This window comes from Nicotiana sylvestris, chromosome 5 (assembly GCF_000393655.2).
Source record: "Nicotiana sylvestris chromosome 5, ASM39365v2, whole genome shotgun sequence".
In the NCBI taxonomy this organism is placed as follows: Eukaryota; Viridiplantae; Streptophyta; class Magnoliopsida; order Solanales; family Solanaceae; genus Nicotiana; species Nicotiana sylvestris.
In genome coordinates this window covers 121,973,516-122,045,604 of record NC_091061.1, presented here as the reverse complement: position 1 = coordinate 122,045,604, position 72,089 = coordinate 121,973,516, and the positions used below count along the sequence as shown (strand labels likewise).

At 40.7% G+C, this 72,089-nt stretch overlaps 2 protein-coding genes across 2 annotated transcripts; both read right to left on the bottom strand.

Moving 5' to 3' along the window:
- Positions 1 to 43,392: 43,392 nt before the first annotated feature.
- Positions 43,393 to 51,798, bottom strand: LOC138869248 (uncharacterized). Its single transcript, XM_070146851.1, has 2 exons — positions 51,488 to 51,798; positions 43,393 to 43,504 (listed from the first exon to the last, which is right to left on the bottom strand). The coding sequence occupies exons 1-2, from the start codon at positions 51,796 to 51,798 to the stop codon at positions 43,393 to 43,395; spliced, it is 423 nt and encodes a 140-aa protein (XP_070002952.1).
- Positions 51,799 to 53,250: 1,452 nt separating this feature from the next.
- Positions 53,251 to 53,665, bottom strand: LOC138869247 (uncharacterized). Its single transcript, XM_070146850.1, has 2 exons — positions 53,424 to 53,665; positions 53,251 to 53,380 (listed from the first exon to the last, which is right to left on the bottom strand). Exons 1-2 carry the CDS (start codon positions 53,663 to 53,665, stop codon positions 53,251 to 53,253), a joined length of 372 nt encoding a protein of 123 aa, XP_070002951.1.
- Between the last annotated feature and the right edge of the window lie 18,424 nt (positions 53,666 to 72,089).

Here is a 72,089-nt window from a genome sequence, read left to right as displayed (position 1 = left end):
CCATTCGACCATCCACTTTACCTGGTCTTCTTTTAGATTCTCAAATAGCTCCACCCATCTTCCAGCGTCCTCTGGCTGAGCGAACATGTTAGGCATATAATTCATATGCCTTGGCTGGTGGAAGGCAATGTGATCATCCCAGTCTCTGCGCAAGATCTCCTGTCAGTATTCTTCTTTCTGGAGGTGCTCCATGAGCCAGAGCTGAAGTAATAAATTGCATCCATCAAAATGTCTGGCCTTTCGCTGATAGTTGTCCAGAGCCCGGTATATCTCAGCAACAATCATGGGCACTATACTGAAAGGCTTTCCGCCAATTCCTTCCATTAGAGTCTTGGTTACCATGGCTAGTCTGGTGTGGATCCTAGCCTTCTCCATAGGGAACACTATCATTCCCAGGAAACAAAACATGAATACGAAGACCCTTCTGTGAATATACCCCAGTGAGGTGAGGGCAAATTCATCTGAGTAGGTGTGGTATGACTTGCTATGGTCGTACCTCTCATACAGATAGTCGAATGGGATGTAGGAGTCTTTCAAATAGGTCAAGTCTGGGTTCTTCTTCAGCCCCATCATCTTAAGGAAACCCCTACCCCTGCGGTTCTCTGGCATAAGCAAACCCGGAGTCTCCCAAGGAATACTAGCTAAGCCTCCTATTTCTTCGAGCAAAGGAGTCATTTCAAGATCCCCAAAGCGGAACACAGACTTGTCACTATCCCAGAACAGAGTTGCAGCTTCTATGATTTTGTTGTCAGGCTGAATTTCTAGAAGAGAAGGCAGATTCCCTAAGTATTTGCGTATGAGTTTCAGATCACTAGAGTGGAGATTTTCCCACCAATTTAGCGGCCTTGGATGAATGTTGGTTACCATGACAAATCTGGGGACTTCGTGCCTCATTTTCTGCAAAATAGAGTGTTAGACCCTTACCCCGCCAGAATCGACTATTTAAACCAATAATTAGCATAAAAAGCATTTAGTTCTCCAAATAAATGCACAGAACATGTGGGTGTTCGTTTGGTTTTCAGGGAAACTCAATGGACTTTGGACAAGACTATCTTAATAAGTCATTATGTAGACAACATAACTGACTCGGCTAGGTTTGACCATGATGCATGCATAGTTAGACAGAGTAAGGTTTCTATTGGGGTATTAGACAGGTACCCTTAAGCAGACAACTCAAGAGGGAAAGGCACGGAACCGTCGACCACACCGCTGATCGACTGGTTTTACCGCAAATACGCCTTTGCCGAATTTAAAGGGTGATAATATTGGAAGAGCGCAACCACTCATTATAAGTGTTGCTATGGTATTTGTTTGGCACGAGTGGAATATGATGTTGAAGATGCAGTTTACAAGAATGAAACAAATTGACATGTATTTTCATGTTCATAAGATAAATGATTACAATAATTGCAGTAACTACAACAGCATTGAAATAAAGCAGTAAAGGAAAGCAGCTAAAGGAAGGAAAAGACATGAAGAGCCAAGTCAGTTTCATAGTGAAACAATAAAAGACAGTAAATAAAGCAATTAATGAGATAGTAAAGTCACAAGCAACATGCAATGGTAAAAGCCTAAAGAAAATCCCCAGCATAGTCGACATGCTGTCGACGCCCCCTTTTCCGCTAACCGTGGGGTCAGAAATCGGGTATACGACATTGGGAAGACAACTCTATTCCCTTTCGAGAATTTGGTTTAGAAGTTGAAGAGGCGCCACCTAATGATTATAGTACATTAGGACACTTTAAGAAGGGTTTGAGATGAAGAGACCAGAGATTAGGGTAAGGGCTAGAAATTATCCCGAAGGGAAGGTGTTAGGCAACCCTCAAGATCCACTAGTGTGGTTCCCGGCCATGTTACAATTGTGATTTTACAAGTAAACAATCAAGGATCAAATAAGGATTCGCATATAACATTGTAATCAGGTTGAAAACTTTCGAAGGTAAGTAGAGAGGGCAGAAATTTATGAAAAAAAAAAGATTTGAACAGTTTTACAAGAACAGATGAAAGCAAATAAAGGGAGGGGGTCCTAAGTTTATTAATATGGATCACTTCAATGCAATACCTAGCAATCACTCCTCAGAAGAGGGGTCGCACGTGATATTGGCGCATCGATCATCATATCCATATCTACCCTTCCCACCCCGTTAAGGTGTTAAAGCGCAAAATGGTATCGTTACTTATTGCATGCTATTACCCGTCCCAATCCTATCAGTCCCAAAGGAATATGGGACTACTAATCCTTAAGGGGAGGGAGTTGGGGATTTTGCGGAGTTTTCAAAGGGATAAAAATCTAGGCGATAAGCAATAACAGATAGCAGTTAAAAGGGAAACAAATAGCAGCTAAGGCTCAAGTCGGCCTCCTCATTCAAAGCAGCAGATTATTTAGCATGACTTACAAATACTGGTTTGGTCTGTATTAAACTTAACGTAGGAAGGGTGGCTAATTTATCACATATTTTTAGATAAGAAGTCCGAATTAGGCCTGCCTGCTGGTTGTAATTATCAAAACTGATGCAATTATAAAATTTTACCCTAAGGCTTGCCTAGGCGTTAAACAGAACCTATAGGCATGATATATATTAAATTCAGAAATAAAGAAGTAAACTGATTGCAGAAAAAAATTGTCAATTACAGGGACATACGATCTGCAGGCGTTAAACATTATTGCTACTGACTTTAGGCTTATAAGCGAGTTGACAATTCAGGTTTAGTTAACAGCTCCTATAGACATGCTTTCTAGATGTTACTGATTTGAGCATTGTTATTGCTTATACAGGAATCCTATAGGCAGGTTGTCTACATGCAATTGATTAAGTATTTAAATCCTATAATAGGTTTGCCTAATGACAGATGCAGAATGCAAAAAGTCCTATAGGAATGGTGTCTGTATGAAGATGCAGAATTTAGAAGCGGCTTACAGACATGGCATCCGTTATGAAATTGCAGAAAACCCTATAGACATAGTATCTATATGAGAATGCAGAAAATCTTATAAACATGGTATCTATATGAGAATGCAGAAAATCCTATAGACATAGTATCTATATGAGAATGCAGAAAATCCTATAAACATGGTATCTATATGAGAATGAAGAGTTTCAATGATTTATAAAATTCAGAACTTAAGAAAAATAGTAATCCCTATGAACATGGTATCTACCCCTTGCATGCATAGTCCCCTACACTTTTTCACTAGCCGACCCCAAATGTTTATTACAAGATTATTACAGACCAGAATGAATAAGAGAAAAAAAATATATTAGAAACTAAAGATTCCAACCAAGGAGAGCCTAATTCAGACCCCAGGTCTGAAATATGAAATAAACCAACTTCCAAAGATCAGATTCCCAAAGCCTTCTCTCATCTAGGGTATTTCAGAGATCCAAGGAGTTTCAGGAACTCCAGGCAGTGCTTACACCCCAAATATATTACAGATTCAGATTATAGTGCAGTGTGGAAGAGCCAGCCCTCAAATGTCCAAGTTCAGAGGGAACTCGAGGTCCCAAAGCAAGGCTCAAAAGAGGGAGGCAGAACTTATGGTTCTAGGAATAGATGTAGGTGCAATAGAGGGGAACTAGGGAATGCCAAGGCAGGCTGGTGGTCATGCCCAGTAATTAGGAGTGCTGGCACACCCCCTGACCAGCTTGTTAGCTAAAAATTAGAGAGTTAGGACCTATTAAATGTCAGGTTTAGCCCTGGACAGCAACTTGGATGTTGTCAGGCTATACCTTAACTCAACACACCTAAGGGAATGGGGTATGGGAAATTGGAAGAGCCTAGGATCCAAAGGATCTAGTTTTAATCCATGGACAATAACTTTGTGTATTTCCATGTCTTAAACCACAGCTCAAGCACATAAAGGGGTATGGGGAATGGGATTCATTGCAGTAACAGATAGCAAGACATAAGCATACTATCATAGAAATTGAACTCTATAAAGCAGTAAAGTAGGCATGGACATAAAAGCTTGTAAGTAAACACATTGGGCTTGATGCTAGAATCAAAACTAGGACATACCAGTTTCAGGAAAAACAAATGAAAGCAGAAGTCTTGAGAAAGCCAAAGTGCAGAAAGTTTTAGAAGGGGCTGTGAGAATTAAGTGAAGCTCTGAAGTGTATTCCGTTAAGGTGAAAAGAAAAATAGTCGAGTATTTATAGCTTGGAAAACAAGTAGAGAGTAAGGGAAGAATCATAGTAATTATGGAACTATGTATCAATTATAATCAATCAACATAAGAACTTCCTCAAATGGTAATGGACAGCAATCAGTTAAGGAAAGAGAATCAAGTAAACATCTTATGTAAAGTAGGAAATTAGGGGTAAATACATAGGGGTTTAACTAAGAAAAGAAAATTTTAAAATATACGGTTAGCCCAAATAAGGCAAGAATACAGTAAATCAACTTAGTACCTAGTAAATCAAGGAATCAGGGATTCGACATTACCAATGAACCAAGTCAGAAAGAGAGGAAAGATTTTAACTTAAGGATAATCAGTAGCAATCAATTAGACCTATTAAAAGGGATTCTGAATCAATCACGAGTTGGAAAGCCCTTTTACAGAAAGGTTCGTCACATATAAAGAGCATACAGACTCGTTAAGAATGAAAGTAAAAATTGTCATGCCATCGTAAAATCAGTGGAAAATCCAGTAACAGAGTTTAGAAGAGTTTATCAAAAGATCAGAATCATATGAAACTTTGAAATTGATGTAAAAGGGTTGGGGGTTTTGAAATAAGGACCCCAGTTTGGGCAAACCATAAAGCAAAGATGAGAGGGCCAGCAGTTGAATCGAAACATGTTCAGAGGTTTCTGAAAAGAACTGAAACTTCTAACATACTTCTCGCAGCAATAGAACTCATGAATAGCATGTAAATATAATAGAAGAGTTCAAAGCAACAGAGTAAAGAAACTAATTCGAAGCATGATGAGAAAAAACTGATAAGAACAGTAGAAGGAAGCATGCTTAAGAAGATCCTCTTAGAAGGGGCTTAAACAAAGTTCAGTAGAAGGAAAAAATAGTAAGATCACTTAAGAACACGATAGGAGAATACAGTAGGTGAAACATACCAGAACATGGTAGAAGAAAATAGTAGAACATAGTAGAAAAGCATACAAGGACATAGCGTAGAAAACACAATAGCAGATCATACAAAAACGGAATATAGAAAGCACGGTATAGGAACATACGTGGTAGAAGGAAAACATAAGAACATAGTAGAGGCAAATACATACAAAAGAAAAGGAGAAGACAGTCAGATAAACACTTACGCATTTTCAAAAAACCCTAGATGGTAAAAGAGGCTTCGGAAAGTAATTTTTGAAAGAAAAATTAGGGAAATCGTTTGAACACTCAAGTAGAGCATAGATACACAATAGATCTAAAAGAAAAATTGGGGAAAACCTCGACGGGTTAGAGTTTCAGAAGAACCCTAGAAAAATCTTTGAAAAGGTCGCCGATCTGAGTCGGAGAGGTCAGAATCAGGCTCAAAACACCGTGGTATGCCAGAGAAAGGACGGAGATGGCCGGAATCATCAAATCGGTGAAGGTCTGAGTGAAGACCTTCGAGGTCTGGCCTCAAACCTTCGAGCATCATGCATGCAAGCCGGAGGAGCTGAGTATAGGCTGTCCATGGCCTGAGAAGCCATGGACTCCGGTGAAAACGCGGTGGAACAAGGTAGGAGGAGGCTAGGGTTCCGAAGGAACATGAGAGAGTTTCGGGGATTCAGAGGCGGCGTCCTTGTGCAAATGGGGTTAGGGTTAGAGGGGTTAGGGGATTAAAAAAGGAAAGGGTGAATCAGGACTGTTGATCAAAATGATCAACGACCAGGATTTAAAGAAAATCCGGACGGGTTTGAAAACGGTTAAGGGGTCGGGTAAAAATAAGAATTGGGTCGTCCGAATTTGGGTTTGAAACTGGGTCACTTTTAGGCTAGAATTGAAATGTAATAGGGCTACAATTGAAATGAACTGAGGCTGCATTTTAAATAGTTAGTTTTACCCTTTTTATTTATAAAAAAATAGTAAATTAATTTTAAAAATAAATTAAAAGTACTTAGCTAATTAATAATATATAAAAATTAATCTAAAAGTTCTGTAAATGATTTTATGATTGCAAAACGCTATTAATCGTGATATAGGCCATAATTGCAATTTTATGTAATTTAGCTTAAAAATATCACATAAATTTGTAAAAATATGCAAAAATCATGTTAATTATTTTTTGGTGTAACTATGAGGAAAGAAATAAATTATTCACCAAAATGATAATTTCGAAAATAATTATTGGATTTTGTACTGTTAAAATAGACAATAAATTGGTTTTGAAAATCTTTAAAAATTTGGAAAAATACCAAAATATTTGGGCATGCTTATATATGCATACACATGCTATTTTGAAAGTATTTTGAGTATAAAAAATATATAGGAAAAAATTGGGTATCAACAATGCCATACGAGGTTCCCGGCCTAGCGGGTTGGTTTTGAAAACTGACAGCTTGCTTGACTTACGATAAGCGTAAGTGGCTAGATCTGTCAAAGGCTAAATGGGAGGCAAAACACCACGGTACATGCTGTGTGGTTTATCTCCTTCGAAAGTTACTTTCTCTTATGAGTATTAACTCCATTACTGCAGGCATTGGAGAATTTTCTAAGGTGAGACCGTGCCCCCTTGGAGAGGATGAAGGATCATCGGATTCGGGGTCGGGGACTGATAACAAATGGAAGGATTCTTCGAATGGCAAAGATGCTCATAACGAGGGAAGCCCCTCTCCGAGGCTTAAGGAGATGCGTACCAAAGGGAGATCATCATCACCTTCGTCGTCAAAATGAGGACTTGCCATAGCGGCCGACGCCCCCTTTTTCCTTTTCTTACCCTTGCCGGTTTTCGAGGTCCTTTCTTCACCAGGAAGAGTCGGCCTTATCAACACACCTTCCCCGAGTCTTGCACAAGCATGAAATATTAAACTCACCACCACGAAGAATACCTATAAGAAATTTGGCGACGATAGAAAGAAGTGCTTACCATGATTCTTAGCCTGCCACCACGTCTTGTCCAAATCATGCCAAGCATGCCCATTGTGAGGAAAGGTAGAATCTAGCTGTCTGATCCACCCCAAGAGGTTCTGAACTACGGCGGGGTACCAAACGGTGGCTGCATGGTCAAAAGAAGATCATTTCAGAAGGGGAAAGGAGGGGCAATAAAACATACTCAAAATATGGGCATTTACGCTTCATATTCCATTCCTCCGGGAATGGAATCCTATCAGTTGAGATGATGTTCGATGTCCTCACTCTAAAAAACTGGCACATCCACTCCCGGTCCTTTTCCTTATCGATGCTCGAAAAGAACAGCCTCGCAGATAGAGGACTAAGCTTGATCAAACCTTGGTAGAGACGAGGGCTGTATAACCTGACCAAGTGATCAAGGGAGAATGTCATTCCCTCGACTTTATTGGAAAAATATCGGAGCATGTAAACGATCCTCCAAAAATAAGGATAAATTTGGCCGAGTGTCACTCGCTACTCACGACAAAAATCAAGAATCACCGAATCTATGTTCAGGGAAGAAGGATCTACGGGACCTAGAGTGAATGAATATGTATATACGCTGAGGAAGCCAGCTTTGTAGTCTACTATGCTTTCCTCAGGCTTAGGGATCTCTACTTGAACTTCTGCCCCCCATCGGCAGTCTTTCTTTACTTTTTGCGTATAGGTCACCACATTGATGTACCAAGACACGGGATCACATCGGCCTGGGGTAGAAGGGGGATTTTCGATGGTAAAATCAGAAATTGTATTGATGTGGTCGGGGGTACATTGCTCAACAGTCGGAGATATTTTGGGTTTGCCCTTGGACGGGCATGATGAGGAAGCGGCGCCCTCTTTCTGAGGTACCGTTCTAGAGGTTCTAGCCATAATTATAAAAAAGGTTTCTAAGGAAGAGGATGAAGAAGTAAGCACATGAAGAAGATGGATGTAGGAAACTGTGAACTTAGACCTAAAAACTTAATGATGTAAAAGTGTGAATGGCAATATAAATTGGAGTATTTATAGAAGCCATTTGGGCGATGTTTGAGGAGCAGAAAGAACGAACCAATGACAGTTCGTGGGCTTCTCGATAATCGTGTTGATAGCGACCTCTGCGCAGCCTTTAAGTCATTCCATTTAATGCTCTGATGGGCTGACGTCATGAGGGTAGTATCAAAGAGGTAAGAACTCAAGACCATTTCTTATCATTTTCACTCTAAGAAACGTGAGGACTATCTGTATACGGCTAAAATCGGAGAGTCCGATTTAGGGTCATTATGGCACTTCGTAAGGCCACCCCCTGAAGACTCGAGGCTCAACTCGAGGTTCGACCCCGAGGGTTCTCAATGACCGACCTCGAGGCAGTGCAAATCGATGGCTATGATGGATAAACGGGAAGTTCCCAAGGCACGTGATTAAAGTTGACTAAGTCTATTGGGCTACTTCAAGCCCGTACCATGGTATTAAATGGCTGTACCAGCCTCATATCCTTGTAATAAATGTGTCTGTACTATGTTGGGATTCCCCCTCATATATATAAAGGGGACCCTTATTATTTTGTAGGGGGGACAACATAATATTCAATATACAAGAGCATTCTCTTCTCTCTAACTTAAACAGATTCTCCCTTGATTCTATTACTTACATTTATTGCTTACGTTTATTGTGTTTCATTAATTATTCTTCATTCATTGCTCATTATTGGTCATAAAGAGCTCATATCAAAGCTCCTAGAATTGTTAGTCCTTCATCAGTCGTTCACAGCTTAACGCTTAGCTCGACCTCGAGGCCCCGTATAGGCCAGCTCGAGGCCCCCATTCTCAGCCACTCGGTTTGCTTGACACACTGCCTTCAAGCTCATATCTTATTTTCTAGTCTCATACTTAGCATCTACTGCCTAACAACTAGCATAAAAATAAATCACGTATTTTTAGAACCACAAAATCAAATCTAATTGTAATTACCATTTTCATGGTCAACACTATTATATTGGATCAACAGGGATGCCATGAAAGAAATCAAATGTCTACTGATGAGTACTGCCAAGTAAGGCAACTAAGAGACAAAAAATTAAACAAGAAAAGGAAAACAAGGATGTTGTGCAGTGGATGAGACTGCTCTTCCCTTAACTAGAGGTTTCAGGTTCGAGCCTTGGGTATGGAAAAATCCTTGGTAGGGAGAGCTTCCCCCTTAATGGCCCCTACATAGCACGAATCTGGATATAGTCGGGCTCTAATGCAGGTACCGAACATCGGGTGGGAAACCAAAAAAGTTTTACTTGTGACTTCTCTTCCATTTGGGTCGTCTCACTTTCATCCTAGAGTTTCTTTCTTCTCCAATATAGAAGAACTAAAACTTCTCTTAATCTTTTGTGGCAACAAATACTAAAATTAGCAATGTCCTTAGCTGTAGTTGGCAATAATTAATCTTGTGAAACATGAAGAAGAAGAGATCATTAGCCTCGTTGCCAACTTCTCTCCTAGTCTTTGGGGCGATCCTTTCCATTCTCTCTCCATTGACAATCAGGTATAAACTCTTCATCTTCTATTCTTACATGCAAGCTGGAAAATGTTGGATTTGAACATTTACTTCCTTGTAACAACATCATATTTGGGCATGAAGTCTGCTATGGAGCAGAATTTTGAGTGGTTAATCACTACTAGAAATTCGGAAAAAAGCGACAATAAAAAGCGACCAAAGTTGGTCGCTTATTGGCCAAAAAGCGACCAAAATAGGCCGGTCGATATTAAGCTGGTCTCTAAGGTAAAAGGATCAAATATTCCTGTAAAGAAAGTAGAGACCAACGTTGGTCGCTATATTATTTTAATAATAAAAATTTGGCGACCAACGTTGGTCTCCACATGTAAATTACGTTTTTTATTTATTATTAATCATAAAAAGCGACTAACTTTGGTTTGAAAGAAAATATTATATTTTAAAATCTGAAAAATAGAGACCAAAGTTGGTCACTTTATTATTAATTTTTATAAATATTTTTTAAAATGAGCAACCAAAATTGGTCGCCAACTGCAAGAATTAATTTTTTTTTAATTATAAGCGGCCAACTTTGGTCGCCATATTTCCAGAAATTATTTTTTTAAAATGGAATAGCGACCAAAGTTGGTTGCTTTAGAGAAATCTCGGTTAAATAGTGACCAAGGTTGGTCGTTATTGCCCAAAAAAAATATTTTTTTAAGTGAAAAACGACCAACTAGAGACCAAAGTTGGTCGCTTTTCTTGGTATATTTTTGGCAGAAACTGCCTGTTTTGGCAGCTACACCACCTGCCAGCTTACCAAAAAATCCTAAACATGCATTTTATGCCAACAACAACAACAATTAAAAGCAATAAAGTATAAACTTCAATAGAACTAACACTACGAGTTTCAAAATCCTCGACCCACCTTTCTGAATCAGTCTCTTTCTTCTTCTTTACAATACGAGTTTCATTGAATAGCTCATCTTGCTTCATTGGCATCATAAAGTTGTCTGGTGGCTTTGGTGATTATCCTCGTGGTACTATTACTCGGGATGAACTTGGATACAGAGAATAACTTGGATACAGTACCTGATATGGTGTGTCTTTGATCAATTGTTGTTCTCATTAGCGATAATGATGATGAGAAGGCAATGGCATTTGTTTCAAATAGTGATGGTGTAGGTAGGAATTTAACATATCCTAAGTAGATAAAAGAGGCTATAGAGGAATTCTCTACTTCATTTTCCAAGAGGAAAAGAAGTTTAATTGAGAGTGACAAGGTTGATGGTGATGGAATGTTTTCCGTTGGTCGTGGCAGTTCCCATAAAACGGGGATCATAAGACTCTATGATGACAAAGACGAAAGGAAATTTTATTCTCAACTTTCTTCCAAGTCTGATCTGTACAAGCTTAATGGGATTGGTGATATTTCTTCGGATTCAGACAATGATTTGACTAACAAAATTATGGAAATGCTAATAAAAATAATTAAAGGTAAAACGTTTTTCTTGGTAGAGAAGGATGCTGAACTCTGCATGAACGTGAAGCATCCTACTCTTCCAAGAAAAATGTTTTACCTTTAATTCTTTTTATTAGCATTTCCATATTTTTGTCACTCAAATCATTATCTGAATCCGAATAAATATTACCAATTCCATTAAATTTTTACGGATCAGACTTGGAAGAAAGTTGAGAATAAAACTTCCTTTCGTCTTTGTCATCATAGAGTCTTATGATTCCCGTTTTATGGGAATTGCCACGACTAACGGAAAAAATTCCATCACCATCAACCTTGTCACTCTCAATTAAACTTCTTTTCCTCTTGGAAAATGAAGTAGAGAATTCCTCTATAATCTCTTATTTTATCTACTTAGGAAGTGTTAAATTCCTACCTACACCATCACTATTTGAAACACATGTCATTGCCTTCTCATCATCATTGTTACTAATGAGAAGAATAATTAAAGGCACACTCTGCCGGGTACCGTGTCTTAGTTATTCTTGGTGGAAGTTCCATTGCATGTCTAATAAAGTCATCAATCCCTTCTGCAAAATCCTCCCGCAATCTAAAATTCCAATACATAAACAAAAATTTCAATTCATATCCTAAAGGTTCAACTCATATCCACAAAAGTTCAAGTCATATCCTAAAAGTTTCAAGTCATATCCTAAAATTTCAATTTATAAACTAAAATTCCAATAAATAAACCACAATTTCAATTCATATCCTAAAAGTTCAATTCATATCCTAAAGGTTCAACTCATATCCACAAAAGTTCATGTCATATCCTAAAATTTTAATTTATAAACTAAAATTCCAATATATAAACCAATATTTCAATTCATATCCTAAAGGTTCAACTCATATCCACAAAAGTTCAAGACATATCCTAAAATTTCAATTTATAAACTAAAATTCCAATACATAAACCAAAATTTCAATTCATATCCTAAAGGTTCAATTCATATCCTAAAGGTTCAACTCATATCCACAAAAGTTCAAGTCATATCCTAAAATTTCAATTTATAAACTAAAATTCCAATACATAAACCAAAATTTCAATTCATATCCTAAAGGTTCAACTCATATCCACAAAAGTTCAAGTCATATCCTAAAATTTCAATTTATAAACTAAAATTCCAATACATAAACCAAAATTTCAATTCATATCCTAAAGGTTCAACTCATATCCACAAAAGTTCAAGTCATATCCTAAAATTTCAATTTATAAACTAAAATTCCAATACATAAACCAAAATTTCAATTCATATCCTAAAGGTTCAACTCATATCCACAAAAGTTCAAGTCATATCCTAAAATTTCAATTTATAAACTAAAATTCCAATACATAAACCAAAATTTCAATTCATATCCTAAAGGTTCAACTCATATCCACAAAAGTTCAAGTCATATCCTAAAATTTCAATTTATAAACTAAAATTCCAATACATAAACCAAAATTTCAATTCATATCCTAAAGGTTCAACTCATATCCACAAAAGTTCAAGTCATATCCTAAAATTTCAATTTATAAACTAAAATTCCAATACATAAACCAAAATTTCAATTCATATCCTAAAGGTTCAATTCATATCCTAAAGGTTCAACTCATATGTACAAAAGTTCAAGTCATATCCTAAAATTTCAATTTATAAACTAAAATTCCAATATATAAACCAAAAATTTCAATTCATATCCTAAAGGTTCAACTCTTAGGGTTTCTTCTCTTCAAACAATTTCTTCCCAAAATTAGTAGGTAAAATCACTTATTTTGGACTAAATGTATTAATAAGAACCCTAAAAATTGCAAATAATATATAACTTTGAACCCTAACATGGTTGACCTAACATTGAACCCTAACATGGAGATATTAAACACTAACATGGAAAAAGTAACTTTGAACCCTAACATGGTTGAACAAATAATATATAACTTTGAACCCTAACATGGAGAAATTAAACAAAATCAGTGTATTTCGAAAAAAATAAATAAAGGAGAGAGAAACCTACCTTGGGAATGGAGGTCGCCGGCGGTGGGTAGCGTCGCTGCTGCTGGGAGTCGGAGGGGAGGTGGCGCCGCTGCTGCTGGGAGTCGGAGGGGGGGGGGAAGGTTTGAGTGTGAGAGAGAAAAGAGAGATTTTGGGATATTTTTTGTAAAGAATGGGAGGGAAAACCAGGTTTTGGAGACTTGTTTTACAAATAGCGACCAACTTTGGTCGCTATTTTGGTAGCAAAATAAGTATTGACTATTTTGACCAAAATAGCTACCAATCTTGGTCGCTAATTCTAAAAAAAATTACAATTTAAAATAAGCTATATATATATATATATATATATATATATATATATATATATATATATATATATATATATATATATATATATATATCATATAGAGAGAGAGAGATATATATATATATAGCTTAAATTGAATTAAAATCCTAAATTTCTACTATATACATATCGAATATATATAAGCTAATGCACTGATACTTAGTACATAGTATAGTGTAAGTATATATATATATATATATATATAATATATATATATATATAAGCTATATTCGATATATATAAGCTAATGCACTGATACTTAGTACGTAGTATAGTGTAAGTATATATATTATATATATAAGCTATATTCGATATATATAAGCTAATGCACTGATACTTAGTGCATAGTATAGTGTAGGTATATATATATATATATATATATATATATATATATATATATATATATATTAGCTATATTCGATATATATAAGCTAAAGCACTGATACTTAGTTCATAGTATAGTGTAAGTATATATATATATAAGCTATATTCGATATATATAAGATAATGCACTGATACTTAGTATGTAGTATAGTGTAAGTATATATATATATATATATAAGTTATATTCGATATAGTATAAGCTAATGCACTGATACTTAGTACATAGTATAGTGTAAGTATATATATTATATATATCTATAAGCTATATTCGATATAGTATAAGCTAATGCACTGATACTTAGTACATAGTATAGAGTAAGTATATATATTATATATATCTATAAGCAATATTCGATAAAGTATAAGCTAATGCACTGATACTTAGTACATAGTATATTGTAAGTATATATATTATATATATCTATAAGCTATATTCGATATAGTATAAGCTAATGCACTGATACATAGTGTGTAGTATAGTGTAAGAATATATATATATATATATATATATATATATATAAAAGCTATATTCGATACAGTATTATCTAATACACTAATATTTAGTGCATAGTATAGTGTAAGTATATATATATTATATATATAAGCTCTATTCGATATAGTATAAGCTAATGCACTGATACTTAGTACATAGTATAGTGTAAGTATATATATATATATATATATATATATATATATATATATAGAGAGAGAGAGAGAGAGAGAGAGAGAGAGACAGACGCACGCTTCGTAGTACTACTTAACTGCTTATATAGCATGTTAGAGTATATTTTAGTCTATTCAATCCCTTGTATTACAAAAGTATTAACGGCTTACATTTATATTATTTACATAGTAAATACAAAAGTGATATTTAATTTTGACCATTGTTGACTTGAAAAGAGACCAACTTTGGTCGCTAATTATACATAAATTTACACTAGCGACCAAAGTTGGTCGCTAAATTTAAATCAGATTTATTTATATTTTATATAATATTTAAAATAATAATATAATTGGTAAACGTTAGAACTGGATCCCAGATTAGCGACCATAGTTGGTCTCCATTTCTTTTAGCGACCAACTTTGATCGCTAACTTTGAATTATATTTATTTATATTTTATAATTTTTTTTATATAAATATATAATTATTAAAATTTTATAACTAGGTCCCATTTTAGCGACCAAAGTTGGTCGCTAACTTCTTACCCTTTATTTTGCGACCAACGTTGGTCGCTAATTTTAAATTATATATATTTATATTTTATAATTTTTTAAAATAATAATATAATTATTTAAATTTTATAGGTGGGTCCCATTTTAGCGACCATCGTTTGACGCTAATCTCAGTTTACCTTTGACCAAGCAAGTCTGACCAGTCCGGTCAACATTTTGACGAAATTAGCGACCAACCTTGGTCGCTAATGTATTTCAAATATTTATTTTATTATTTTTGCTAATGTAGTGACCAAGTTTGGTCGCTTTTTATGACAGATCAACTTTGATCGTTTTTTTTTTTATCGCTTTTTTCGGGAATTCTAGTAGTGATTGTCACAGAATCCTAAAGTTCTTGAAACTAGTGTGATTATATACCAGGTTATTAATGATACAATCATGTACGAGGGGTGAGTTGTATCTCACAAAAATTAATTTTATGAGATTTGGACAAACAAAGTGTTGTGATGACAATTGAAAAGCTAACCCCTAATCTATCCAACTTCCAGGTTGGAAAAAGCAAGGGGACATATTACAACATGAATTGAGTGGTGCATGAGATACTATGGTATATCAACAAAAGAGGCAATATCTAAGTTTCAAGAGATGGCTGAGGCAGCATGGAATAATATTAATGAAGGAATTCTTAAGCCCATTCCTGTCTATACGAAGTTTTTATCTCGTATTCTCATCTTAATCGTATTGTAGGTTACATATATATAAATAATCAAGATATATATACTCATCGTGAGAAATTCCTACAACTTCACATTATTGCCCTACATGAGGACTCCGTCAAAATTTGAGCTGCCAATTGTTACTCATCTTAAGAAATCTTCATTCTTCATTAATTTGTTGAGAAAGTAGATATAAGTGTTATATTTTTATCCTATTGTAAACATTCTCTTTCATCTTCAACAGCAGTTTCATCCCCATGAAGCCAATCACTGACGCATCGCCCCAACAATAGATCATTACCCATCCAAAACCACCTGACCCTCCGGATATTGTCATCGCCCCTCCGACCACCTCCTTCAATGAAAACTTATTGGCCACTGAAGGTATTATTGATATGGACATCGTTCCCTACACAATGGCAACTATCAAGAGCATGAGCAGACACAACAACTACATGGCACATCAACAAATGCTCAAACCACCTTCAACGATGTTAAGAAAATTTCTCTTACAGATGACGTCCTACAACGCATTTACTCATCCTGGAGATTCTCTTTAATCATCAAGCTCATTGGTAAGCGTCTCCTCTATCACCACCTAAAAATAAAAATACAAGAACAATGGAAAGCATCTGAGAACTCTCCTCTGATTGACTTAAGATCAGAATACTTCATTGTCAAACTCTCCGAGGAGAATATGGTTAAAGTGCTGCAAAATGGACCGTGGTTCCTGTATGGCCACTTCCTCCCCATAAAGCGATGGGAACCTATTTTTGTGGCCAGTAAAGGCAAACATACTTTACTATCTGGGTGAGATTAGCACAACTGCCTACGAAATTCTACGACGTTGCTATATTGGTACCCTTCTAAAAGTTAATGCTCGTACAAGCTATACCCTTCGTGGGAGATACGCACGTATATGCATACATGTATCATTAGAGGAACCAGTACAATCTTATATCTATTTGCCACACTCAACGTGTATGCCATGTACAACACCCAACTACTCTGAAACAAGAAGTACCAGCGGATAAACTCCTTATTAATAACCAAGAAGAAGAGGCAGATCACACGCAGGAGGCAGCATCCCCACAACAACAACAACAATGGCACACGGTCCAATTTAACAAGAGCAGAGCTTTTGGTACTTACAAGTCAAAAGAGATGCCAACAAATGAAGCAAACCTGAAGACTAACCATTCTCTTGCGACAAGTATCAACGTTCGTATTTTTTATGAAGATACAGGTAAATACTTAAACACTCAAAAACTTGTTTATAAATCCAAAAATGATAGCTATAGTGATCGACCCTCTAATTCCCCCACTAATGAATCCACCAGTCGCCAAGCACTTGATCTTTCTTCCACCAATAGCTTTTCACGGCTTCCTGAGGAAAACGAGGAGTCCGAAAATCACAATGACATTCCAAATTCTCTAGCTTCTCCACGCAACTGTTGTTCCCCCAATGAAACCCCTTCGACGCAACCAATGCACCCTTATCCTTCCATTCAGACAAGTGGCGCACACGTGTCACAACTCCCAAATACTGAAAATAAATCACAGCCTTGCAAATCCATAAACATGTTCATAAATGAGAATTACACTGCTGATTTAACCACTTCATGTCCCGTTAACCACTGCTCACGCCTCTAACTCACTTTTTAATAGTGCCACTCAAGAACACTTGGCAAAAATCACTGGCCAAGTGGCCATGCAAAGAGCTACAGCTATCACTCAAAAACCCTATTACACAACACCTCCAACCAATCCCATGCAAACCCTATCCGACTCATAAAATTAGCAATCATCTCCTACTCCTACGAGCAATCACTCCTCTCCTCTAATACTAGACCCATCAACTCCTCATGCCAAGCTTATTAATTCCCCTGCATAGGAGGCGAACTCCTCTAGTTCTCCCTCCCCAACAAACCCTATGGCCTCTCAATATCGAAGTACAAATGGAAAACCATATTCCACACCTTCACCAACACATGCATCCACAAATGCCACCATCACCACCAATACTACCATATCCCACGATATTTGCGACCCAGGCATTACCACGCTGCTCAGTATGAATCAAATCTACACTCTCCCTTTCTTTCTACCACGGGAGACATTTGCCAACAACGCATTAGTTTTTCCGTAGCAACCACAGCTGGTAATGATGCCACTGGCTCCACCTCCACCATCACCTCTATAAGTACCCCATCCACCATAGGGTCCACCCCCTCCAATGGAGATGCAACACCCTCAACCTGGAATGGGGCAACCACCTATAGTACAGGACTTTCCACCTCCTCCAAAACTAGAACAAAACAACGAGATAGAGGAGGAGCAAGGGGAACCCCTCCCTAGGGGATCATTCACAGAGATTTCAAGCATAAAGGGCGCTCAACTACTGCTCTTCTAGGAAACTACTACTCTTTCAGGAGATAGAGGACAAGGAGTACATCTTCAACTGTCCAGTAGCGCTATACAAATGCTCGTGAACATCAGGCCACCCATAAACAGAGCCGTAGGGAAGTACGCGATTGTATTGAGTCCCTCCCTCACGGGGAGCCAAATCCCTCCGGGTGTGTGTGTGTGTGGGGGGGGGGGGGAGGGCAGTAACTCCTCTTCTTCCTTACCCTAAGCCCCAATGAATAAGCTTACTAGCTTTGTTATCTGGAATGTCAGAGGTGGAAATAATGCTACCTTTAGAAGAAACTTCAAAGAAATTCTCGTCACCCACAAACCATGCATGTTGGCCTTTCTTGAAACTAGAATGAATGACCACTCTACTCTGAGGGACACTTTCAACTTCAATAGCATGATGGAAGTCCTTGCTCAAGGACAAGCAGGTGGGATAGTTTTCCTGTGGATATGTAATATGGTCACTGTCACTAGGATTCGCCAATCTAACCAGGAGCTCTATGTCATGATCCAGGTAGCTCCTAATCGCATGCCTTGACTTTTCAGAATTATTTATGATAGTACTTCTCGTGCTAACCGTATTCAGTTTTGGGAAAATTTAGAAACTATTGTGGATACTTATCATAGTTTATTATTTATTGGCGGTGACTTTAATGAAATTCTTAGCCAGAAGGATAACTGGGGTGGTAGACCAATAAATAATTCTAGATTTAGTAGGTTTTGATTTTGTATAAACTATTGTAGGCTTATTGACACGGGCTTTAAAGGCAGTAGATACACATGGTCAAACCATAGACATTGTATGTTTATCATGAACGAATTGATCGTTGCTTTGCTAATAAGGATTGGGTTCAATACTACCCTGAAGCTCTCGTAACTCACCTAACTAAAACTTACTCTGACCACAACCCCTTTTAGTGACCATCAATAATACCTGCACCACTAATACTAGAAAACCCTTCATATGTGAACTCTTTTGGTGCTCTCACCCAGAATTTATTAATATAGTTAGTAATAGTTGGCATAATAGGAATTTTAACGAAGCCTCTAGTGTATTTAAGCAAAATGTTACTACATGGAGCTCTTCTACTTTTAGAGATATCTTTATGAAAAAGAGGTACCTTCTAGCTAGGCTAAATGGTATTCGGAGGTCCCTTAGATACCCGACTAGCCAATTCCTCAAACATCCAGAATCTCAACTTACCAACGAATATAATAACATCCTTCATATTTAGGAAGAATATTGGAAAATTTGATCCTGGATTAATTGGCTATGTGATGGAGACGCTAACACTAGGTTTTTCCATCTCTCTGTAATAAATAGTCGGAGAAGAGATATGATCTCCTTCTTCAATATGACAATTGGATCACTGATCCAAATACGCTTTTCTCCCATGTCTTACAATATTTTCAAAAAATCTACACTGCGGACCATTCGCACACTAATTGGAAAGATATCCAAAATAGTCCAACTTGTTATCAACAAATGGACCTCTCACCATTATATCGTCCACTGCATGATCAAGAAATTATAAATGCACTTCTCTATTTTAAACCCTTCAAGGCACCCCAGATGGTTATCACCCTTTTATTTTTCAAAAAGACCGGCACATAGTACGGAAATCGGTGCCGAAATTTTGTCATTATATATTTCTAAACCAACCAATCCTAGAAACGCTTAACAATACCCTACTATGCCTTATTCCAAAATTTCATAATGCAAACAACCTAAAAAATTGGCCCCAGATTATTGCAAACACATTGTATAAAGTTATTACGAAAGTTATTGTCAACCGACTCTAACCTTTCCTAGCAAATCTTATTAGCCCTTATCAAACTAGTTTTTTTAAAGGAAGATGTGCTTGTTATAATGCTATCATTATTCAAGAACTTATTCACCACCTAAACACCACATGAGGCTCTACAGGAAAAGTTATTGCCAAAATCGATTTAGAAAAAGCGTTTGACTATCTTGAATCGTCCTTTATCTACAGAGCCTTACAATTCTTTAAATTCTACCCCAAAATTAGAAAACTCATCATGAGCTGCGTTTGCTCGAGTAAAATATCCATTTTAGTCAACGGTCCCCTGACTAAGTTCTTTTACCCAACAAGAGGCATTAGGCAAGGCGATCTACTCTCACCTTATCTATTCATCTTGTGCATGGAATTACTGTCTACGTGCATTCGCCACCAAGTGGATGTTGCTAATTGAGACCCAATTCATATTAGTGGCAACAGTCCGTATTTCTCACACCTTTTCTTCACGGACGACCTAACACTCATAGCCACTGCCAACAACAAATTAGCCCTCACGATCCACCAATGCCTCTATTACTTTTTTTCTTTATCGGGTCAAAAAATCAACTCCGCCAAATCAAAAATTATTTTTTCTAAGAATTGCCCAACCGTAGTAAGGGATAACATTGCCTCCAAGCTTGGCATCACCGCTGGACAAAATTTTGGAAAATATCTTGGATTTCCTATTTTTAATCACAAACCTAAGAATTCTAACTTTCAATATATCCTTGACAATATGTGAAATAAGTTGTCTAGTTGGAAAACAATTTTTTTTTAATAGTAGGTAGAACTACCCTTGCCTTGGCAATACTACTCTATTCCAAACCATACATGTAATACTTTTAACTACCGAAAAAACGCTCAAGGCAATTGACAAAATCCATCAAGACTTTATTTGGGGCGCCACTACGTTCCATAAAAAAATTCATTATGTCAATTGTGATACCATTACTCTCCCTAAAGAGCACGGGGTCTAGGAATTCAACAAGCCACTAATAAAAATATTTCTCTCCTCAGTAGCCTATCTTGGAGACTTTTTACAAAGCCGCAAACCAATAGGAAAATAACTTCCTCCTGCTCATTCACTTGGAGAAATATTCTTCGTTGCTGGGAAGTTTGCTTAAAGGGGTTGGGATGGATAGTAGGCAATGGGAAAATAGCCAACCTATACCATTCCGCTTGGATCCCCCTACTCTGCCATTAAAATCCTTATTTCGAGGCTTAATCCATAGAGAAGACCACAAATTAAAAGTGGTTGACATCCTCTTGAATAACCAATGGTCATGCGATAAGCTAACCATTCCCTTACCGTATGATATTCAAAATCATATCCTGAGTGTGACGACCCAAAGGGGTCATCACCTATTTTCTTATCCATTTCGTACTTCCGAGGCCTTGAAAACCACATTTTTAGTTGCCTCAATTTGCGTGCGCAGTCCGAGAGTGTAGCCGGAAAGCTTAAATATAAAATTCTGTGAAAAATACTAAAATTTGATATTAAAATGAGTAAATTTGACTCCGGTCAATATTTTGGGTAAACGGACCCGGACCCATAATTTACGGTCCCGAGGGTCCGTAGGAAAATGTGGGACTTGGGCATATGCCCGGAATCGAATTTCGAGGTCCCAAGCACGAGAAATGAATTTTTGAGTAAAATTATTTTTCTGAAATTTATAAAGAAAATTGAAATGAAAATTGGTTAGAACGTGTTGGTATCGGGCCCGTATTTTGGTTCTGGTGTCCAGTACAGGTCTTATATGTGGTTTAAGATATTTCTGTGAAGTTTGGTTGAAATTGGACGTCGTTTGACGTGTTTCGGACTTAAAACTCTAAATTTGAAAGTTTATGAAGTTTGAAGAAAAACTAGTGATTTTGAGGTTTGATTCGTTGTTTTTGATGCTAATTGAATTTATATTCTATTCTTTTGCAGATGGCGAGAACACGCGCTTCCTCATCTACTGCTCGGCAGCCCGAGCCCCCAGCAGCAGCTCCCACCAGGGACAGAGGCCGAGGCCATGCCAGAGGTCGAGGTAGGGGCAGAGCTCAGCCCCGCGCAGCAGCACCAGTGGCGGAGCCTCAGGTTGATTTTGAGGAGGAGGTTCCAGCCCCAACAGTTCCGGTGGGCCCAGCTCAGGTCCCAGAGGGGTTCATTGCCACCCTAGTTCTTCAGGACGCTCTGGTCCGATTGGTAGGCCTCATGGAGAGTGTCACCCGAGCGGGTTTGCTTCCTGTAGCACCGGCCACTTCTCAGGTTGGAGGAGGAGCTCAGACTCCTGCTATGCACACTCCAGAGCAGGTAGCTCCCCAGGTTCAGATTCCAGCAGTTCAACCAACTATGGCGGTTCAGCCGGGTGTAGTAGCTCAGACTGGCGATGGAGCGGCTATGTTCGCCGATGTTTTGTGGAGGCTGGATAGGTTCACCAAGCTCTTCACTTCTATATTCAACGGTGCATCTACTGAGGATCCCCAGGATTATCTGGATAGTTGTCATGAGGTTCTTCAGAACATGGGGATCGTTGAGACCAATGGAGTTGATTTTGCTACCTTTCGGCTGTCTGGATCTGCCAAGACTTGGTGGAGGGATTATTGCTTAGCTAGACTAGCCGATTCGCCTTCTTTGACATGGGAGCAGTTTTTAGTTTTGTTTCTGGAGAAGTTTCTCCCCCTGACTCAGCGAGAGGCCTTTCATAGGTAGTTTGAGCGCCTTCAGCAAGGTTCCATGACGGTCACTCAGTATGAGACCAGGTTCATTGATCTAGCCCGCCATGCTCTTGTCATACTTTTCACCGAGAGAGAGAGGGTGAGGAGGTTTATTGATGGTTTTATTTAGCCGATTCATCTTCAGATGGCCAAAGAGACCGGGAGTAAGATCACATTTCAGGAGGCGGCCAATGTGGCCCATAGAGTTGGGATGGTTTTGTCACAGGGAGGTGGTCATGGGTCGGATAAGAGGCCCCGTCATTTAGGCAGATTAGTGGTACCTCATCTGGAGGTAGAGATTCATATGGTAGAGGCCATCCTCCTAGGCCCTTTCAGTCAGCTCTCCAGGTCTCTCATGGTACTTCAGGTGGTCGTGGTTCTCAGATGCACTATTTTGATTAGCAGCCTTACAGTGCACCACCAGCTCCCATCAGTGCACCGCCGCTTCAGAGTTTCCGAGGTGGTCATTCAGGTCGACAGGGCCAGCATCTTCAGCAGCCGAGGGCTTGTTACACTTGTGGTGATCCCGGTCACATTGCCAGGTTTTGCCCTCGAGCACCAGGTAGCTCTCAACATCAGGGTTCTCGTGCTATGGTACAGGCACCAGGCATTCCACAGCCCGCCCAACTAGTTAGAGGTGGGGGTAGAGGTGCTAGAGGTGGAGGTAGAGGTTCTAGAGGTAGAGGTCAGCCAGAAGCAGGCCGTCCTAGAGAGGTAGTTCAGGGTGGTGGGGTACATCCCTGATGTTACGCCCTTCCAGCTAGGCCCGAGGCTGAGGCTTCATATGCAATCATTACAGGTACCATTCTGGTTTGTGATAGAGATGCTTCAGTGCTATTTGATCTAGGGTCTACGTATTCGTATGTGTCATCTTATTTTGCACCGTACCTGGTCATGTCTAGTGATTCATTGAGTATTCCTATTTATGTGTCTACGCTGGTGGGTGATTCTATTCTGGTCGATCGAGTTCATTGTTCCTGTATTGTGGTGATTGGGGGTCTTGAGACCCGTGTTGATTTGTTACTATTAGACATGGTTGACTTCGATGTTATATTGGGGATGGACTGGTTATCCCCGTACCACGCCATCTTGGACTGTCACGCCAAGACTGTGACCTTGGCCTTACCAGATTTGCCCCGTTTAGAGCGGAGGGAGACTCCTGGTCATTCTACCCGCAGTGTTATCTCGTACGTGAAGGCTCGATGTATGGTCGAGAAGGGGTGTTTAGCCTATTTTGCTTATGTTCGCGATTCCAGTGCTGAGGTTCCCTCTATTGATTCGATGCCCATGGTTCGTGAGTTTCCTAATGGTTCCCTTCAGACCTGCCTGGTATGCCACCCGACAGGGATATTGATTTATGCATCAATTTGGTTCCGGGCACTCAACCCATTTCTATTCTGCCATATCGCATGGCTCCGCCAGAGTTGAAAGAGTTGAAGGAGCAGTTGCAAGACTTGCTTGAGAAGGGTTTCATTAGACCCAGCGTTTCGCCTTGGGGTACGCCGGTGCTGTTTGTCAAGAAAAAGGATGGTTCGATGAGAATGTGCATTGATTACCAGTAGTTGAATAAGGTCATCGTTAAGAATAAGTATCCACTGTCGAGGATTGATGACTTGTTCGATCAACTTCAGGGTGCCAAAGTATTTTCAAAGATAGACTTGAGATCTGGCTACCATCAGTTGAGGATTAGGGCATCTGATGTCCCTAAGACAGCTTTTCGCACTCGGTATAGGCATTACGAGTTCTTGGTCATGTCATTTGGGTTGACAAATGCCCCAACAGCTTTTATGGATTTGATGAACCGAGTGTTCAGGCCTTATTTGGAATCGTTCATGATAGTTTTCATTGATGATATTCTGGTATATTCCCGTAGCCAGGAAGAGCACGAGCTGCATCTCAGAGTGGTTCTTCAGACTCTGAAGGATAGTTAGCTATATGCAAAGTTCTCGAAGTGTGAGTTCTGGTTAAGTTCAGTTGCATTCCTAGGTCATGTTGTATCAACAGAGGGTATTCAGGTTGACCCGAAGAAGATTGAGGAAGTCCAGAACTGGCCTAAACCAGCATCAGCTACAGCGATTCAGAGTTTTTTGGGGTTAGCAGGATACTATCATCGGCTCGTGGAGGGGTTCTCATCTATTGCAGCCCCGATGACCAGCTTGACCCAGAAGGGTGCCCAGTTCAGATGGTCGGATGAGTGTGAGGTGAGCTTTCAGAGGCTCAAGACAGCTCTGACTACGACACCGGTATTGGCTTTGCCTACAGGTTTAGGGCCTTATACAGTCTATTGTGATGCTTCCCGTATTGGGCTTGGTACAATGTTGATGTAGGATGGCAAGGTCATTGCTTATGCTTCGAGGCAGTTAAAGGTTCATGAGAAGAACTATCCAGTGCATGATTTGGAGTTGGCAGCCATTGTTCACGCATTGAAGATTTGGAGGCACTATCTGTATGGCGTGGCGTGTGAGGTGTTCACTGATCACAAGAGTCTTCAGTACTTGTTCAAGCAAAAGGAGTTGAATTTGAGGCAGAGGAGGTGGTTGGAGTTGTTGAAGGATTATGATATCACTATCTTATATCACCCGGGAAGGCCAATGTGGTGGCCGATGCTTTGAGTAAGAAGTCAACTAGTATGGGTTGTCTTACTTTTATTCCGGTCAGTCAGAGGCCATTTGCTTTGGATGTTCAGGCCTTAGCCAATCGATTCGTGAGGTTGGATTTTTTGAGCCTAGTTGGGTATTAGCTTGCACGATCGCTCGTTTTTCGTTATTGGAGCGTATCCGTGATCGGCAGTTTGATGATCCCTATTTGTGTGTCCTTAGAGACATGATGCAGCGTGGAGGTGCCAAGCAGGTTACCTTAGATGCTGATGGAGTTTTAAGACTGCAGGGGTGAGTTTGTGTGCCTAATGTGGATGAGCTTCGAGAGTTGATTTTAGAGGAGGCTCATAGTTCCTGGTACTCTATTCATCCGGGCGCCGCGAAGATGTATCAGGATTTGTGGTAGCATTATTGGTGGCGTAGAATAAAGAAGGATATTGTGGCATATGTGGCACGGTGTTTGAATTGTTAGCAGGTTAAGTACGAGCATCAGAGGCCTGGTGGATTGTTTCAGAGGATTGAGCTTCCCGAGTGGAAGTGGGAGCGGATCACTATGGACTTCGGTACTGGACTTCCATTGACTCGGAAGAAGTTCGACGCAGTTTGGGTCATTGTTGATAGGCTGACCAAGTCAGCGCATTTCATTCCTGTGGTAGTCTCCTATTCATCTGAGAGGTTAGATGAGATCTATATCCGGGAGATTGTTCGCCTTCATGGTGTGCCGGTATCTATCATTTCGGACTGAGGTAAGCAGTTTACTTCGCGTTTCTGGAGAGCATTTCAGCGAGAGTTGGGCACCCAGGTTGAGTTGAGTACATCATTTCATCCTCATACGGACGGGCAGTCCGAGCGGACTATTCAGATATTGGAGGATATGCTCCGAGTTTGTGTTATTGACTTTGGAGGTTCGTGAGATCAGTTCTTGCCTTTAGCAGAGTTTGCCTACAACAACAACTACCAGTCGAGTATCCTGATGGATCCTTATGAGGCTTTATATGGTAGGCGGTGTCGATCTCCGATTGGATGTTTTGAGCCGGGAGAGGCTCGGTTTTTGGGTACAGAATTGGTTCATGAGGCCTTGGACAAGGTCAGGATCGTTCAAGATATGCTTCGTACAGCCCAGTCCAGGCAAAAGAGTTATGCAAACCGCAAGGTTCGAGATGTGGCGTTCATGGTTGGTGAGCGAGTATTGCTCCGAGTGTCACCTATGAAGTGCGTGATGAGATTCGGGAAGAAGGGCAAGCTTAGCCCTAGGTTCATTGGCCCGTTTGAGATTCTTGGTCGAGTGGGAGAGGTGGCTTATAGACTTGCATTTCCGCCTAGCTTATCAGCCGTGCATCTAGTTTTTCATGTGTCCATGCTTCGGAAATATCACGCGATCCATCCCGCGTGTTAGATTTCAGCACTATTCAGTTGGACAAGGATCTGTCTTATGAGGATGAGCCGGTAGTTATTCTAGACCGGCATATTCATCAGTTGAGATCCAAGAGTTTCCCTTCTGTTCGTGTACAGTGGATAGGTCAGCCTCCTGAGGCATCGACCTGGGAGTCCGAGTCCGATATGCAGAGCCGTTATCCACATCTATTCCCCGACTCAGGTACTTCTTTCTTCTGTCCGTTCTAGGACGAACGGTTGTTTTAGAGGCGGAGAATGTGACGACCCAAAGGGGTCATCACCTGTTTTCTTACCCATTCCGTGCTTCTGAAGCCTTGAAAACCTCATTTTTAGTCGCCTCGATTTGCGTGCACAGTCCGAGCGTGTAGCCGGAAAGCTTAAATATGAAAATTTGTGAAAAATACTAAAATTTAATATTAAAATGAGTAAATTTGACTCCGGTCAACATTTTGGGTAAACGGACCCGGACCCGTGATTTACGATCCCGAAGGGTCCGTAGGAAAATATGGGACTTGGGCATATGCCCGGAATCGAATTCCGAGGTCCCAAGCCCGAGAAATGAATTTTTTGAGTAAAATTGTTTTTCTGAAATTTATAAAGAAAATTGAAATGAAAATTGGTTATAACGTGTTGGTATCGGGCCCGTATTTTTGTTCCAGTGCCCGATACAAGTCTTATATATGGTTTAAGATATTTCTGTGAAGTTTGGTTGAAATTGGACGTCGTTTGACGTGTTTCGGACTTAAAACTCTAAATTTGAAAGTTTATGAAGTTTGAAGAAAAACTAGTGATTTTGAGGTTTGATTCGTTGTTTTTGATGTTATTTTGGCGATTTGATCGCACATTTAAGTTCGTAAAATGTTGTTGATTTAGTTCATGTGTTTGGCTAGGAGCCCCGAGGGCTCAGGAGTGTTTCGGAGTGGTTTCAAACATAGAAAAATTGCAGATTTGCTTCAGCTGTTGCAGACCCAGTTTCTTCCACGCGTTCGCATTGTTCCTCTCGCGTTCGTGATGCTCTAATTTTTCCTCCTTCACGTTCGCGTCCCTGCCCTCGCGTTCGCGTAGGGTTATTTGACTCTGAGGGCTGAGTCTCCTTTTCTTCATAGCGTTCGCGTAAGCCTACTCGCGTTCGCGTAGCTTTGCAGGATTTCCTCTTCGCGTTCGCGTGCCTCTTTCCGCATTTGCATACATCAATTTCAGGGCCTCACCATTTTACTCTCTGCGTTCGCGTGCCTCCTTCCACGAACGCAATGGTCTGTTAAGCCCTACCCTTGGCGAACGCGACCAGCCTGTTGCGACCGTGAAGGGCAATTTCGCCCAGTTATATTTTTAATTTTCAGAAACAGTAGCTACGGGATTTCATTAAGTTTTCACGAACTCCTTCTTCTCCAAGGTCCTTAGGAATCCATTGAAGCTATCCTTCACCAAAGACTTCGTGGGTTAGTAATCCTTGCTTGTTTCCTTCCATTTTCTTCAACATCTCATGAACTTCTAAGCCTAAAACATGTAATTTAGGGTAGAAAATTAGGGATTTGGGTAAAGTTAGGGCTTTTTGATTTTTCTTGATTTAGACCTCGTTTTGGGGTCGAATTTGAAAACAAATTATATATTCGGGCTTGTGGGTGAATGGGAGATTTGAATTTGGTCCGAACCTCGCGTTTTGATCAAGCGGGCCCAGGGTCGATTTTTGGGATTTTTGGAAGAAAGCTTGAAAATCTATAATTAAGCATTTGGTTTGATTTGTTTAGCATATATTGATATTATGAAGTCATTATTGTATAGACTTGATTGAGTTGGAGCCAAATTCGAGAGGGAAAGCGGTTGTTGTGGATTGATTTGACCGTGGAAGTTGAGGTAAGTGTTTGATCTAACCTTAGCTTGAGGGAATAGAAGTTGAGTATTATTTGCTACTTGCTAATTGTCAAGTACGATGTATAGGCATGGTGACGAGTATCTATACAATGGTGTCTAGCATGACCGTGAGTCCTTATATTTCGAATATCCTGGTTTTATTATAACTTCCATGCTTGATTGATGATTTCTATTTGTTGTAGAGAGTATGTGAAAGGAAATTGTGATCTTTAAACTTCCTGGAGCGTTGGCTCGAGTTGAAATACAAATTGTGAAGGTATATGAGATATTTAAATCTTTGGAGCATTGGCTCAAGTGATAATGTGAACTATGAGATGAAAGTGAAAGAAAGAGAAAGAGTTATTGGTTTATTCCCTTGCCGGGACGTTTTGTTGTTTTGTTGTTTTTCTCCCTTGCCGGGATATGGAAATTTATTGATATTGTTCCCTTGCTGGGATTTAACTGTTTAATTGCATTCCCTTATCGGAATTTCTATCATTATTAGTTTACTTCCTTGCCCCTTATTTGTGATTGTTGTTTGGGTGAGGAAAGAGTGTAAAACACGAAGGGTGATGTCGTGCATTGCTTGATATTGTGAGGAAAGAGTGTAAAGCATGAAGGGGGATGTCGTGCCGTACGATGTACCATTCCATACTGATATTCATTGACTATATTGTGAGGAAAGAGAGTAAAATCACGAAGGGTGATGCCATGCATATGATTATTGACATGATTGATTTGGTGAGGACGAGAGTAAAAGCACAAAGGGTGATGTCGTGCAAGTTTGTGATTCTTTTTGATTCTTGTTGGTATTCTGGTTTCGTTGCTTATTTCTTTATTTGAGGTTCCCTATTTGAAACTGTTATCTCCCCACATCATGTTTCCCCTTCATTTATTGACTGGTTACTTCCTGTGTATATATATATATATATATATATATATATATATATATATATATATATATATATTCGAACTGAACAGGTTTATTTGGTAGTCTGGTCCTAGCCTTGTCACTACTTCGCCGAGGTTTGGCTGGGCACTTACTAGCACATGGGGTTGGTTGTGCTGATGCTACACTATGTGCTATTTTGCAGAGATCCAGGTTTTGGACAGCACCATCAGTAGCGCGGGAGCCAGCCTTCAGTCCAGCGAGACACCGAGGTAGCCTTGGAGGCGTCCGCAGGCCCGGCGTCTCCTCTATCTTTATTTCAGTCTGTAATCTTTTGTACTCGAGACAAACAATTTATGTTTTCTTTCAAATGCTTGTATTTAGCACTCTTAGTAGTTCGTGAGTATGTGACACCAGTTCTTGGGTAGAGATATATGTTGTTTCCGCGTTTTGTTCAGTTTTTCTTAAATTTAAGTCTTTCGCTTAATTATTAAATTTCATTGTTTTCATGTTGTTGTTAATATTTGTTAAAAGAAGTAAACTGTTAAATGAAAAGGTAATTAGGGGTTGGCTTGCCTAGTTCTCAATAGTAGGAGCCATCACGACTCCCGAGAGTGGAAAATCCGGGTCGTGACACTGAGTATCACACCAAACCCTACGAAGAATGACATTCCAATTTTGAAATTGAACCCTAATGGTCTATTCACCATAAAATCAACCTACCAACTAATTCAACCGCTAACACAACCTACTACCAACTTCTCTTGGATTTGGTCCCTCAAAACTCTCAAGAGAATCAAATTCTTTCTATGGAAATGTTTGTATAATCGACTTCCCACAAGAAACTACCTACATTGATTTGGGATGACTCTGTCCTCCGCACGTCCAACATATGCTAGCCCTAAATAAACTATTCAACACATCTTTCTACAATGCCCCCATGTGTGTCACTTCTTGAATCAATTAGGTATTGATGTGCTACCACCTGCCAACCAACCAACACACTATTTCCTTCGGCTCAAGGATCTTAAATCGAACCTCTCTAATCACATGACAACCTGGGATTATTTTTTCCAATTCACCTTATGGCTAATATGGATAATCTGGATTAATAACACTTTTCACAACTTGACAAACACTATTTCCCCTACCTTGGTCTTCATGAAAACGTTAGAGTTCCAGCATATGGAAGCACATGTTACTAGCTCGAAGAACAAGCACTGTGTCTAAAGTATATGGAATACACCTCCTCTTGGCCATTACAAGCTTAATACAGATGGATCTTTCATAAATGCAACACAGGGTGGAGGCATCAGAGGAATTTTTAGAAATGCCAATGGAAACTGTGACTTAGCTTTTGCTTGATGCTTGTTTGGATACAATAAGACTCTATTGTGTCTTATATGGAGCTTCTATCCCTCCAACGACTCTATATCGCATGGGAAAAATAATTGAGACCCCTGGAAATAGAAACACACTCTACTGAAGTCTTTCACTTATTAGAACAAGACTACCCCACATATTTAAATATTGATGTTGAATGCAGGTACCTACTGAAGAAATTAGGGAATCCTCAAGTCAAACACCACTTCAGGAAGAGTAACAAAGTAGCCCATGCAATAACACAACAAGGAAGAAGAAGGGCCTCATCCAACAACTTCACTGTATATTTTGATCCCATCTGCTACTATTTTGAAGCTCATAGAAGAAGATGTAGAAGGTTTAGGATCTACTAAAGTAATATCTAGCAATATTTGTAAAAACCTTGCTACATTAGGAAATCTATGTTTTATTAATTGTAACGTTAATGCCTTTACTACTACTACTACTACTACTGCTTCGATGATTAATACCATGAACAGTACCAATGTAATGCTTCATTAATATATCTATACTATTGTTTATCCGCAAAACAGTACATTTAACTTTACACGTGGTTTATAAACAAGTAAATTAATTTGATCCTTAAATAATAGATAAATTAGACAAAAATATGATACATAGCCTTCGAATTGAGATAAAATAGCAGAAATGGCAATTCTGTGAGCAAGGCTTCTGGACGCAACAACAATACTATCAATAAACAAAAAGTTAAAATTAAATTGAGTTTGGATGAATGTAGTGTCTATTTGCCAGAAAGTTCATATTCCCTACAATGATAATAGAGCACACTATTTATAACTACACCAACGGAATAAAGTCCTAGGATCAAGCCCCTCTTTAATGTCAATTATGAGGGCCATTGAAGAAAGTATAACGACAAACAATAAATGTTATATCCTCTGTAACTGACCGTGTACTTAGTATAGAATATTCCTCACTTAATGCTACCGGGTGGCAAGCATTTATTTTATCTTTGTAAGTATTATTGTATACGGCGAAATCAGAAGACTTGATTTCTCGGTGTCGGGACATTTCGGAAGCATTCCTCGAGACCCCGAGGCTAGGACCCCGCGACCAAGTTCCCGACCTCGGGGCTCATCGGAGCCCGACTCGGAGGAAACAAAGAACGAAGCCAAGACGGAGGGGGAAGCCCCCAAGGAACATGGCTACGTCTGACAAGCCCAGCCTACCAAGAGACTATGCTGAGGCATCATGTCAAACCATCCCATCCCCGTACTTTGTGTTTAATCTCCACATATTTGTACAATACCAAGTTCTCTCGCCTATATAAGGGGAACCCATACCACTTTGTAAAGGGATAATGTTGCTCCATTTCTCCAAAAAAACAATAATATCTCTCTCTCTCTCTCTTTCTCCTATTTTGTTCGTTCTCACTGGCTCGAGGCCGCTTTAACATCTATTGTTTTCTTACTTATTCATGCTATATTGCGCAACTTTGTCCATAAAGAGCCTTGCTTGATCGTATCCTTAATTGTTATCCTATTCCCGGTTGCCTCCGATATCTCGAGCTCGATTCGAGTCCCGACCCTATGGTCCTTATCGACCGGCTTTGCATCCGAGCAACAGGCCCCTTCGGTTTGATTACTATTTTGTTTTAGTTCGCATTTCATCGTTAAGCTTCATCTCCACATATTTGTACAATACCAAGTTCTCTCGCCTATATAAGGGGAACCCATACCACTTTGTAAAGGGATAATGTTGCTCCATTTCTCCAAAAAAACAATAATATCTCTCTCTCTCTCTCTTTCTCCTATTTTGTTCGTTCTCACTGGCTCGAGGCCGCTTTAACATCTATTGTCTTATTACTTATTGCATGCTGTATTGCGCAACTTTGCCCGTGAAGAGCCTTGCTTAATAGTATTCTTAATTGTTATCATATTCCCGATTGCCCCCGATAGCTCGAGCTCGATTCGAGTCCCGACCCCGAGGTCCTTATCGACCGGCTTTGCATTCGAGCAACAGGTCCTTTCGGTTTGATTATTGTCTTGTTTTAGTTCGTATTTCATCATTAAGCTTCATGTTCTTAGCATCAACTGCTCTAACAACTAGCTCGGGAATAGATCATGTATTTTTAGAATCCCATTTATAAATTTAATTGTTGTTACCATTTTCACGGTAAACAGTTTGGCACCTACCCTGGGGCTAAAAATAATAGTGATTATTTTCTTGCTAGTTTCGTTACACAAACGCACATTATCTTTCACACTTTTTCTTGCCTAAGATCTTTTGATTTCAGGTTAATGTCCGGCTCGATAAGCAAAATCGAGAACGACTACCCCGAAAACCATGGCGAAAATAGTATGGCTGCTCCAGAGGTTAGCGCAACACCGCAGGACCCCGATAACACATTTAGGTCGATTCAAGCGGACGCGGGCTTGCAAGGCGCACAACGGGTCGACGAAGCCTCGCGCACCGATGACAGCATACAGCGCATTGACCGACATGAAGCTCAAAAACCCCGGCCCGGGTAGAACAGGAAGTTAATCTTTATGTTATTTTTGAAATGTTACAGGCACGACAGTTGGCTATCACTCAGATGCAAAGTCGCCCGGAGACTCCCAATGCAGTAGCGCCAGAGACACCTCCTAATGCCAAGCCGGTACCCAAGAGATCAAGTAACGATGGATCGGTAACCGACCCCGCCACAGTGAGGATGCTTGGTAATCTCTTCGAAAGGATCGAATCAGGTTCGTGGAAGCTCTTACAACAACCGTCTCCCAAGGAAACGGTCCCGGAACTCGCTTCACAAAAATCCAGAACGCTGAAACCCCCTAGGTGCGACAGGACCTCAGATCCCTACGGAGCACCACAACTTACGCGAGATCATTCAAAGGCAGCGACCTCCAAGATGATGAGTTCGAGCCCATCTCGTTGAGGAAGTTCGAAGAAACTCTCTCGAAAGAAACCATGACGCAGTGCCACCGCCTGGCACCTGACCTCACAAACTCGCTTATCATACCAGTGTGGTCCTCCGCAAAAGCACGTGTCGATGCTATCAAAGCACTACCGAGAGGGCTCGATACACCTGAGGCGAAACGAAGAAGAAATGAAATACCGCGGGAAGCCGCACCCCATTCCCTGATAGGACGAATGAGATCGCTCCCAATTTTGGACGATCGGGCAACACAAGCATTCACCAGAGGCCTGAACGAAGCATGCCCGATGACTCCAGGACATTTCACGCGAAGCCTGAATAGATACCCAGCCAAAGTCTTCTTGGATTCCCACACCCGGCACTAGCCATGAATCGGGGCCGTGGACAACCGTCCGGGAACCCCCTCGGGCTCGGTATATCCAAGCAGACTCCCGCCAAAGAAGCTAATGCCAAACGGACGGAGGTATCATCCATGCACTGCGAATGGAAGGAACGACTCGAGATGCAACCTACCTCACAACAATAGGGAAATAGCCCGAGGACAGCACCCTCGAAGAACCTCCAATGGAACCATATTCAACAAGGCACAACTGGCAGGGAAACCCCGCCCAGCTGAGTACGATTTCAGCGTTGCTATACCAAACATCATGATCACCATAAGCGAAACCGGGAACACCAGGCGGCTCAGAACTATTCGACCAAGATCCCTTCAAGGGAACTATGGCCAAGTGCAGGAACCGCACGGCGCGCGCGGTCACCGGTTCAAAAGAACAACAACTGTGTTATTCAATAGAGATTGCCACCAAGTATCATCGAGCATTCAAGCATGGATCCAGCTCCAAGGGAGGAAGGAGATCGGGAAAAATAAAACTGACAAGCAACGACATATTGCCACGATAGTAAAGGGGCGGTGGCACCCTTCAAAGATCTATAAAATGCAGAGTGAAAGGGCTCATCACTGGGGAAAAACGGATCCAGGGAATATACCCAAAGGACAGCCTTGCATCCAAGGAAAGGGATGCTGAGACTTCGCCTCAGCCTCATATTAAAGCGATTGGTAACCCCTCCCTAATTTGACCTATTTCAAATAAAACATGTGTTCATGAGTGCAGATGGTTCGATCAATTATACCGACGATGTCAGGCCAAAGCTAATGGGGCGGTTTGGACTAACTAACCAAATCACTCCCATATCTTAAATCTTTGATGGATTCCAGACGCCGATCACCATAACAATCAGGAAGGCCGCTCCCTCTATACAGCCCGCCTGAGCTCGGGCTGGAATGTTGAGCCTGCGAAACACGGACGTTTCATTCAAAGGACAATGGGCACACCACCCGGAGGTGACTTCAACCACACTCCACCAAAGGGATGAAACTCCATGACAGAGGTGGGACTAAAGTATTCTACAAGGAACTACACGCGACGAGAGGAAATCCCTCACCATATGACCCATCGCCGGCATCAATTCCTCCGCCCTCGAAGGGATTAAAGGGTGAGCAGAACCACATCTTCGGCCAGGCCTGGTTGAACACAGCAGAAGGCTGTATTAAGGGCTCATGCCTCAAAATGGCAGAAACATACCAAACCTCAAAACGTCACCTACACATCCCGCAGCAGGGAAGAACTAGTCTGCTCCCTTGTTGTTTCTTTTCTTTTGCTAACCTATATGCAGGCAGTCAGCCGAGGCATTCATAAGTTCTAACTCCACTCAGAGGTCTGAGGCCTCTGCGGGGCCCGTTGTGCTCTCTTCCCTCGACCAGACTTCCAACCTAAAGAGGGTCCCACTAGCAAGATTATTAGTAGAGCAGCACACCCCCCAAAAGAGGATCCGACGAAATCGAGGGCCTTTCTTCTACAACCAAACGACGTGCGATAGCCTTCTCTTAAGGACACCGTCCCCTCGGAAGGGCCAATAAATGGCAGGCTAAGTTTCAAAACGGAATCATGTAAATAGATCAGATGATCAGAGGAGTCGCACCCACGCGGGCCGAGCTCACAACAATGAGACGACATGTATTTACAGTCAATATTTATACCAAGCAATAAAGAATATCTTTTCGGCATTTCACACTTCGAAAAAGGCTATTGCGGTATATTCGCAGCAAAGGCCTCTCCGCTGAATATGTCCCGAGATACTCGGAGACTTAAACGGTTCAACGCCCACACGACCCCAGGGTCGGAACCCCGGGCTCAAAAAGCCCTCACAATGCAACTCTGAGTTCACGAGAAGCGGTCTTCAAGCTTAAAAAAACTCGATGACTCGGAGACTATTGCCAATCGCCAAGCATTGGAAAATCCAAAACTGTAAGACCCCTAGCAGGCAGATTCGGCATAACCAGATCTATTCTACATCATACAAACTGTAAGACCTCAATAGGCATGACAAACTATAAGACCTTAACAGGCATGAAAACCCCGAAGTTTAGGCTATACATCGCATTTGTAAGAATCCTTAAAGGGCATACCCTTGGTGTAGACGCCTAAACTATCACTTGTAATCAAAAATGGCTACAGCCAAATGCACATGACTACGGTCAAAATGGCTGATACAGCCAAAATAACGCGACTCGAAGACACCCGACTATAGCTAAAAATCGCAGGCCACTACTTCAAATATACTTTGGAAAGAACCGGTTAAAACAAGCTTCCTTCAATAGGCAAAAACGAGCTCCGACCACATCAGCTCCAAACCGCAAGAGCATCGATCCACTCGACCTACGAGCTATGAAACTTACGAGGTGCTCGAAACATCGCCGACAATGACCTGAAATCGAGGTTCCTCTGGAACTGACGACGGGTCAGGCAAAAATACTCTAAAAAGACCTTAATGAGCGGAAACAAAGCCTACAAAAAAGCCCACGGGCAAAAACAACATAAGAGCCATTGTCGACAGCTAAGCAAGCCTACGAGCCTCATATTGAAAGGTCTCTACGACCAAACGGCGTTAGAGCCATTGTCGCCAGCTAAAATATTTTGACAACTTGAGGATTAAAATGAGCTCGAATCGTAACCCGATTCGGAGACTGGATCCAAAATAGTTAACTATGCAAGCCTCTGGGCCACATACTGAATGGTCTGAACGACCAAATGGCATAAGTGCCACTATTGCCGGCTAGGAAATCGAGGAAATTTAAGGGTCTATTACAGCTCAAATCGCAACGCGACTTAGAGATACGACCCAAAAACTACAATACGCCTAAGGGCATGGCATAAGTGCCACTATCGCCGGCCGAGTAAACTGCCAGGCCACGCGACCGTAAGGTAACTTCGACCAAGAGCATAAAGGGCCATCATCATCTGCCCATGCAGGCAGGAAAGAGCTTGAGGGTCAATTGAAGCTCGAGTCACAATGCGACTCGAAGACTGGACCCAAAACAGTTGGAATGACAAAAGCCCAAGGGCAAGAGATAAAAACGATTACTACCTGCCCGCACGGGCACACAAAATTTGAGGACAAGAAGGCTCGAGCCGGAACCCAACTCGGAGACTAAGCCTAAACAACTAGGCCAAGCACGAAGGCCCTAGCACCTGCTCGCGCCAAGGATCGCACTTAAGACCCCCGGATCTATCCGATCTGTTTTGAACCTATGAGGACCTAGCCAAACACCAAAACTAGCCTGCCTGATCGAAAGCAACAACAGAAAGAAAGGTACAGAAGAAATAAAGCCTCAAGTTTCTTCTTATATATTACATGTGCAAAAAAAAAGAGCGCATTCTACATCTACAGGCATACCATACGTATATCAGAGGCAAAGCGACAAAATGGCGGAATCTAAAGCGACAAAATGGCAAAATCTAGAGCAACAAAATGGCAAAGTCTACACTCTACGCTAAAGGGCTACAGCTTGTCAAATTCTCCCTCCACAACATCAACAAGAAATAACTGAGCGTCACGCTCGTCCACCCTTGCTCGAGCCAATTCCTCCGAGAGGACGAATCCCCTTGCACCGATCTCCTCGAGTACCTCTCTTCGGGATCTACAACGAGCATATTCCTCAATCCTCTTCCCCCGGTCGAGGGCTCGCTTCAGCTCGGCTTGGGCATCAGCAGCATCCTTCATACGAATCACCATCTCACGGTCAGCCTTGGTTCGGTTTAGTGCCGCTTCTACCCGGGCATCAATTATCTTGGCTTTGACCTTCGAGAGATCAGATTCGAGTTTCCTAATCATATCCGCTTGAACTTTGGCGTTGTTATGAGTCAAACGGAGTTAGACCTCGAAGGTAGGAACTTTAGCTGAGGAACTCATCTCCTCCAAAGTTCTTGCTTGCACTTGAGCTTTTACCTCCCCACAAGCAACTCTGACACGGTTGACGTCGCCTTTGAGGTACTCCAAGGCCTCCGCCTTTCTCTGCAACTGATACGGCAAAAGTGGTTAGCCTTAAGGTTATAAAGGAGCGAAGCACGTACTATAGAATGTTACCTGCTCCATCAAATAGCTCTCATAGTTTGAGCTCTGGTGCGCCTCATATCACCAATGCTGCAGCTTAACTTCCTTCTCCTTGCTAAGGAGCCTAAGGGATTCGCCCTAATCCAAAATTTTCTGAAGCTTGGCCCCTTGACGAAGCAGCTCAGACCTAAGCCTATCTCAGGCCTGCACAAGGAAGGTTCAATAGAGGAGGGTAGGGGGCACAGGGAAACTGTACATGAACTCACCACAAAGTGAAGCCTACAGACTTCCTCGAAGTTGGAACACACTCCTGTTGATCTTGCCCCTATGGCCCCAGAAGAACCGACCTCGAGCAAGGCATATTCGCTCAAAGGAACCGCCGGCCGAGAATCAGGCGCTCCGGGAGCAGCGGACCCAGGCGACGCCCCTTCCTCAAAAATGAGAGCCCGACCAGCACCACTAATGGTTCCATCACATTGCGGGTGCCCCAGCTAGCCACTTGCACTCATCACGGGACGAATGGGTCACCAGCTTCCGGACCCATCCGGGCAGATCATGGACTTCACCCGGCGTCCACGAAGTTGCTGCAACAAAGGAGACAACATTATTACTTTTTTTTATTTTCACTATAGGCGGAACCTGAAAAAGCATCAAACGCCTCACTCACATGCATAATCCCACCCTTCGGGAAATGGCGAGAACTCCATAGGGATAATGTCGGTCATATGGACCCGGATAAACCAACTGGCCCAGTCTTGATCCCCATTTTCCTCATCATCAATAACAAAGGGCGTGGATGAACGACACCTCAGAGTTAGCAGGCCTCGATAATGGAAGGGCCGATATAGCCTGAAAAGGTGATCAAGTGTGAATTCAAGCCCGGCCTTCTCCGCGAAGAACCTCACCATCAATGCCTTTTGCCAAAACAACGGATGAATCTGTGCCAGGGTAACCCGATAAATCAAGAAAAAATCAAGCACAGCCCTATTAGGGGGGCTAAATGCAAAAAGGGTATAGGTATACACTCAAGAATCCATCGGTAGAGTCTGCAATGCCTTCATCTAGGGAAAGCACCTATAGTGTTATCCCCTCGCTCCACCCATAGTATCTCCTCGCCATCTCTAGGTGTTCCTCTCTTATCAAGGACTCCGTCTCCAGAGCGAACTCCCTCAGTTCTTGAGCACCAGGAGCAGTACTCCCTATCCCTTGCCGGATCGGCCCCGAAATGGTTTCCATGACTATGGTGAAACTAACAGGTCAAAGCAAGGGCGCGACACCAACACTTTTTGCGCCTAAAGAGATGAAGTACCCCTTGCCAAAGTAGAAAGGCGGCTGTCTAAAAATAGTGAAGTCTTGCGAAAAAGCCGAAGCTACCCCACATATATGCGAGAAGCAGCGACAACTCGCCTGCCTGAGGCAAGCCCCGGGAAGCCAACAACCTCGATACAGATCAACGGGTCAATACCCAATCTAGAAAGCATCCTTCAACGAGGAGTCAAGACTCGAGGGGCCGTTCGTATTATCTCCGAGCTCAAGATAGCAGTCTACATCAAGAACCCCTAGCCCAAAGAAGTTGAACTTCGGGAAGCTTTAAGTGCCAACACTTGACGCAAGGCAAGTACCTGGTCTCGTGATCCCCTCTTTCTGAAAAGAGGAATAAACACAGGAAGCTCCAATCACGAAAGCTCCATGAAGGTCCGAGGAAGCGTCCGAATACAGGCAAACTCCTCAGCAGAAGTCTATCCTATACATTCTAAAGAGGCTACCTATGATTAATAGGGGACCCCGGGTACTCGAAGATGACATTCATCTAGGGTAACATTCCGGAAGGCCCCAGAATTTGACGCATGATCTCCATACAACTCGGAGGGCCTCGATAGCCCAGATCAATCCAAGATTAGTCCGAAGTACGACGATGGGTTTGGATGAGAGCTATGCTGGTTAGCAGAAGACTGGGACAGACGCCCACGCCCAAGCCCGATATCAGCAGCCAGCAAACAAAAGAAAGCATTCAAAGGGCTCTGAAGGGAATGAGAGCATACAAAAACAAAGCAAAGTTCGAAAGCAAAAATCAACGGGGTATATTCTTATTCATAAAAGTTTATGTACAAGCAGCCTTCGAGGGGTCGTTACATACAACTTGCAAAAGACCTAGGGATGAAGTGCCATACCAGCCTGGGTAGGAGAGTGAGCAGCGATGCATAATCCGAACAGCTTCTACATAAGGGAGAAACCGACTCCCCGTCCATCATCACCTCGGCCCAGCAGCAGCAGTAAGAGCCAGCATACCGACGACCACAACAACAACAAAACAGCATGTTTATGTTCGGCGAAGTGAAGCCCCGGTAGAAGGCCATAACACAGTCTAAGGAAACTCCTTAAAATGGCCTTAAGGTCAAGAGTCCTTAGCATGATGTTCGGGGGTGAAAGAATATGATAAGAAGGGAAAGGCAAGCGAGCCAACGAAAACACTGGGATAGGAAAAGCAAAGCCAAGTCACCCCCATTTATAGGAGATTACGAAACGGTCATCTAGGCTATGGAAGGCTGACTGACGGACGCAGTTAATGCATCCATGGAAAATCGTGTCGACGGCGGTACCTTCACCTTCAAAAATGAGAATCAAGAGTGCAATGAATGAAGTTGAAAAGCACGAGCCCGTGGATGTCCAATCACCGCGAAGCTCAGGACAGGAGTCACATCATTGGTACATCATCGCCAAAAGAAGCTCAAGGAGTCAAGTGTCAGAATCATTTCCCATCTCTTCATTATGGGAAACGCGAAGACTATCTGTATACTGTGAAATCAGAAGACTTGATTTCTCGTTGTTGGGACATTTCGGAAGCATGCCTTGGGACTCCGAGGGCGGGAGGCCTCGACCAAGTTCCCGACCTTGGGGCTCGTCGGAGCCCGACTTGGAGGAAGTGAAGACCGAAGCCAAGACGGAGGGGAAGCCCCCAAGGTACATGGCTACGTATGAAAGGCCCGGCCTACCCAGAACCTATGCTGAGGCATCACGTCAAACCATCCCATCCCCATACTTTGTGTTTAATCTCCACATATTTGTACCATACCGTGTTCCCTCGCCTATATAAGCGGACCCCATACCACTTTGTAAAGGGATGATATTTCTCCATTTCTCCAAAAAAGCAGTAATATCTCTCTCTCTCTCTTTCTCCTATTTTGTTCGTTCTCACTGGCTCAAGGCCGCTTTAACATCTATTGTCTTATTACTTATTGCATGCTATATTGCGCAACTTTGGCCGTGAAGAGCCTTGCTTAATAGTATTCTTAATTGTTATCATATTCCCGATTGCCCCCGATAGCTCGAGCTCGATTCGAGTCCCGACCCCGAGGTCCTTATCGACCGGCTTTGCATCCGAGCAACAGGTCCTTTCGGTTTGATTATTGTCTTGTTTTAGTTCGTATTTCATCATTAAGCTTCATGTTCTTAGCATCAACTGCTCTAACAACTAGCTCGGGAATAGATCACGTATTTTTAGAATCCCATTTATAAATTTAATTGTTGTTACCATTTTCACGGTAAACAATTATTCTCTCAGGTAACAGACAGGATTATCGCCTTTAGATTTAATTGTCTTCTATCTTCGGCTCCACGTGTCACTCCTTATTCGATCATTTAATGTAAACATATTTTATCCTATATAGATAGTCTCCCTGCTTTCCGGTGGCATAACTTTATGTCACCAAGAATTTCGTAGAAAACACCTCTTTTGGCGGGAAATTCACTGACCCTCTCTGAAAGGTTTTCTGATGGTTGATTAGACGCACGTCTCTCCGCATTTAATGCCCCGAACACACGTTATCCCCTAACTTATCATTAGTTTGCCGGTTATCGAGGTAATTATGGCCACGATTTTAGCCACATATTTCTTCACTTATATGCATCAAACTCCTTCATTCACACCTCATAATTCTTAAAACCTTCTCAAACTCTCTTCATTCAACTCGTACTCTGTCTCCAACCTTTCATTAATTTTCTTCATAAGATAAAAGTTTTTCCTTCTTTCTAACACATAATGACTTCTTCTTCTAAAAGCCTTAGTTTCTCAAAGAACGAGGGCAAAGCCGATGAGGCTTTCCTCCTACAGTGAACACCATCATCCTTAGAAGTCTTGTCACAACTAAAGACTTTGAAGAGAAATTTCCTTCTGCTAACCCTCATACATGGGCCATTGGTAGATACCCTTTTTCCATCTGGCCATCCAGTATTCCTGCTGTGAATGAAGATTGCCGTTGCCGGGATTTAGATATTAGTGCTCCTGATCTGGCGGAGCGGGTAACCCTACCCAAGAATGGTTTTACACATTTCGATACGTATCCCTTCACTTTGGGAGCATTTTCTTTGAGAGGAGAGTTTGACTCCATCATTGTGGAGTTCTGCCTCATCTACCAAGTGTGTTTGGCACAAGTAAGGCCTTTCGTATGAATGACGATTGCTTATCTTTTGCGCTTGTGCCAAGAAATGGGATCTAGCATGGATGGTGACAACGATCGTGGGTGGATGGAACGGTTTGTTGTAGCTTCCACCAAGGACATCATTCCGATAACGGCTTCATCCTTTCCGGAATCATGGAACCGCATTCGTAAGTTCCATATTTAACTTTTCCTTCATTAAATATCATCTCATATCATTAATGACCCTCCTTCTTTCGCTTGTTTCAGCAACTCAATGGGTACCACCTAGGGTTGAAGGCTTGGACCAATGGGTCCGAAAAATCTTGGACGTCACAATGCCCGAGACCCGTGCACAAAAAGAATTCGCCCTTAAATATAGGTGGAAGGCCAAAAATCATGGTAACTTGGACACACCTTACCTTTGCTCTTCGTGTAACGAAGTTGATTAATCCTTTCTCTTTTTGCCGAAATCAAGTCTACCTGTGGGCTCAGTTGTCATCCCCAAGGATGATGTTTTGGCTGACCCTGCTGATGCGGCGAGGCTGCTTCAGGAGGCATTTACTCGAACAAGTATTTCCGGGCCTGCTTCGAGTGTAAGTATTTCTTTTTTCAGTCACCGATCGGAGAGCAAGCAATCCAAAATTAGACATTCCTCCGCGTCTGGGAAAAAAATAAAAGGGTGAGGAGTGTCGTGCCCGAATCTTCTTCAAATGCTGTAGTGTCGAGCTCCGTGCCTGAGCCGACCAAAGACATTGTGGTTATTGATGATGATGGAGAAGCTAGTGATGAGGGGGTTTCTCTACATAGAAGATGACAATCTTCACCAACTCAACAGAGTACTCGATCTTTTCAGTTAGTTACACCAATCGAGGGCGATGCCTCGGTGCTCTGGTAGTGTTTGAGATGGTGGAAAATGCTAACTCCCGTTGACCAATCCCAGCCGTTGCGCCCTGTGCCATGAGTCTGAGTACTGTGACCCTACCATTTTCGGTTAATGAGCAACCACCAATCAACACTGCATTTGCTGTAGCTACTTCTCACCCTTAAATGCCATCAGCATCATTTCCTTCTTCATCAACTCTTCCACCAACAATTGCTACATCATCTCCACCAGCCATATCTCTCTGAGAAGAGGATGTTCCCCTTGCCCAGTCCCTGGTTTATGGGAACATGGGGCAAAATTATGTTTCCCCCTCAGAGGATTCACAAAAGAGGATGAATGTTACTCTCTCGGTCTCTACCAGATGCAATCTGTTGTGCCGGCCGGTGGAACTTGCTAACTGCCTGAAGCCTTTGGCTTTAGAAAAATATAGGGAAAAGATACAAGCTCTCTCGGGAGAGTGCTTGTTGAATAATGCCATGCACAACGTCGTAGTGGTATATCCTTTGTTTCTTTCACTATTTCTTCTACCTTTGATACAATATTATTTTGAGTTTACATTTTCTCTTTTGTATGCTAATTTTCTTGCTTCATGGGCCTCCAAAGGTTAATTCGAGAAAAAGAGGAACTTACCTCTAAGCGGGATTAACTTTGGATGAGCGAGACCTAACTGCTGCTCGCCTCCCGGAACTGGAAACTAAAGCTACTGAGGCTGTTATGTTGGAGGCTCAGTTGTAGCAAAGCGAACAACAAGTAGAGGCCCTTAGCCAAGATATCGTCCCGCCGAGGGTCCAATTTGAAGAGGCTAGGGCCAAATGAGCTAAAGTCCATAGTGCCATTCTTGCTGCATCCGATCGTTGTCGTGCCCCCTTTTTTCTTTCCTTCCGCGGAGAGAGAGAAGTCTGAATTTCGACATTCATGGGGGGTAATAAATCATTTTCTTTTCGGGAATTTGGGTGTTGAAGAGGCGCCACATAATGGATTATGGTGCGTTAGGGCACCTAGAGTGATTAACTCTTAGACTAGTTTGCATTACCAGAGATTTAGGGTAAGGGCTCGAAATAACCTTGAGGAGAAGGTGTTAGGCACCCCTCTTGGTCCACAACGGTGGGTCCCGACCGAATTTATACTATGTGAATTAGTCATTTTAGCAAATAAATAGTTTAAACACATACTTGCAAATAAAAGTACGTTTTCGACATTGTATGACTCAAGTAATGAGACAAAAGGAAAAGACTTGAACAAGTTGCATGTATAGAGAAAAGTAAAGTTAAAACATTGAGAATTGGGAAAGAGGGGTCCTAGGTTGGTTAGCCTACAGGATCACCCCACGCAATGCCCGGTAATCACTCCTTAATGAGGGGCCACACATGACATTAGCGCGTAGTCATCATATCCTTACTACCTAATTCCCTCCCCTTGGTCATAGCTTAAAGCGCTTTAGCAACCTTGAAAATATCCTATGCGTGCATTACCAGACCCTTCCTTGTGGCCCTGAAGGTATTTTAGGACCTCTACTTTTGGACAGTTCTAGACCCTCCTAAGTTATTTAAAGGAGAAAAAGTCTAAGCGCCAATCAAAACAGTTAGGACTGAACATAAAGAAAGGAACAAGTAACGGCTCACATTTTTACCTCCACAAGTAGAACAAATAAATGCACATCTCAGACAATTGTTTCAAGTATTTAACAAAAAAAAGAACATGATATCTAGGTGAGCAAGAAGTACACAACGTGAATTAGGACCAAGTGTCAAAGACCTATTAGCTTGCCTACTGATTTTAGACCTGTTAAATCTGCACAGTCTCTAATACCAAAACACAATTTTATAGTCGCAGAATTTAAATCGCCCTAGATGCTTGCCTAAACACGTAACGGTGACATCCTAAAAGCATGGTATCTATTTTGATTAGGTACGTAGTAAAATAGTGAACAGTTTTTAAAACAGACAACTTGAGATCTCGTAGGCATGCTTTCTAGCAGTATTGATTTAAGGCAGTGTTTGGAAACTTATTTAGAGAAACAGACAGTAAATTAAACCAATTCAAACATGAATTAAATTGACCTGTTTAACTAAACTGATTTTAGGCATGATTTATATTAGAGCTGATTTTAATCCCTATAGGCATGGTATCTAGTTATTAAAGCTGACTCTTGAACTTATAGGCATGATATCTAAGAAGATGAATGAGAATACATTCTGTGACAAAAACCGAAATTCAATTACTTTATCTCTATATGCATGATATCTAATTATAAGTCCATTAGATCCTATAGGCATGGTCTCTAATATTGGAAGTAAAGCAAACATGGCAAGTACATTTGAATTAACACAACCCTATATGCATGGTATCTACCCAATTTACCCAACATATATATAACTACCCACCCTTTTTCACTAATCACCGCAATATTGTTTACAATAATTATTACAGACAAATGAATAAAAATAAATAAATAAACAATAGTTAATCTATAGGGAGCCTGTAGCAGGCCCAAATGACTTCTCAAGCATCTAATAGCCTCAAATGCCAAAGTTTTATAGACAGTATCATGTCTAGGTGTGTCAGAGTTTCCTAAGGACCTCAAGGATCTCGGGCAGTGCTCACACGTAGACCTTTTCCCAAATAATAACTGATTTAGGTGCAGTGTGGAAAGGCCAGCTCTGACATGCCAGAGTTCAGAGAGGTCTCAAAGATCTCAAGACAGTACACATGCCAGAGGGGCATAACCTAATATTCTAGGAGTAATGTGAGAGTGCATGATGACTTTGAAAGAGTTTGGTAAAACAGTTAGAAGTGAAAAGATTGTGAAACGGCTTTCTTTTAAAATACTGGGAGTGACCAGTTTTTGAGAAGAATGCTAGGTGTAGGAGCAACAGTTTTGAAATCATTCTGAGGAAAACGCACTCAAGCAAATAACCCAATTAATCAAGGACTACCAGATTCACTTAACAAGAAGGCTTACAAACAAAGGGTAAAGGGGATTGGGAAACATATAGGGTTAAGATTACATAAACAGGGAAACTAATACAACAAATGTCTAAAACAACTAGGAGTATACTAAACAGATTAGTCATAGAGAAAGAATGTGATAGAAGCATGTTGACAACAAAGATATGCTAAACAGAATTGAACATAATCCGGACCAATTGAATGCACTAGAAGACTAAATAACTAACAAAGTTTAAAGGGAAGGGTAAAGGAACTAGGTAAACATGCTGGACAGATATCAAAGAACTTACATGAAGTCAGTCGTGCTAATTACTCATAAGGAAGAGTTTAAACATGCTTGACAACAGCAAACAGAGAAATCAAATTGAATAACTAATACAGGAACAAACATAGATGTATAGGCATAGAACACATAAAGTTGAGTTTCAAAATCTAACTGGAGACATAACAGTTAATGAAGAGAGCACAGAATGTAAAGTGAGTGCAGTTCAATATCTAGCCTTTGCTTACAGCCGGCTAGATCAGTGATTATCACAAGTAGCAGAGAAAGAAAGGAGAGTTTTGAGTGTGAGTGTGTGTTGTTTGAACTTGTGTTCGTTGTCTTGAACTTAAAATAAGAGGGGTTTATATAGTAATCAAAAGTTTAACAAATAAGGTAAGAGACCAATTAAGTAGCAAATCAAGGAAGTCACATGTAAATCAAGTAGGTCCTTCCCTTAATCAAGGGACAATTAAATCAACGGTAAAAGCATACTAAATATTTATGGAAAGAATCAAGTAAGGTTTAGTATAGAGTAGGTAATTAGGGGTAAATGAACAGAAGATTTAATTAAGGAAACAAATCAGTAAGAATCGACAAAATACAAACAAGGCAAGGAAAACATAATTAAGGCAGGCAATTCAATCAAATCTAGTAGAGAGGTAAGAATCGAAAGTTTAAGGGAAAGTGTTCAAATCAAACCAAGAAATAAGGAATTCAGAGTAATCAAGGAGAAAGTCATGGAAACTTCGGCATGTTTAACATATAAATAAGGTAGAATATGAAGAGTCAAGATTCCACATAACTTTAACAAAACAAATAGTTAGAAAGTCACTGATTCAAGGAGAATGTTACAGGTCTTAACATGAATAGTCAAGACGAATACAAGCACATAGAATCAGTGAAAGGTCAAACTAAGAAATTCAATAGAAGCATATGGGCTAATAAGAACTAGTCGATATACTAGTACTCAAAAACCAGACGAAGAACATCGAAAAGAATTAGGGCTTTCAGTACAAATGGGCTAAGGTTGTAGCAGACTTACAAAATCAGTCAAAATATATGAGAAGCAGAAGATTAAACACAAAAAGTCATCAAACAATTTGTAAAAAGAAATTCCGGAAACCCTTGTTTAGGAAAAAATGAAAATTGCTTGAAAACGATTCTTGTAAAGTATATTAAGATTATTGTAAAACTCACATGAAACAAACCCAAATCATCTTAGATCTGAACAGATCTAAGAGGTTTAGAAAAGAAATTAGGGTTTTGAAGAGAACCATACAAAGGTGAAGAAACCTACTTAGAAAACCTTAGATCGTAGTCAATATAGGACGATCTTACATGGAATCACACTTGAATGGCCTGAAACAGGTGAGAGAGGAACCATAGATGCAAGTCAACTAGCCCTGGTCCCTTGAGGGCCCTGATGATGGCAAGGCTAACGTGAGGGAAGCCATTGGAGGCCTGAGGGGTGGTGAGAGATCATCGGAGATATCCATAGATGAGTGTTAGCAAGGTTTGATTAGGGTTAGGTTTGAGAGCGTTTGAGAGAACAGGGAACTGAGGGCGGCGAAATAAGGTGGGAAATGAATAAGGTTAGAGGGTGGTCGTTAGGTTAATAATGGTAAGAATGAATACGGGCCGCTGATATCAGAGATCAACGGCCAAGGTTAGGGGGCTTGGGTCGGGTCTAATTGAATTTGGGCCTGGGGTGAATTGTAGGCTGGTAATTGGGTTAAATTGGGGCTGAAATGGAAAATAAAATAGGCTAGATTTTAAATAGCCACTTTTAATAGTTATATAATTTATAAAAAAATAATAAATGATTGCTAAAAAATATTTTCATATACTAAAATTATTTAAAATAGTTTTGTAATATTTTAAAAATATAAAAGATCATTTTATGCATTACTAATGTAATTATGCATTAGTAGGGCTATTATTGCAAAAATATGCAATTTAGCCTAAAAATGTAAATGCAATTATAAAAAATGCACTAAAAATATTTAAACAATATTTTGGCATAAATAAAGAATTTAGATGACTAAATCACCACAAAAATAATTTGAAGGATAATTATTAGAAAGTTTATAAATAAAAAGGGAAGAAATAAACCAATTTGGAGCTTTAAAAATTATAGAAAAATTATAAAAATACTTATGCATGCTTATAACTGTATATGTGCTATTTTGAAAGTATATATATGTATTAAAATATATGAGAAAAAATTGGGTATAAACAGTTGCCCCTCTTTACCTAGGAAGGATGAAAGAGTTTTCGGATAAAGAAATAATGACCAATTTTGACCGGACGGAATATTTTGAAAGACAGAGGACGGACTCTGCCCTTGAGTTGCCTACATATCCCTAGTCTTACAGGAATCAGGCCATGTGTAGTTCTGGATTCATTAGCGAAATATACCGATAAAGTCAATGCAAGAACGGACACGGGATGCAAAACCGGCTATGGTGAGCGGCTAAGGTTTGAGACAGTTGAAGGAACTGGAGCAAGGTCGCTCCTGCTAGGATAGCGGTTGCTTGTTGGTCACCTACAATTGAAAAGATACTACCGACATGTATTTATGCGAAAATTTAAACATGATGCAGATTCCTTTTGGACCACGAAGATTGTCTTTGGACGGTTAAAGATGATGTCCTTGGACCATGATGTCCTGAACCATGAATTGTTTAGTGAGGGATTCACATGCCATGAAATGTTGTTCTCGGGCCATGCAGATGGTGCCTCCGAACTATGACGCCTTTGAATAATGATATGCAAATTTGAGGGATCCTTAGGCCATGGCATGGTGTCTTCCAGCTATGAGGATGATGCCTTTTGGACTATGATGCCTTTGGATAGATTGGCAATATTTCAGCCCATGAGATGCAATAATATGATGTTAACAAGACTAGGCTTAGTCTTGTGAAATGAAGTGCAGAGCTTAGCCCGATAGAAAAGTAATAGATAGTACTAGAAAAGAGAGATATTTATCTAAGGAGGGACTATGCTTGGTCCCATGAAAATATGGAGGTAGGGATTAGCCTCATGCAGATACAGAGGCAGGGATTAGCCTTATACAAATACGGAGGCAGGGATTATCCTCATGTAGATAGGGAGGTAGTGATTAGCCTCAAGCAGATGTGGAGGTAAGCATTAGCCTCATGCAAGTGGGGAGGCAGGGATTAGCCTCATGCAGATATGGAGGCAGGGATTAGCCTCAGGCAGATATAGAGGTAGGGATTAGTCTCATGCAAATAGGGAGGCAGGGATTAGCCTCATGCAAGTAGGGAGGCAAGGATTAGCCTTATGGAGGCAGGGATTAACCTCATGCAAGATGTGGAGGCAGGCATTAGCCTCATGCAGATATGGAGGCATGGATTAGCCTCATGCAGATATGGAGGTAGGGATTAGCCTCATGCAAATAGGGAGGTAGGGATTAGCCTTATGCAAGTAGGGAGGCAAGGATTAGCGTTATGGAGGCAGGGATTAGCCTCATACAAGATGTGAAGGCAAGGATTAACCTCATGCAAATATGGAGGCAAGGATTAGCCTCATGAAAATAGGGAGGCAAGGTTTAAGCTCCTGCAGATATTGAGGCAGGGATTAGCCTCGTGCAAATATAGAGGTAGGGATTAGCCTCATGCAGATATAAAGGCAAGTATTAGCCTCATGCAAATAGGGAGGCAAAGATTAGCCTCATGCAAATATGAAGACAGGGATTAGCCTCATGCAGATATGGAGGCAGGGATTAGCCTCATGCAAATAGGTAGGTAAGGATTAGCCTCATGTAAATATGGAGGCAGGGATTAACCTCATGCAGATATGGAGGTAGGGATTAGACTCATGCAAATAGGTAGGCAAGGATTAGCTTCATGAAAATATGGAGGCAGGAATTAGCCTCATGCAGATATGAAGGCAGAGATTAGCCTCATGCAAATAGGGAGTCAAGGATTAGCTTCATGCAAATATGGAGTCACAAATTAGCGTCATGCAGATATGGAGGCAGGGATTAGCCTCGTGAAAGTACGAAGGCAAGGATTTGCCTCATGCAGATAGGGAGGAAATGACTAGCCTCATGCAAATATGGAGGCAAGGATTGGCCTCATGCAAATATGGAGGCAGGTATTAGCCTCATGCAAATATGGAGGCAAGGATTAGCCTCATGCAAATATGAAGGCAAGGATTATCCTCATGCAGAGAGCAAGTAGCAAATACGAGTAGTATGTCTTAGCTGGAGATATATTCGGTGTCTGATGTCCTGATTGATAGCAAATTTGTTATTTGTATATTTTTGCGGATGCTATCGCTACGTCAGATGTTCCTGCGTTCAAAGAAATTTTTTTAAGTTTTGTGAGGGGAGGTTGGTTCGTGCCTTCGTCTGCTGGACTTGCTTTGCTCCGTTCTGGAGGCCTTTTTGAGTTTCCTTGGGTAACGCCTGACTGTCATGGAAAAAAAGTTTTCGAAAATATGCAATTATTGATAAAAATGGAGTCATTTTAGAAACGTTTTGTTATATCAAGTGATTTTTAGATGAACTAGTGTCTGTAACATATTTTAGAACACTGCAGCTTTCTTATCTAAGAATTTTGAGGACCCCCAAAATTTTTCCCCAGTTTGATAGATGATCTTTTGACCGTTTGCGGATAATGGGCCTTATTGAACCTTTTTCGGAATTTTGAGAATCCATCTCAAAATTCTGCCCCAGTTTCTTAACCAATTTCTGACTTTCTGGCATGTGATGGCGTCGACTGGACTTGCTCCAGAATTTTGAGGGTCCTCAAAATTTTGCCTAGTTTCTGATCTTGGGGGAAAATGGAAATTTTATTATGATATGACCGAACCCATAAGGCTGCCTACGTATCCCCTCTTAAATGGGAATCAGGTCAAACGTAGTTCAATTACATCAGATGAGGAAATGTAAATAAGCTTAGCATAGTATCTCTTGAATGCGTGTGACTTGATTGGTTTTGGCCAGTTTTCTCCATCCATTTATGCAAGTATGAGTGCTCCTCTTGTCAGTACCCTGTGAACCATGTAAGGACCTTGCCAGTTGGGAGACAATTTCCTTTTGGCTTCATCTTGGTGTAGAAAGATCTTCTTTAGCACCAACTGACCTGGTGAAAATTGCCTTGGTTTGACCCTTTTGTTGAAAGCTATGGACATTCTGTTCTGATTAAGTTGGCCATGACACACTGCGTTCATCCTCTTTCCATCGATAAGGGCCAATTGTTCATAGTGACTACTTATCCACTCTGCATTGTTGAGTTCCGCTTCCTGTATGATTCTTAAAGAAGGAATCTCTACCTCGGCTGGGATGATAGCCTCAGTACCATAAACCAACATGCAAGGCGTTGCCATGGTTGATGTGCGAACTGTAGTGCGGTATCCTAATGAAGCAAAAGGTAGCTTCTCGAGCCATTGTTTGTGGTTCTCTACAATCTTCCTTAGTATCTTCTTGATGTTTTTGTTGGCGGCTTCCATGACTCCATTCATCTGAGGTCTGTAGGCTGTGGAATTCTTGTGCTTCGTTTTGAAAGTTTCACACATGGCTTTTATCAGATCACTGTTGAGGTTGGCGGCATTATCAGTAATAATAAACTCGGGAACTCCGAATCAGCAAACAATACGATCTTTGACAAAATCTGTGATGACTTTCTTGGTTACAGCTTTGTAAGATGCAACCTGTACCCATTTTGTGAATTAATCAATGGCTGCCAAAATAAACTTGTGTCCGTTTGAAGCAGTGGGCTTAATCTGACCAATAACATCCATTCCCTAGGCGGTGAATGGCCAAGGTGAGCTTCTTGCATTGAGCTCGTTTGGAGGCACTTTTATCATATCGGCATGAACCTAGCATTGAAAGCATTTGCGAACATACTGGATGCAGTCTGTCTCCATGGTCATCCAAAAATAGCCGGCCCTGAGTATCTTATTATCCAAGATAAAACCATTCATGTGCGGGCCACAAGTTCTGGCATGCACATCCTCAAGTAGTTTAGAAGCTTCTTTTGCGTCGACACATCTTAGCAATCCCAAATCAGGAGTTCTTCTTTCTAGATTTCCTCCACTGTAGAAGAAGTGATTGGACAATCTCAGGAGTGTGCGTTTCTGAGTGTGGTTTGCTTTCTCTAGATATTCTCCTTTCACCAAATACTCCTTGATGTCCTGGAACCAAGGCTTTCCATCTATTTCTTCTTCAACATGAGCACAATATGCCGGCTGATTATGGATCTTCACCCGAATGAGATCAATATAATTCTTATCTGGATGTTGTATCATAGATAACAAGGTGGCCAATGCATCAACGAACTCGTTCTGAATTCTGGGCACATGTCAAAACTCTATCTTTGTGAACCTCTTTCCTAATTCCTGCACATGGTGCAGATATGGAAATATCTTGGAATTTTTTGTGGCCCATTCTCCATATACCACAAGCAGATCTGAATCGCCAATTACCAACAGCTTCTAAATTTTCATGTTGATTGCCATGTTGAGCCCTAGTATGCAGGCTTCATACTCCGCCATATTGTTAGTGTAAGGAAATTTGAGTTTAGCAGATACCGAATAATGCTGACCCGTTTCTGACACCAAAACTGCTCAATGCCCACTCCTTTGAAATTTGCAGCTCCGTCAAAGAACATCCTCCAACCATTGTATGCTTCTATAATGTCTTCTCTTACAAACAATACTTATTCATCCGAAAAATACATTTTCAAGGGTTTGTATTCTCCTCCCACCGGATTTTCAGCAACATGATCTGCCAACGCTTGTCCTTTGATCGCCTTTTTATTTACATAGACGATGTCGAACTCACTCAACAGTATATGCCATTTGGCTAATTTCCCAGTCAACATGGGTTTCTAAAATATGTACTTCAGAGGATCCATCCTGGATATGAGGTATGTAGTGCAGGCACAGAAGTAATGCCTCAATTTCTGAGCTGTCCAGGTCAAAGCATAACAAGTGTGTTCAGCAAAGAGTACCATTCTTCATAAGGCGTGAACTTCTTACTCAAGTAATATATGGTTTGCTCCTTCTTCCCTATCTCGTCATGTTGTCCCAGAACACATCCGAAGGCTCCATCCAAAATAGATAGATAGAGTAACAAAGGTCGTCCTGGTTCCAACGGGACCAGAATACGTGGTGTGGACAAGTACTCTTTGATTTTGTCAAAGGCCCTCTGACAATCCTCTATCCAGCTTGTTTCGGCATCTTTCCTCAGCATCTTGAAGATGGGTTTACATATTACCGTGGACTGTGCTATGAATCAACTGATATAGTTGAGACGTCCTAGGAAGCTCATCACGTCCCTTTTCCTCCTAGGTGGTGGTAAATCCTGAATAGCCTTGACTTTGGACGATCTAGCTCGATCCCCCGGTGACTGATAATGAATCCCAATAGCTTTCCTATGGGAACCCCAAATGTACATTTTGCGGGGTTCAGTTTAAAGTTGTACCTCCTTAATCGGTCAAAGAACTTTCTCAAGTCCGCTATGTGGTCTGCGGCTCTCTTGGATTTGATAATTACGTCATCCACATACACCTCTATTTCCTTATGTATCATATCATGAAAGATAGTTGTCATGGCTCTCATGTAGGTAGCCCCAACATTCTTCAGACCAAACACATCATCTTGTAGCAGTATACCCTCCAAGGTGTGATAAAAGCTATTTCTCCATGTCTTCTTCATCCATCCAGATCTGGTGATAACCCGCGAAGCAATCTACAGAGGATTGGAGTTCATGCTTGGAGCAGTTGTCGATCAAAATATGTATGTTTGGCAGTGAAAAGTCATCTTTGGGACTTTCCTTGTTTAAGTCACGATAGTCAACACATACCCTGACTTTCCCATTCTTCTTCGAAACTGGCACAATGTTAGCTAACCAAGTTGGGTACTCAACCACCCTGAGAACTTTGGCTTTGATTTGTTTAGTAACTTTCTCCTTGATTTTCAGGCTCATGTCTGGTTTAAACTTTCTGAGTTTCTGCTTCACTGGCGGACACATGGGATTAGTAGGCAACTTGTCAGCCACTATGGAAGTGGTCAAATCGGTCATGTCATTATATGACCATGCGAAAATGTCTTCATGTTCTTTTAGAAAATGGATGTATTCCTCTTTCTCTGTTGGTGACAAGTGAAAGCTGATGCGAGTTTCCTTGACAGTCTCGGTGTCCCCAAATTTACTGCTTCTGTTTCGTCCAAATTAGACTTGGCCTTATTCTCAAAGTTTTCAACTTCCCTAACAACTTCCTCAGGTATTTCATATTCTTCATCTGAATCGCTATTCTCATGTTGTGTTGCCTTATTACATGTCACAATCTCTGGTTCATTAGGAAAAATAATAATAACGTTGTAGAAAGAAAAAGTGTAAAAATAGTAATGAATAATAAAGAGCAAATGCATTTGATTAAAACCAAAAAATCATCAAGACAAGTACGGCTCGATGAATCAAGCATTAATTTTGGAACAAGTAAATCTTAAAACAAAATTATTGGAAATCTTAAATGCCTAGGATGGCTATAGAAGTAAAAATCTGCCAAGCTACCTAGGGACTCGGCGGGGTCGGGATGGTGTGGCGGTCCAGTTCCTGAGAACAACTCCCTTCTTTACGGTCTAAATAGTGAGGCCTTCTTCCTCCTCCTCCTCAACTATGGCACTGCAGTCCATGTCTTCATCCTCCAAGAACAAATTCTTCAACCCAGCTAATTCTTCCTCTTCTTTAGTCCCATATCGTATCAGCTTGGTGAAAAGCTTGTTCTAAGCATGGCACTGGTTGCTCGAGAGGGTAATATGGTCCGTGCCATGGAGGCGACCAATCATAGTATTCTTGCCATGTGTATTGATATCCGAGCCCAAAGGTAGTACCATGACCCTTCAGTAGTATTAGTTTAGTGATACCCTGGAGATTCTTCCCTAGCACTTTGTCGGGTTCATACCCAGACCATGCCAATATGCTTTCTATTTTACTGCTCCACCATTTATCCTTCTCGATAGCATTGACCCGTTCAATGTGACGATAGGTTTCCCCTCCTAGACTTCTTCTATGTCCAATAGCCGGGATGGGTTGACTAGTGTAAATGGGGTTACTTCCATCTCCGTGAATAATCACCTCCTCACGGTTCCATTCGAACTTCATGGCTTGATGTAGTGTGGAAGGCACAGCTCCAGTAGCATGGATCCATGGTCGGCCCAATAGAAGATTACATGAGGCTAGTATGCCGAGCACCTGAAACTCGACATCGAACCATGTTGGCCCCATCTGTAAGCAAAGGTTGATTTCCCCGATTGTGGACCTTTGGGACCCATCAAAAGCTTTCACGTTCATGCTTCCTACTCGTATTTCATGAAAACCTTTGTCGAACCTTTTCAGAGTGTCTAACGGACAAATATTGAGGCTTGAACCTCCATCAACCAAGATCCTGGCAATGAATTTGTCTTTAAATTGCATTTTAATATGCAATTCTCGATTGTGATTGAACCCCTCAGGTGGCAGATCATCTTTATGGAAGATGATTTTATGAATTTCCAGTACTTGTCCCACCATATTGGCTATTTCTCCGCCAGTGATGTTATTGGGTACATAAGCCTCGCTCAAAACCTTTCATTAAAACGTTCTTATGTGCCTTTGAGTTTTGCAACAGTGATATGATAGATATCTGAGCAGGAGTTTTGTTTAAATGATCAACGACAAAATACTCCTTCGTTTGTACTTTCCTCTACATGTCATATGGCCCTGATGAGTGCTGAATATTGATATTGCACAGGACGAGGAAAAGATGTCGATTATGCACAAGTTTTGTTTGGATTGATACATTAAGGATTCTCTAACGCCACAGCAGGAATAGGGGTGACATAACCAACAGCTTTTAACCTTTCATACTGTTGGTCGATAGGTTCAGCAATGGCGGTGTATTGTTTGTGTGGCTTGCGATCGAAATTAGGTCTTGGAAAGTTTTGGTGAGTTGGAGGTGATTGGAAATGGGATGGTGGGAGTTATAGATGTGATGGACAGTGGCTGGTTGGGAATATCTGGGAGATGAAGGCTGATGTGTAGGTGGTGATGCTTAGTATGTGGGCGGAGGTGTTTGATATGTGGGTGGAGGTGTTTGATATGTGGGTGGAGGTGTTTGATAGGTAAGTTGAGATTTCAGGCCCTGAGCCACCATTATTGCCCCAACATCTCTCTTTTCGATATGTCACGTGATTGTAATGCCTTATTTGTGGCATGTAGTGCCTCAAAATTTGTTACCATCCCGCTCTTGATTCCTTCTTCGATTCTTTCTCCAATTTTGATGATATCAGAGAATTTATGATTTTCATAACCATCAACCTTTCATATATTGCTGATCTTGTGCTTTGACGAAGAACTTGTTCATCTTTTCCTCGTCCAATGATGGTCTGACCTTGGCCATTTCCGACCTCCAACGAGTAGCATACTAGTGAAAAGTCTCAGTAGGTTTCTTCTTAAGATTCTAAATGTAGAAAACATCTGGTGCGTCCTCTGTATTGAACCTGAATCGGTCCATAAAATCCGATGTCATACTTACACAATTGGACTATTTCTTGGGATCTTGGATGATATACCAAGACAAAGCATCCCTGGTAAGACTCCTCATAAAGAGTTTCATTCGGATTTTTCATCTTTCCCGACCCCGACAAACTTGTCATAGTAGGTCCTCAGATGAACCCTGGGATCACCTGTACCGTCAAACATCTCGAACTTGGGAGGTTTGTACCCCTCTAGCAGTTCTACATCTAGCTGTATGCATAGGTCTTCATAGTTCAAACCTTCTATTTCTTTGTCTCATTCAACTCCCTAGACTTGGCTCATCAACTTCTTGAGTTCTTCAGCCATGTTCTTAATAAACAGGTCCTTCTCAGAGGATTCCGGTGTATACGAGATTGGTTGGATAGAGTGAGGCATAGTTTCTACATATATAGGGTTGCTTTGATGAGTGCCAGGGACTTGGTTGTAATAATGGTTATTGGTGGAGTTTTTAGGATCAGGAATGGGTTGTGGTATGTTTTGGGGAGTGTGGTAAGTGGTGGTTGGTCGTATTGAATTGGTTGGTAGTGATGTTGTGGCGGAGTAGGTATTGGTAATGGGTTGAGATTTTGGGGTGGAGTTGCGTATTGATTCGGTGCCGGAGGATTTTGTGGTTGTTGGCTTTGTGTGTTTTGGGGAGGTGTTGGGTTCTTTGTGTTCTGTTGGTTGATGTCAGGGACATTCGGGGTGAGTGACAAGTTTGCTAAGTTGCGAACCTACTCAAGTTCTCCTTGCAATTCTAGTATCTTTTGTTCCAATCTCAAGGCTAGGTCGTTTGGTGCCGGAGTATTCCGTCCATCTAAACTTTTTGTGTTCTCAACATTCTCCTTTCGGATACCACTTAAGTCATCCATTTTTGCTTTCCTCTGCCTTTTGTATTGCTTGGAGGAGGAGGAGGTGGACGGCCTTTAGATCTGGTATGATACGCTGATGAGGCCAGTATGAGTGAACCAACCTAAGGGGATGAGAATAATAAAAATAAGGAAAAACAAAAAGGTAACAAGTCAGTGAGAATTTTGAAATGTTTGCAGTATTTAAACATATATTGCGGAAATGTAAATTCGTGTCCTAATTCGGGAATCTCGTTGTGCTTGAGGTAGGCCTAGTGACAAATAGATTTGGATAACTTTGGATGCCAATAAATACTTCATTTCATAATTTAAAAATAGACGAATCCCAAAACGACACTAAGATAATAGAAAAGTAAGTCACTACTGGCACTTGGCCTTATTACACTTAGGAAAGTAAATAAATCTAGCCTACTTGGTCCCAGAAGGACCTTCCCCAGATTCTATCTTCCTAACTCTAACATACAGGTCCCCCAGTTCGCGTAGACCCAGCAGCAACTAGGCTTTGGCCAGATGTCCTTCTGTTCCTTCAGTGTTTTGGCAATCCTCGATCCTCTTTATGACTTTACCTTCCAGCTCCACTATTCCTCGCTCCAGATATTCCAACTTCTTGTTGGAAGTGACTACTATTTCTTTCCATTCTTCAATCAATCTCACATTCCTCTCATGTATTTCCCAGTGCTCATTCTCAGAGTCGTGGACCCTCTTGCGCAGCCTTTTAGACTCGATCTTCAGCTTCTTCGTCTATGACTCGATTGCTTCGACCGACTCCTAGAATCACCATTCCTTTTAGATTGTCGTCTAACCATGCTGGGTAGAGAGGTTCACACCCCACATAATACATGTCTGGCTCAATGGTGTTCTTTTCAACAATGATTTTGCAGTGCCACATGTGCTGAGCTTGGCACTTGTTAGGGATGTCGTCGTCTTGGAAGTCTGCTCTGAAATGGCTCATCTTGGCAACCCTTGGTACAACCTTCTTCCTGCCTGCTTGCCTCATAACTCGGATAGGAACATAAGTGTATATCCCTCTCAACCCAATCAGCACTAGGTGTGGAGCGTCCCTGGACTTGATGATGAATTCATATGTTGGGAACCATTCAAACATCCATTGCACATGTTCCTCGGTCAGATTATCGAAGAACTCTACCCATTCTTTGGCACTTTTTGGCTAAGCAAACGTCTGGAATGTAAGTCATCCGCTTGGGGTGATGGAAGGCAATATGGTCGTTCCAAGCCATTCACGGAAATTCTTGGCAATAGTGACATTTTTTACTATGTTCTAACAACCACAACTGCATCAACAAGTTACAACCCTTGAAATGCTTGACCCCTCTTTGACAGTGCTCCAGAGCCCTGTAGATGTTGGCTATGATCATGGGGACTATAGTGTATGTCTGTCCATTGATCCCTTCCATCAAAGTCTTGGCGACCATGGCCAACCTAGTGTGGATTCTCTCCCTTTTCATTGGGAATACTATCAGGCCTAAGAAACATACAATGAATACAAACACTCTGCGGTAGATGTGGCCTAGAGAAGTGAGAGAGAGCTCATCATGGTAGGTACGGTAGGACATGCTATGGCTATACCTCTCATACAAATATTCGAAGGATATATATGATTCATTTAGGCATACCAGGTAAGCATTTTTCTTCAGCCCCATCATCTTTAAAAACCCTTTATTGGTACGGTTTTCCGGCATCAATAACCCGGGACTATCCCAAGTCAATCCCGCAAGCCCTCCAATTTCTTCTAGAAGTGGTGTCATTTCTATGTCGCTGAAACGGAACACAGACATTTAGTTATATAATTTATAAAAAATTAATAAATGATTTCTAAAAAATATTTTTATGTACTAAAATGATTTAAAATAGTTTTTTAATATTTTAAAAATATAAAAGATCATTTTATGTATCAATAATGTAATTATGCATTAGTAGAGCTATTATTGCAAAGATTTGCAATTTAGCCTAAAAATGTAAATGCAATTATAAAAAATACACTAAAAATATTTAAAAAATATTTTGGCATGAATAAAGAATTTATATGACTAAATCACCACAAAAATAATTTGAAGGATAATTATTGGAAATATTATAAATAAAAAGGGAAGAAATAAACCAATTTAGAGCTTTAAAATTTATAGAAAAATTATAAAAATACTTATGCATGCTTGTAACTGCATATGTGCTATTTTGAAAGCATATATATGTATTAAAATATATGAGAAAAAATTGGGTATCAACAATCGCAAGGCTCCCCCCGCTAAAAGATTAAATAATTTGGAGGCGGCCTTGAACTCCAAACCCGAAGAGCTTGCTGCTACTGGGGTGAAGTATGCCTAATTGTATGAGAAGTACAAGAAGACCGTTGAGCATAATAGGCTTTTCATCTCTATGGTCTGTGACCTTGATGTCAGCCTCCGGTCCGTTATATCTGCGCGGGAAAATCTTTCTGCTGAGGTTGACCAACTTAAAGAAAAAGTTTAGCGCCGAGCGATTTCCCTCATTGTTGAGAAAACACATTTTATGTATAGTATGAGGAGAAAACCCTTGGAAGAGGCCAAAGCGGGCGTTATATAGTTTGACGCCAAAATTGCTAAGGCCCTTGAGCTGGAGTTAGCTGCAAAAAGAGGTCTTCTGGCCAGGCCTGATTCTACCTATTCTTCTGGTTCCAGTTCTAAGTTCTCGAGAACTGAAGAGGAAACGGAAGGTGACAATGCTAGGGGCCAGAATGATGAAGGCCAAGATATCAAACCGGCGACAGATCTACCTCCTTCTCCTAGGGCGCAAATGCTTCTTTTCCTCCGGGTTCTGGAGATGCAGCAGCTTAGCTTTATTTTTCCAACTTCTGTACTTGTGTCATTTGGCACATTTGTTGTGAATAAAAACACTTTTTGTTTCATTATTGTATGAATTTTCCTTTTAGCGTGCTTTCGTTAAAACATTATGCAAGTTTAATCTTCGCGTCTTTTTTGTTTAAGTATTTGCACGGGTTTGCTTCTTGCGTGTTTTTTATTTTAAGTATTTGCACAATTTTTCTTTTTGCGTCTTTTTTTGTTTAAGTATTTACGCAAGTTTACTTTATGCGTTTGATTGTGCAAAGCTTTGGGTGTTTTTCCCCCAAAAGCTTTTGGATTTCTGGCATAATTTCTTCCAAAATCGATCATTTAACATGAGGGTTTTTATAAGAGAGGTCCCTCTTATATTTACATTGTTCTTGAATAAGACGTATCCTGTTTGTTACAGCACTAACATTTGAAGTACTTGTTTAACATTCAAAAAATTAATTCATCGTTCAGACAAGAAACAATATAGAAACAAAAGGACTTTAGTTTATTCCTTCAATTTTCAAAAGTAAATAAGCATCTATTGTGTTAAAGAAAAATTTTCAAATACTGTGGTTAATTTGTACAACTTGTTTCTATGAGGCTGGCCGCGCAGTCCCTGTCCGATGGTATAACATGCTTCTGGTTTTTGTATCCCGGTCGAAGTGGTAGTTGTTGTTGTCATATCCTCATATCATCCCCCCTTAGTGTTCGAATGCGAAAAATGCAAATTGGAATACTGGAAGTTTAGCATTCCACCAATGAATTTCATGATAATCTTCAGTTCGGTAACAAACATCACTTCCCCTTAGAAATTTATGTTATCGAGCCAAAGACTATCTAACAATCCCCTGGTGGCTTTCACTTGTGAGCGGTCAGGTGTCCTTTGTTCGATAGCAAACTTAACTTTCCAGTAGGAACTTTGCTACCGAGCAAAAGATTATCTAACTGCACAAGTGGTTCTTCACTTGTGTGCCTTGTTATTAAAAGGTCTTATTGTTGTTGTTAAAACATTCATTGTAGTATGATTTCTGTTGCTGCCATGTTAAAAACCTTACCAGAAAAACTCAATTGGGACAAAAACTGAACGAAACGAAAATGAGTGCAACACATACTTTCAGTGTAGGTGATGTTCGTCAGCAATAGTATCTCTTGAGGTGTTCCATGTTCTAGTTGCTTGGCATCTTTTCTACATCTTGATTTTCCAACTCATATGATCCTTTCTCGATGACAGCTGAAACCTGGTAGGGACCTTCCCATGTTGTACCTAGTTTCCCTGCATTGAGTTCCTGGGTATTTTGAGTTACTTTCCTTAATACCAAGTCTCCCACTTTGGAATAACGGAGATTGGCTCTTCGATTATAATATCTTTCTATTATCTGCTTTTGAGCTGCCATCCTTAGATGCGCCAAGTCCCTATGTTCATCGAGCAACTCCAAATTGATCAACATTGCTTCATTGTTTTCTTTCTCATTTGCCTGAAATTACCTTAAAGTTGGTTTCCCTACTTCTACTGGGATCAAGTCTTTTGTTCCGTGCACAAGGGAGAAAGGAGTCTCTCCCGTGTTCGATCTGACCATTGTACGGTACGCCCATAGTACTCCTGGCAGTCCCTTGGGCCATTTGCCTTTAGGTGCTTCCAATCTCTTTTTGAGATTTTGTATAATCACTTTGTTCATTGATTCTGCTTGACCATGTGCGCTCGAATGGTCGGGAGAAGGCGTGATCCTTTTGATTTTCAAGTCTTTAAGGAACTTTGTGAATTTTGCGCCTATAAATTATGGCTCGTTGTCGCACACTCTCTCTTTTGGTATCCCAAAATCTGCAAATTATGTTCTCCCATAAGAAATCCACCACTTATCATTTGTCGATCTTCTAATAAGGACCTGCTTCAACCCACTTAGAAAAATAGTCAGTTACAATGAAAAGGAACCTTATCCTACCAGGGGCCAGCATCAATAGTCCGACGATATCTATTCCCCACTTCATGAACGGCCAGGGAGACAAAATTGAGTGTAATAGTTCTGCTGGTTGATGTACCAACGATGCGCAGCGCTGACACTTATCGCATTTTTGAACAAAAGCATTGGCGTCTTATTCCATCCAGGGCCAATAGTATCCTGCCCTTACTAATTTTAGTACTAAGGAATCTGTGCCTAAATAGTTTCCACATATCCATTCGTGGACTTCTCGCATAACGTAACTAGCTTCGAAAGCTCCCAATCATCGGGCCAGCAGGCCTTGGAAATATTTCCTGTATAATTGGCTTCCTTTGAAACTATACCACGAAGCATTAACGCGCAGTACCTGGTGTCACACCTCTTTTTTCCGCCCCGCGGGGGCGTAAAGAGTTTTTTCCAATTAAAGGACAACCGAAACGGGATTTGTTTATTTATTTCAGAGTCGCCACTTGGGAGATTTAGGGTGTCCCAAGTCACCAATTTTAATCCTGAATCGAGGAAAAGAATGACTCCATATTACAGTCTGCGTACCAGAAATCCGGATAAGGAATTCTGTTAACTCGGGAGAAGGTGTTAGGCATTCCCGAGTTCCGTGGTTCTAGCACGGTCGCTCAACTGTTATATTCGGCTTGATTATCTGATTTTTATACAAATATGAACTTATGTGCAAATTTTAACTTTTTACCGCTTTCATAATTATTATTATTATTTTTTACAAGGATTTGCAACGTTGTGAAAATATATCTCGAACCGCGTTACAATCAATGTACCCGTGGTCATCGACACATTTTGACTCCGTTGAGATTTGGATTTGGGTCACATCAATGTGCACCCGTGTTTAAGAAGGTTAAATTATTAAAGGTGCGCCTAAAGCAACTGACATATTGTTATTTTGGGAAGGCCATAAAATTCGCTAAACGGCCTGTCCCGAATTCTAAGTATTTTAATATATACATTTAGAGGGCCCCGCAACTTGTGCATTTTTGTTTGTCGAGGCTCGTCTCATTTTTATTTAAAAGAGATAAACCTACATTGACTATATTTTTCTATTTAGTTTGTCTCTAAAATAAAAGAAAATCTCTTAATTAATTACATGCTAAAAACGTAACTTATTAGTTATTAGTTTACGGCAAATGTGAATGGAAAATTGCGATCGAGTTTGTACAAAGAAAAACTGCTTTCATTCTATATTCTATTATTCAATAATACTAAAACATGAGATTGACACACCATAATATCAAAACAGATTAACTATTCTTTGATTAATTTAAACTAACATTATTAGATGAAGAAGTTATACATATGCAACATCATTACTCATTAATCAATCAACTACATTTTTATACAAAGAAAGGAAAATTATATTCAAACACAAATCTAAACAGGAGGAATTCAACAGGAACAAAGCCTGATTAATATTTCATTTCGCTTCAAGCCGAGAGTGTACAAATGTGTACCTGGAAATGGTAGTACAAGAACAAAAGAAGGAGAAGTCAGCAGCAACAATAACACAGCAACAGCAGGTTCAGCAACACCGCAAACCAGTAACAACCAGTAGAATAACCCAGTAACGGATTAAAAAAAATCAGCAACACCAAAGTGCAATCGCAGTCAAAGCAGAAGAGAGACGGATACAAGATGCAGTAATTTACTGATTTTGAATAACCCTCGAGAAAAGACAAACGGAATTTATTCAAGTAGAAGTTCAAGTTGTCTTTCTCTTTTTCAGTCTAAAAGCTCTCTCAAGTATAAAAGTACTTCCTTTTATGTTCAAGTTTCAAGTCTTCCTCTCTTAATGTTCAACCCCCCCTTAATGTGTCAAATGACCCTATATATATAGCAAGACAAGTCTTGAATCCCCAACCCGAAATTATTCCCCAAGGCATGCTTTGTCCCCACTATCTAATGTTTTCTTTATTTTAAACCTTGTCCCCCATGCCTACATTAAATAAAATACAACATCCCCAACCCATTATAATTTGTCCCCCATGCCTACATTAACAAATGCAATATTCCCCTCCACTACATTATGTTTTGTCTCCCATTATGTTAAACAATTATATCAAACCCCACCCCATTATATTTTGTCCCCCATGCTTAACATAAAGAATTAAAATAATGTTCAATTACCAAACTATCCCTCCGACCTTATTGCTATTACCATTTTACCCCTGAACGGACTGTAATTTACCAAACTACCCCCATCAGCTCTAAACAATCAATTAATCATAACTTAACCAAAACATAGCCAAGATGACCAATTTCTCAACAATCTTCAACAACAAATCATATGAACACGATGAACAACACAACTCCAAATTAATGGAAATAAATTAACCATATCGGGAACCAATCCTGGTTAACTTAGACCAAAAATGAAGGAGCAAAGATACAACAATACAAACAACAAAAATACATGATTCAAACTAAATCAACAAATCAAAAATAAACAAAAACTCACATTAAATCACTGGATTAACTTCGAACAATGAATAAACATGCATTAAAAATCTATTTTAAACAACAAACATGATGGATTCAAACGATTCAAACAACATTACTAATTTCTGGAAAATACATAACAACACATGAAACAAATTGAAGAAATAATTAATTAAATTTCAATTTGAATCCAACAAACTAACAAATTTTTACCTAAACAATAAACAAGAACGATATAACAAAACATGAAACAAACTGAAAAATTCACCAAATAATGAACAAAACAACATTTGTCGATTTTAGATTCGAGAATATCAAAACGAAATACGGACAAAATAAAACTCAAAATCAACCAACCGGAAATGAAACGACGAACAACGACGGACCTTCAAGACGAACTTTGGATGAAAATAAATCTGCCCAAAAACCTTGAAACCAACCTAACTCGAATTTGCCCGACAAATATCTTGGCGAGCAGGAACGAGGTTTGTTTCGAATCAAATGCCTGACGAAGCAGCAGCAAACACCACAATAGCTATGGGGTTCGGGTTAGAGTGGAGTTTGGAGATGAAAATGATGATGGTTTGGGAAGGGTTTTCGGCGGGTTCGACGTTATCGTGAATGGGAAGAGGCAGAAAAAGCTGGTTGACGATGGCAAAGCTTAGAGACGACGGCGCACCAGCAGTAACGCTGCTGGAGCAGGCTGAAGAAGATGAAGCAGTAGCAGTAGCGTGATGGGTCTGTTTGGCTCGAACTGGACGACGAGCAACTGTTCGTCGAAGGAAGAAAAGCAGCGTCAACTGCCATGGTAGAAGGAGAAGCAGCGGCCACGACGTACTGGGGAATGGACTGGACGACGAGCCTCAATGAAAGCAGAAACAGCAGCTGCCCGGGTTGTTTGCTTAGGCTTCTGCTTAAGCAGTAGCAGCTGCGGTGAAGAAAGCTGCATCAAACAACAATGACGGAGCAGGCAGCAGCTATGGTCGTCGACTATTGTGGCGTTCAGCAGCTATGGTCGTCGAGGAGGAAGAAGGGGATGAAGAAAGCTGAAGCAGTGGCGTGAAGGAGGAGAAACAGGTCGTTTTGGAGAAGGTTGACGGAGAAGATGAAGACATGGCGACCAACGACCATGCGAGCTCATGCTCGAGCTCGACGAGGCAGCGACGATGGTGTTGGAGCTTGTTCTGGGCGTGAGGAGGTGGAAAGGCTGCCATGGTTGTGTGTTTTTGAGCTTGGGGAAGAAGAAGATAGGGAAGGGGGCGGATGGTATTTTTGTGTTTTTAGGGTTTTTTGGAAAAATGAAAAAATGAAGAATAGGAAGGGTTAGGTCATTTTGGGGTTAATGGGGCGGACCGGGTCGACCCAGTTTGAAGTGGACCGGGTCATGGGGAAGGTTGGGCAATTATTTGGGCCTGGGGTTGAAATTTGAAGAAGTGGCCCAATCCGATTTTTCTTTGTATTTTTGTTCTCTTTTCTTCTTTTATTTTTCTAAAACTAAATTATAAAAGTACTTAAATTATTATTAAGAACTAAATTAAGTTATAAAAGCGCAAATTAACTCCCAATAACAATTAACGCACAATTAAGTAATAATTAAGCATAAAATTGTATATTTGGACATTAAATGCTAAAAATGCAAAAGATGCCTATTTTTGTAATTTTCATTTTTTGTAAACAAACTTAATTACTAACAAATTGTAGAATTAAATACTACATGCAAAATGCGACATATTTTTTGTATTTTTATTAATCTAACAAATAAATATGCACAGACAAATATAAATAATTATCCAAAAATGTCACAAAAATTCTCAAAATTGCACAACAAGGAAAATCATTTTATTTTGAATTTTTTGGGAGTAATTCTCATATAGGGAAAAAATCACGTGCTTACAGCTGCCCCTCTTTGCCCGAAGACACGAAGGGTTTTCGCGCAAAGATAAAGCGAGCGATTTTTGCCCATCCGAGTACTCCGTGTGAAGCATTTTTTGAAAAAGATTTAACCGAACCTTTGCTTCAAAGGTTTCCTACATATCCCTGGCTAAAGGGGAATCAGGTTAATGTAGTTCGGGAAATTTTGGTAGCTGGGACTACCGTGGGACTGCAATGTTACTGTTGTTGCATGCTGTTATCACTGCTTACCGATCTCCTTGTTACACCGTGCTTAAAAGAAAATAAGAAGCTAGGCTAGACTGAAATTTGTTCTTGTTGCCTTGCTTTTCTTGTCGGCTTGTGTTTCCTCCGGTGCTTTTCTTCCTTGAACTTGGGAATGATACTGGCCCTTTGCTTTTTTGACTACCAGTTTTCATCATTTTGCTCGGTCCGCTGAGGACATGGCTTTCTTCATTAAGCTTTTTGGCGGTTCCTCTGGGGGTACGGCTCTCTTCATCAGATTTGTTATGCTGGGAATGATTTAATGTTCACAAGCCGCTTCTTTCAAGACGCGTCTTTCTTCCTTTTGACTCATGCACCTGAATTTGTGCTGGGACCTCTCGTTGCAACCTTTTGCTTCCCAGTGCTGGGGATTTTTATTGTTTCCTGCTGGGGATTCCTGTTGTAACCTTCTACCTTTCGGTGGGGTTACTGATTTCAAAATCTACAGTATAAGACTAAAAAGTATTCCTCTTGTTATACAGGTGGGTGCCTGAAACATGAAATGCAAAGACTGAAATGTATTCCTCTCGTTATGTAGGTGGGCGCCTGACATGAAATTTTAAAGACTGAAAAGTATTCCTCTCGTTATGTAGGTGGGCGCCTGACATGAAATTTAAAGACTGAAATGTATTCCTCTCGTTATGTAGGTGGGCGCCTGACATGAAATTTAAAGACTGAAATGTATTCCTCTCGTTATGTAGGTGGGCGCCTGACATGAAATTTAAAGACTGAAAATGTATTCCTCTCGTTATGTAGGTGGGCGCCTGACATGAAATTTAAAGACTGAAAAGTATTCCTCTCGTTATGTAGGTAGGCGCCTGACATGAAATTTAAAGACTGAAATGTATTCCTCTCGTTATGTAGGTGGGCGCCTGACATGAAATTTAAAGACTGAAAAGTATTCCTCTCGTTATGTAGGTGGGTGCCTGACATGAAATGTAAAGACTGAAAAGTATTCCTCTCGTTATGTAGGTGGGCGCCTGACATGAAATTTAAAGACTGAAAAGTATTCCTCTCGTTATTACAGGTGGGCGCCTATTTAAACTAAGACTGAAAATATTCCTCTCATTATTACAGGTGGGCGCCTATTTAAACTAAGACATGAAAATTATTCCTCTCTTTATTACAGGTGGGCACCTATTTAAACTAAGACATGAAAATTATTCCTCTCATTATTACAGGTGGGCGCCTATTTAAGATAAGACATGAAAATTATTCCTCTCATTATTACAGGTGGGCGCCTATTTAAACTAAGACATGAAAATTATTCCTCTCATTATTACAAGTGGGCGCCTATTTAAACTAAGACATGAAAATTATTCCTCTCATTATTACAGGTGGGCGCCTATTTAACTAAGACATGAAAATTATTCCTCTCATTATTACAGGTGGGCGCCTATTTAAACTAAGACTGAAAAGTATTCCTCTCATTATTACAGGTGGGCGCCTATTTAAACTAAGACATGAAAATTATTCCTCTCATTATTACAGGTGGGCGCCTATTTAACTAAGACATGAAAATTATTCCTCTCATTATTACAGGTGGGCGCCTATTTAAACTAAGACTGAAAAGTATTCCTCTGTTATATGGGCGGGCTCCCAACTTCAACGCTTGAAATGTAAAGACTGAAATGTATGCCTCTGTTATATGGGCGGGCTACCAATTTCAACACTTGAAATATAAAGACTGAATGTATTCCTCTCGTTATACAGGTGGGCGCCTGGCTTCAACAACAACTTAGGAGGAAATGCGTCTCCTATGGGTAAAAAAGCAAACTTAGGAGGAAATGCATCTCCTATATGTAAAACTAAACTTAGGAGGAAATGCATCTCCTATAGGTAAAAAACAAACTTAGGAGGAAATGCATCTCCTATGGGTAAAAAACAAACTTAGGAGGAAATGCATCTCCTATGGGTAAAAAAACTTAGGAGGAAATGCATCTCCTATGGGTAAAACTAAACTTAGGAGGAAATGTGTCTCCTATGGGTAAAAGTAAACTTAGGAAGTGCGTCACCCATTGGTAAAGACGTGGAATGTATTCCCTTGTTATACAGGTGGGCGCCTAATGGTAAAGACACGAAAAATGGTATGCCCGCATTATACTGGTGGGCGACCTAGAATATGAAATGAACCGACAAAAAGTATTCCTCTCGTTATTCAGGTGGGCGCCTCTCTTCAACAACAACTTTGAAAATAAAATCCTGTTCGAGGGCGGATGAACCCAACATATCTTATTCGAGGGCCGATAAACCCGGCATATTCTATACGAGGGCGGATGAACCCGACATATCCTATTCGAGGGCGGATGAACCCGACATATCCTATTCGAGGGCGGATGAACCCGACATATCTTATTCGAGGGCGGATGAACCCGACATATCCTATTCGAGGGCGGATGAACCCGAAATATCCTATTCGAGGGCGGATGAACCCGACATATCCTATTCGAGGGCGGATGAACCCGACATATCCTATTCGAGGGCGGATGAACCCAAAATATCCTATTCGAGGGCGGATGAACCTAAAATATCCTATTCGAGGGCGGATGAACCCAAAATATCCTATTCGAGGGCGGATGAACATGAACCCAAAATATCCTATTCGAGGGCGGATGAACCCAAAATATCCTATTCGAGGGCGGATGAACCCAAAATATCCTATTCGAGGGCGGATGAACCCAAAATATCCTATTCAAGGGCGGATGAACCCAAAATATCCTATTCGAGGGTGGATGAACCCAAAATATCCTATTCGAGGGAGGATGAACCCAAAATATCCTATTCGAGGGCGGATGAACCCAAAATATCCTATTCGAGGGCGGATGAACCCAAAAAAAACTTGAAAATGTCTTACCTCGAAAACTTGATGGGGATTATTTTGCTGGGGATGAATTTTCCCTTTCTTCTTTCCCCATTATGACCCTCTTGAAACTTGGTTGAAAATCTGTCGAAGATGCTTCTACATTTTGATGATCCGCTGGGGATAACACTGATGAAGATAACTCTGCTGAGTAAATATGTTATCTTACTCCTTCCAGAACTACTTTCTTTTGAGTAGGATGTTTCATTCCTGTGCAAACTACTTCCCTTTTTCTTTTTTATTTTTTTTTTCTTTTTTTTTTGCGTAGCTTCTTCCTTCGAAGATTACCTCCCTTGCGATTCGTTTTGCCTTTCCTCGAAAGGAACCGCTGGGGATACCGATTATCACCAAACTTGTGTTGGATTCCTCGAAACTGCTAGGGATAACACGGTTGGGGAATTATTTACTTACCTGTTGGGGGGTAAAATGTTATCAGCTGGGGATAATGCTGTCGAGGATAACACTGTTGGGGGATTCTGATTCCTTCAGAACTAGTGCTTCACTCTTCAGAAGGCTGTTGGGAATGATGCTGGCCTCTTGCTTTTTCTGAGCTCAAGTTTCATCCTTTTGCTGGTGAACAACTTCCTCCATTGAAACTTATTATGTTGGGGACAACACTGGTTCTAAGACCACTTCCCTTGAGATTGGCGTTATCTTTATTCTTCCCCGAATGGGTACCTGACTTCCAGAAAATTTTCTAAATGGAAGGAAAATTTTCTGCCCCAGTTTGATAATCTTTCTTGTGGTATGCATTTCTGTCATCAATGCCATTTCCTTTACCTGTTTCAAATCAAACAAAATTTGTCAGTTTAAAACGCGGTGGTTGGTTGTGATACTCCTACTGGGATGGGTTTCCCTTTCTCCTTCCTTGCTCTGCGCTACACAACTTGTTGGGGATGATATTATTTGCTGGGGATAATCCCATTCTGCTGGGGATATCCCTCTTCTTTTGTGGCATAGACGGAAACTGGCATTTCCCCGATCTTTTTTAGTATCGTATGAATTTCCCAAACCATGCTCACTGCTCTCCTTGCTTTGTCCACGGGCCTCGGCCTTGAGGTTTATAACATTTGATTTCGGCAAGGATATCCCTTTTGACACTCGTCAATCCTTTTGTCAATTCCCTTTTGCTGGGGATATCTTTTTTGACACTGGCCTCGCGCTTGTTCCTTGCTGACTAAACCACTTGGATGTACTAGTCAGATCTCATCTGGCATAATTGGAAAGCTGATGGCATATTTTGAAGTCAATTCTCACTTGTTCTGACCAAACAGACTCTATTGGGGAATTTTTCTATGAAAGGAAAAAGATAAAAGGGAACAGAATCAAAAGACAAAGGGAAAAGATGACTCTTTAACAAAAGAAACTATAAATAAAAACCTATCAAACGCAGATACCGACTCTAAAGGTCATGACATGCATATGTGGCCTATCATCCGTCATCAATCGTCGTTCAAGACCTTCAATTGGCAATTCCCCATCTGATTCTCAATCTTATTTGACTTGTAGTGCCCGAAGGTTTTCACTATCAAGTCTCTCTCATTTTGGGTTTTCTCTCAGCTTTCGTCGCCTTATGGTGTCCGTAAAGATTTTCACCGATAAGACTCTCTCATTTGTATCACTTTCCAGCTGGGGATTTGGAGTGTTGCCGGTATGACTCTCTCTGCTGGTGATTAGAGTCCTTTCTGCTGTGGAACAAAATGTTATATACAGTAAGACTCTGATTTGTCCGACTTGGCATCTTTTGAAGACTGATCAGAAGGTCTTTCTTTGGACCGTAATGTGGATTTTTGGATACGGCTAGAAAGAAAGGATATTTAAAGGCTCAAAAATGAATCGATTTTGGGTTATTAATTACAACCTTCGGAAACTAGATTTATTTGCAACCTTTGCCCCAGTTTCTTGCTTGGGGATATTTTAATTGATTTTTTTCATTTTTCAAAACTATGACCGAGCCGTGAAGAGCCTACGTATCCTCTTTGAGGAATCAGGTCAAACGTAGTTCCCAAT

Coding starts and splice junctions, on each gene's coding strand:
- LOC138869247 (XM_070146850.1), bottom strand. CDS start 53,665: ATGCTGAGGAAAGATGCCGAAACAAGCTGGATAGAGGATTGTCAGAGG. Junction 53,381..53,423: donor TTCACGCCTTATGAAGAATG/GTACTCTTTGCT, acceptor TGACCTGGACAG/CTCAGAAATTGAGGCATTAC.
- LOC138869248 (XM_070146851.1), bottom strand. CDS start 51,798: ATGGCAACGCCTTGCATGTTGGTTTATGGTACTGAGGCTATCATCCCA. Junction 43,505..51,487: donor AGGAAATTGTCTCCCAACTG/GCAAGGTCCTTA, acceptor CCCATAAACCAG/GGACTGGGCAAGGGGAACAT.